This window comes from Lathyrus oleraceus, chromosome 1, assembly GCF_024323335.1.
Source record: "Lathyrus oleraceus cultivar Zhongwan6 chromosome 1, CAAS_Psat_ZW6_1.0, whole genome shotgun sequence".
NCBI classification, from domain to species: domain Eukaryota; kingdom Viridiplantae; phylum Streptophyta; class Magnoliopsida; order Fabales; family Fabaceae; genus Lathyrus; species Lathyrus oleraceus.
The window spans coordinates 406734403-406806491 of NC_066579.1; the positions used below are offsets into that span (position 1 = coordinate 406734403).

Below are 72089 nucleotides of genomic sequence, written 5' to 3' on the forward strand. Positions count from 1 at the left end.
AGTGTTGTCCATGGTGAAGTGGTTCTCCCTATCAAGATAGGACCTCAAGTCTTCAACACTACCTGTTACGTAATGAACATTCGTCCTGCCTATTCCTGCTTGCTGGGACGCCCTTGGATCCATGGGGCAAGTGTTGTAGCTTCGTCTCTCCATCAAAAGCTGAGGTATCCAATAGAGGGCAAGATTGTCACTGTGTGTGGAGAAGAAGAGTATATTGTCAGTAGTGTGCATACCTTCAGATACGTCGAGATGGATGGTGAATTCTTTGAGACTCCTTCTCAGTCATTTGAAGTAGTTCCTCCGACCAGTCCTGTCCTTAAGCCAACTTCCCGTGTGCCCAAGGTTATTCGTGCTCCTCCTGCTATGATTTCTCTGAAAGATGCTCAAGTCGTGGTTGAAGATGGTGGTCGTACTGGCTGGGGTCAACTGATCGATGTACCGTACAAGTCTGATAAATTTGGCCTGGGGTTTAGCTCTGAAAAGATAGTCAAAGATCAGATTAATGTTGTAGAAGATGCTGATAGCGATTGCGACTTGGATAGCTGGATTTTCCCAACAATTAGTGACGAACTCAATAATTGGAAGGCTGAAGACACTATCCCGATTTCCTTTAGTCAGGAGTAATTGTTATTGCTTATTTTAGTGTTTCAAATTTTGTAATTTTTATTATGAACAATTGAACTTCTTAAAGCATTGTGTCTATGCCCGGGGCACAATAGCTAATTTGTTAAGGGTTTTGTCATTTTCATAAGCATATTCACATTCAATAAATCAATGGACTTTTTGCATTCAAATATTGCGCTCTTTATCTTTCCTGTCATCTTTCAAATAAGCTATGTTTTCTTACACACACTCACGTAACAAATTGCAGATCCATATCCACTCTGGATCCTGTTGATAATAATTCTGCTACTGTTAATTATGGCTTTAAAAATCCGATCTACCAAGCCGAGGATGGAAGTGAGGAAGATTGCGAAGTGCCTGGAGAGCTTGCCAGACTGTTACTGCAAGAAGAAAAGACTATACAGCCGCATGAGGAATCAATTGAAATTGTAAATCTGGGTACTGAAGTAGACAAGAAAGAAGTCAAAATAGGAGCAGGCTTGGAAAACAGTGTCAAAGAAAGATTGATTCAGATGTTACATGACTATGTAGAGATTTTTGCTTGGTCTTATGAAGACATGCCAGGACTGGATACTGATATAGTAGTACATCGTTTGCCGATGAAGGAAGATTGTCATCCTGTTAAGCAAAAGGTTCGTCGCATGCGTCCTGAAATGTCTGAGAAAATCAAAGCCGAGGTTATGAAACAATTTAATGCAGGTTTTCTAGCTGTTACTTCTTATCCTCAATGGGTTGCTAATGTGGTACCAGTGCCAAAGAAGGATGGTAAGGTGCGAATGTGTGTAGATTACAGAGATTTGAATAAAGCAAGTCCCAAAGATGACTTTCCACTTTCGCACATTGATGTTCTGGTAGATAACACCGCTCAACACAAGGTATTCTCATTCATGGATGGATTCTCAGGTTATAACCAGATTAAGATGGCACCTGAAGACATGGAGAAAACTACGTTTGTGACGCAATGGGGCACTTTCTGTTACAAAGTAATGCCATTCGGTTTAAAGAATGCAGGGGCAACATACCAGCGTGCTATGGTGGTTTTGTTCCATGATATGATCCATCATGAAATAGAGGTATATGTGGATGACATGATAGCCAGATCTCATACTGAAGAAGAACATCTCGATCATTTATACAAACTGTTTGAGAGGTTGAAGAAATACAAGTTGAGATTGAACCCGAACAAATGCACCTTTGGAGTAAGATCCGGTAAACTCTTGGGCTTTATTGTCAGTGGTAAAGGAATTGAGGTTGACCCGGCTAAGGTGAGAGCTATTCAAGAAATGCCAGTTCCCCGTACAGATAAAGAAGTCAGAGGTTTCTTGGGACGCTTGAATTACATTTCCCGATTTATCTCCCATTTGACTGCTACTTGCAAACCCATCTTCAAATTACTGAGGAAAAATCAAGAGATAATATGGAATGATGAATGTCAAGAAGCTTTTGACAAAATCAAGAAGTATCTCCAAGAACCTCCAATTCTGATGCCACCAGTTGAAGGAAGACCTCTAATCATGTATTTGACCGTGTTAGAAAATTCAATGGGGTGTGTGCTGGGGCAACATGACGAGTCTGGTCGAAAAGAGCATGCAATATACTACCTTAGCAAAAAGTTTACCGACTGTGAAACAAGATACTCACTGCTTGAGAAAACTTGCTGTGCTTTGGCTTGGGCTGCTCGCCGACTAAGACAGTATATGTTGAATCATACCACTTTATTGATTTCTAAGATGGATCCTATCAAATATATATTTGAGAAACCTGCTCTCTCCGGAAGAATAGCAAGATGGAAGATGATTTTAACAGAGTATGATATCCAGTATACTACCCAGAAAGCAATCAAAGGAAGCGTGTTAGCTGATCATTTGGCTCATCAAGCAGTTGATGATTACCAATCTATGAATTTTGAGTTCCCTGATGAGGATGTTATGCTTGTTACTGATTATGAAGAACCTGGACCGGATGAAGGACCCGAACTGGGATCCCGATGGACTATGGTTTTTGATGGATCTTCTAATGCATTGGGCAATGGTGTTGGTGTTGTAATTATTTCTCCCAAGGGTTGCCATACGCCTTTCACTGCTAGACTATGTTTTGATTGTACCAATAATATGGCTGAGTATGAAGCATGTATTTTGGGACTCAGAGCTGCTATAGACCTGAGAATCAAGTTTTTGAGTGTGTACGGAGACTCAGCCTTAGTAATCAGTCAGATCAAAGGAGAATGGGACACTAAACATCCGAATCTCATCCCTTATCGAGAGCGGGTGTTGACATTAATCCCATACTTTGAAGAGATTACATTCGAACATATTCCACGAGAAGAGAATCAGTTGGCAGACGCATTGGCTACCATGTCATCTATGTTCAGAGTCAGATGGGACAATGAAGCTCCCATGATCACCATTGAACGATTAGATGAACCAACATATTGTTATGAACTTAATGCTGATGAAGTAGAAGAGAAACCTTGGTTCCACGAAGTAAAAAGATATTTAGAAACTCAGGAATACCCTGAAGGGGCATCCATCAATGACAGAAAATTTCTGAGGAAGTTCTCCGCTAAATTCTTTTTGAGTAATGGAGTATTATACAAACGTAATCATGATTCGACTTTGCTTCGCTGTGTGGATAAAAAGGAAGCAGAAAAGATTATGGAAGACATGCATGACGGTATTTTTGGGACTCATTCTAGTGGACATACGATGGCCAAGAAGATTCTGAGATCAGGGTATTATTGGTCTACCATGGAAGCTGATTGCCACCATCACTCCAGAACTTGTCACAAGTGCCAGATCTATGCGGACAAAGTACATGTACCTCCTGCTCCATTGAACGTGTTGACAGCCCCTTGGCCCTTTGCAATGTGGGGCATTGATATGATTGGAGAGATTAAACCTACTGCTTCTAATGGACATCGTTTCATTCTTGTTGCTATTGATTACTTTACGAAGTGGGTAGAGGCAACCTCATTTGCTTCTGTCACCAAGAATGTGGTGGCACGGTTCATCAAGAATAGTCTTATTTGTCGGTATGGCATCCCTGAAAGAGTTATCACTGATAATGGTACTAATTTGAACAACAAGATGATTACTGAACTCTGCACGCAGTTCAAAATAAAACACCATAACTCTTCTCCGTACCGGCCAAAGATGAATGGCGCCGTAGAAGCTGCTAATAAGAATATTAAGAAGATTATACAAAAGATGACAGTAACATACAAAGACTGGCATGAGATGTTACCATTTGCTCTTCATGGTTATCGCACTTCAGTACGCACTTCGACAGGGGCAACTCCTTTCTCTTTAGTCTACGGAATGGAAGCCGTTTTACCAGTGGAAGTTCAGATTCCCTCTCTAAGAATTATGAAAGATGCAGGCTTAGATGAAGATGAATGGATTCAGACTCGACTCGATCAGATAAATTTGATTGATGAAAAGAGACTTGCGGCTGTTTGTCATGGGCAGATATATCAGAAGCGCATGACCCAGACATTTAATAAAAAAGTCAAGAGACAGGTGTATCAAATTGGCGACTTGGTGATAAAGCGTATCATTCTACCACAAGGTGATCCTAGAGGCAAATGGACTCCCACATACGAAGGGCCATTTGTAGTTAAGAAGGTATTCTCTGGTGGAGCCATGATGCTTGCTACAATGGATGGCGAAGATTTCCCGCATCCCGTGAACGCGGACATAGTTAAAAAATACTACGCATAAAAGAGACCCGCTAGGTCGACATATCTAGGCAAAAGTAAGGGCATCCCGGCGAACCAAAAGGGTTCGGGCAAAAATTAGGGATAAACATACAAAAATGTACACCCGGTAAGTCGAAAACCTGAAAAGGCGGCTTGAGCAAAAAAGGGTATCCTGGTGGACTGAAAACCTGAAAAGGCGGTCCAGGCAAAAATTAGGGATTAAAGCGTATGACTATGTCCCGTTCTCGGTCAGCTTCACCAAAGTCAAAGAGACTGAACAAGCCAATCACTTCTATCCGACAGCAAGAGATGAGATGCTTGAAGACATAATAGCAGTAGTAGAATTAAAATCAATAGGACTTTTTTTTCATAGCTGTTTTTTCTTTGCTTTCTTGACAATTTCCTCTTACTAGGATTTCTGTCTCCTTGTATTAAAATTGCTTGTTTATAGGCCCTCTTTCAAAATCAATACAATTTTATTTCCAAAAAGATACTTTTGTTTTACTTTCTCCGTTTTGTTTGCATAAACGTCCATTGATTTAATTTGAATTAATATATGCATTTGAATATGATTGATGTTTACCGAAAATACATGCATAAAATAGAAATAGCAATTACTAAAAGACTTTAGGATCAAGGATAAGGTTTAACCATGCGTTCTAACAAATCCAGTTGCAAATCCTATTCCCCAGCAAAACCAGTTATTCCCAGAAGAAATTGACACTACTAGACAGACTGGTCATCTCTTTTATCCCCAGTCAGGTTCTGTTGAATATTTCTACCATCAGACAGAAATCAAATATCCCCAGCTAAGAAAGGGTCATCAATACAAATATCTCCAACCAGAATATTGGGATTTATTTTCCCATGGCAAAAAATTTCAGACGCATAATTCATTCATGCATCATTTCACAGCATATACATGCATGCAATGTTCGCATTTATTTTCAAGAGCATAAAACATCTCATGCATCATGACATGGCATGAGGCTAACTCTTTTTTTTCCAGGTTAATTATCCTCCTGATACAGTCAAAATAAAGATTCATTCAGACGGATATCTTTATCGATTACATTCAAGATTCAGATACATCTTTCAGATATAATCCATATGAATATTCATTCTGACAAGCATTCTGATATCCTCCTAATGATGGCATCTTTAAGCCCATCCCAGACATTTATTGCAAATACAACATATACAAATATTATCAGATATAGCCTAACGTACGACTCATTCTGATTCAGCCTAACGTATGGTTCCTTCAACTGTTCCAATACGGTCTAGCGTACGACCCATTTGGATATTCATCCCCTCAGATACTACCTAGCGTACGGTACATTCTGAAATGTAGTCTAGCGTATGACTACCCCTTTTATCATCAGATACAGCCTAAAGGACGGCTCATTCTGCTACTCAGATACGATCTAGCGTATGATTCATTCTGATCTTTTATCCTCAGATACAGCCTAATGGACGGCTCATTCTGCAACTCAGATACGGTCTAGTGTACGACCCAGTCTGGCTCTTCTCATCAGATACTACCTAGCGTACGGTACATTCTGAAATATAGTCTAGCGTACGACTACCTTTTATCGCCAGATACAGCCTAACGGACGACTCATTCTACTACTCAGATACGATCTAGCGTACGATCCATTCTGATCTTTATTTCTCCAGATACAGCCTAACGGACGACTCACTCTGCTACTCAGATACGGTCTAGCGTATGACCCATTCTGATCCTTATCTCATCAGGTTCAGCTCACCCTAATATCACCTAATGGATGACTCGTTATACGGTCTAGCGTACGACCCAGTGTGACACCCATGTCTTCAGATATGGTTTAATGTACGACGCACTCTGAAGCTCTCATCATCAAACTTTCTGGATGGCATCTTTAAGCCCATCTCCATCAAGACTATCTTTTAATTAACAAGTGCAAATTTTTGGGGCATTCTAATTGTTCAATAATCTTCCACCTCCAGATCACGAATGACGTACATACCATTCTAATTCTCTCGGTTTAAGAATATTGAACAGGGGCAACTGTCATACCCCAAAATTTGCCTGTTAATATTTATGATAAATTGATTCATGCATGACATTCATTTCACATTTGCATTCATTCATTAGCATACATTCTCATATAAATTATAAATTTTAATTTATTTATTATGTGATACAGATATAAAAAATAATAATGATTTTGGTTATCTGTATGATATAAATAAGTTTTATATATATAAATAAAATAGTTTTAATTTAATGATAAATAAAAATAGATTTGAATTTTAATTGTATAATTAAAATTTTAAATTAATTTTATTTGTTAAAACTCATTAAGTTATAATAACTATTTTTTATAATTTAGTGACTCATGTTCCATTTATTCATTATTTATAAATAGTATTTATTTAGTAATTTACGTTTTTTACTTAATAAAATTTATTTATAAGAGTAACATTTTTTTAAAAGCCCATAAATTATAAAATAATTTTGGTTGATATAAGTAAGAATAATTTTGATTTTTAAATGATGAAAGTAAAAATAGAAATAGGTTTAAATTTTAATTCAATTATGTAACTAAAATTTAAATTAATTTTTATTTGTTAAAAGTCATTTAAATTATTCATTATTTATAATAATATTTGTATAAATATTTATTTATAATAATAGATATTTAAGACCAAATCCAAACCAAAAATATATAAATAATCATAGTATTATTTATCATATGATGGTTTTGTTTTATAAAAATAATTTTGGCTCTAATTTAATAACAAAAATTTAAATTTTAATTGTGCAAAATGTTAGAACTAACTCTCCTAAATTATATGGTGAGATCCTAAAGTATAAGAAGGGATCCAAATATTTAACAAGGTTAAACCCTAATCCACACCATTATAAATACTTCATATGGCTGCAGCGAGAAAAAGGGAGGAAAAAAAAGGAGGAAAAGAGGAGAGATACAGCAGAAGAAGATACACAAGGCAAGGCAGAAGCAAGAAGGTTCACGGGCAGGGAAAAGAGAAGCAACTATAAAGCACTCATAGTCTGAATAAGAACAACACACATACAGTGAGCAAGCTAGAAGAATCAAATCCCCAGTAAGTGTTCATTAGGGAATTTGCATCCAGCATGATTACCTTGCAATACTCCTTAATTCATGCATGAATAATATTGGTTTAATATATATATTGAGATGATATGTTCATGGTTTGGTGGATGTTGATATTGCTTTATTCAAGTATGCATCTGTTCTTGATATGTCATAGCATGTTGGAGAAATTCTGCTTGCATGATTAAAGAATTATATCTGCCATTTAATTATTATTATATGAGTGTTATTTCTAGCATGATTATGTTTATTTCACATGTTATTATTACATAATAATGATGATGATGATATAATGGTGATAATATAAATCCTTGGTTGTCTTTAACATGTATGTGTAAGGTTTGTTTTATCATTATCACTTGCAGTAAAGAGAACTAATACATGAGTAAAATAATATAAGCTTCTTGATTTGTGCATGGCTATTTTTATTATTGCATGATGATTACATATGATCTTATTTTATGTGTGTGGTTTGATATAAGATGAAGTTACAGGTTTGTTATATTCACATGAAAGAAACAGCATGAGAAAAAAATAAAGTAGCTTGCCGTAAGAGAGAAAACTGTAACATGCATGGTGGTGTTGTGTCAAAAGGGAAAAATCCATGTAGAATTAATATATATTTTTAGCTTTTCAGTGTTTTTACTATGTTTACTCTCTTTCCACTATAATTAATTCACCACTATTTTTCTATTATTAAAATAAAACCATTAATTAATTTTCTAATTAAAATATTATATTAGTTATTTAAACTAGGATATAATTTAATCTAGTTTATTAATTAAATTTTCATATATCACTTAATTAATTAAAATGGGCTATTTTGAATAATAAAAATCTATTTTTTTTATTTCTTTCTTTTTAGTTTAATTAGGCTTTATTAGTTTGTATGCCCTTTTAATTTTGTACTCGTTAATTAAGATTTAGATATTTTATATCCCCTTTTAAATTATGTACCCCCCATCCCAAAGCCATGTAATAGCGTAATCTTATTTTTCGCACTTTAATTTTTCCATACTGTGAATATAACTGTCTAGATGTATGCTAATAGGATTGCATGGAAAGATAAATAATCGAACTTAGATAAATTAATTTAAGATAATATATCTGAATCCAATCATTTCCACACTTGCACCTCTAGGGTAACCCTCTCTTTGTTGCCTTACGATATTACGGTCATGTCCCGCGAATGTGGGGATACCCTTAGCAAAGACCCTTTCGATTAAATCATCATCATCCCTAAACAGATAAGTCATAGTCCCTTCGATCAAAAGGTCAATGTCCCTACAAGATAAATCATAGTCCCTCGAACGTTGCCTTCGAATATATGACCTTGTCCCTCGAACGTTGCCTTCGAATATATGACTTTGTCCCTCGATGACCCTTCGTTGTAGCCTACGATTAAATGATGATCGTCTATTCGAATGCTAAGGTATCCTTACAAATGTTGCCTTCAATGACCAATCGACGACCCCACGATGTCCCTTTACATCCAAAGGATAAGACTACTTACTTCTCAATAGTAAGGACAATTTTACCCTCCTAAGGATAGGAAATACCTATAAAGACCTTGGTTAGGTATAACTCTTAAATGCTTGCTCACGGCTTAAAATACTTTTCACACCTCACACTTTTCAAAACATCTTTTAGAAAATCACCACTTGGTATACATTCGCAGCAGAATCATCGCCGAGTTATATTTTTCTAAACATCTTTCAAAATCAAACGAGATAAACACTTTGTATACATTCGTACAAGAATCATTACAAAGTTAAACTCTCCTTTCAAAATATTTTCTAAACACACCACATTTCTCAAACACTTTCTCAAACAAGGAAAACATAAGTGAGTTAAGCAATTAAGAGCCCATGGATAACCATGGATACAAAGGGTGCTAACACCTTCCCTTTGTATAATGTACCTCCCGAACTCAAAATCTAATCAAGGTCTTTCCTGTTATTTTCCACCTTTCCTTATTGGATAAAAGAAAAGTCGGTGGCGACTCTTGCTATCCGCAATATAGCTTTTCAAAGCAAAAACACAAAGTCAGTTCACCGTATCACAAAAACCAACAAACAAACCCCACGGTCATCAAAGGTTAAAACACACACAATTAGGGTTTAGTGGTAAGATAAAAGCCCCAAAAGATCAAATATAAGATATCATAGTAGCAGAGCCAGGAATTAAGGTTTGAATACATAAACGAGTGTCATGATGTAAACTCCATGAATCAAGACCCAAGAGAGCATGAAATTTAGGGTTTGCATTCCATATGATGAGCAATTCTCCAATCCTCAAACAAAACCCTAGTTTGGATTAACTACAAACTTTGAATCTATGATGCTTGCACTAATATGGATGCATAATGTGTATGAATGGGTACAAATGAATCTTAAGTCATAGGTTAGATGAAAAGATGAAAAGGGGAGGGAAAATTTTGGGGTACGACACATCTCCCAATTACGGGTAATATGTCCCCCATTCCCATGATCACGTAACAACTTAGCATTTTATTTCCTTTGTTGTTGACTTTACATATTAATGCATAAGATATAATTAAAATGATAAAAGAGAATACTTTTCAAAAGAATAAAAACACACTTGATTTAACGTCGAGTGCTTTTCAAAACAAATGAATTCAAAAACAACGCAAGTGCTTGTCCAACATCAAGTATCTCATCCTCTATTCTACTTTTAATTCCATTCTATCTCATACAGTTATATCTTCCATTCTATTCAACTTCTTATCTTGATCCATTATATTCATCAAATTATTTTCATTATAAAATTGGATGAAAAGATTAGGTGAACGTACTTGTACACAACATTTCAAGTACTTGGATTGTCGGTCGTACCTAGCTTGTGGCCTGATACTTGACAACCTTACAAAACACTTAACAAAATGAGTCTAATTCGGTGCTCTAAGAGTGAAAATAGTGTTAGGATGCAACTGTTCTATCAACTTCTGAGTATTTTGATTATCGACCGTACTTAGCCGGTCGTTAGACGCCCGTCTCCCTCTAAGTACCAATGATTAAGCTCGTCAAACATTTTCATAATTATATTAATCAATCAAATATATTCTTCTACCTTAGGACACCATTCATATCTTTCATCATCCCTCATTCATATCTTAAATGTCATCATATTTCATCATCAGTGATATACTGTTTATTTGGAACAAATACAATATTTCTTTGGATTCCTTATATACCTTTTGGGCCAATAACAAATGCCCACCTTTGAACCAAGAGATGTTTGTCTTGTATATACAAACATTTCTTTTTGGCCAATATGTCTGCTTTACTCTTTGGTTCATAGTTAATTACCTTGTCGATTCAAACAATACCATTATCTTTTGGTTTCGAATTATATATTTCACCGTCTATCATTCAATCATGATCATTCACCTTAGTGACATACTGTTTCTTTGGACCAAATACAATATTTCTTTGGATTCCATATATACTTTTTGGGCCAATAACCAATTCTCACCTTTGAACCAAGATTTGTTTGTCTTGTATAGACAAATATTTCCTTTCCTTTTATTTTGGCCAATATGTCTGCTTTAATCTTTAGTTCAAATGTCATTCCTTTATGGATTCAAACAATACCATTATCTTTTGGTTCCAAATTATACCTTTTATCACTTTTGTCAAATCTTTCATTCTTTCTCTCTTATTTCTATGAACTAAGGAGATCTTAATTTCTCATTGCACAATGAGAATACGTAGGCACGAGGATTTGAATTCTTGGTGAGCATATTTATACTCTTTTTCCTTCCATTCACCTTTCATCATTCAACATTCAATATCTTCCCACATCATTCAAATATCAACATTCACCCCGATGATATATTGTTTCTTTGAACCAAATACAATCTTTCTTTGAGTTCCATATACACTATTGGGCCGATAACCAATGTCTGCCTCTGAACCAAGAACCTTTCCTTTATTTACTTACCTTACAACCTTATATAGGCAAAGCTCTTTATTTTTTAGCCAATATGCTAGTTTTTTCTCATTCGTTCAAATATACCTACCATATGGGTTCAAACAACATTGTCTTCTGGTTCAAACCACACCTTAATCACAACTTCTTTCTCCCACCATTAGTTCCATGAATTACGGAGCTCTAAATTCTTTATTGCACTATAAGGATACGTAGGCATGATGGTCCTAATCCTCACCGAGCACTCTATTTATTCCTTTCTTTTGATCTTTCACGAGTAATCTTTAGATAATAACACTCATTTGAGCAAAGAATAATCAAAATGGTTTCCGTTGAGTACAATGGATGTTCGGGGTGTTAATGTTTTCCCCTTGCATAACCGACTTCCTTACCCTTTCCCTTCCCCCAGGTTTTATCGATGTTTTTCCTTTTCTTCAGGAATAAATAAAGTTTGATGTAGACTCTATTATATCTTCGAGCATACTATGCACTCAGGTATTTTTCGTGTAGCTTCACATTGTGATCATCACCACCAATAACATCCAGATTATGACTAGGTAACCGAATTGGATCAACATTAAACAAACTGATATCTTTATTGGGTGTAGCCTTCTCTACCTTATCAATGTCTTCAATAGTTTAGTCTTTCATAAACATCATATTGCGGATTCGAATAAGCTTATTCCCTACAAGATCATACAACCTGTAACCAAACTCATCTTGCCCATATCCAATGAAGATATATTTTTTTGACTTTGCATCCAACTTGGATCTTTCATCCGTTGGAATATGCAGAAAAGCCTTTCAACCAATTACTCCCAAATTATCATACTTGACATTCTTTCCAAACCAAATTTTGTTTGGAACTTCACTATTTAAAGCAACGGTAGGAGTGAGATTAAGAACATGTACTGCCGTGTAAAGTGCCTTGCCCCAATAATGATTAGGCAACTTAGTTTTAGAGAGCATACACCTTACTTTCTCAATTAGTGTTCAATTCATCCTCTATGCCAAACCATTCAATTGAGGAGTTTTATGAGGAGTCTTTTCATTTACAATACCATGTTTCTTGCAATAGGAATCAAATGGTCCATAATACTCTCCATAATTGTCTGAACAAACACATTTCAGCCTCTCACTTGTCTGCCTCTCAAGCAAAGCATGAAATTCTTTGAACTTTTCCAGCACTTGTTTTTTTTTATTCAATGCATAAACCCATAGTTTCTTGGAGCAATCATCAATAAAGGTGACAAAATAAAGTGCACCACTAAAGTATTTTACCTTCAATAGACCACAAACATCAGAACATACCATTTGAAGCAACTTTGACTTACTTGAGGGATGATGTCTCTTGAAAGATACTATAGTCTGTTTACCAGCCATACAATGAGAACACTTCTCCAAATCTACATCCTTTAATCCAGGAAGAACATCCTTTTTGGCCAAAACATTCAACCCATTTTCACTAATATGACTAAGTCTTCGATGCCACAAAGATGCTTCCACGTCGATAGCATTCACATTGTCCCTAAAAAACAAAGCGTTTGTCGAATACAGTTTAGAAAGCTTTTCCTCTCTATTCATAACCAAGTTACCTTTGTTGAGTTTCCACTTTCCATAACCAAAGTGATTATCATAACCACAATCATCTAGCATATGCACATGGATCAAATTAAAGCTGACATCTGGAGCATGTTTGAGACCTCTAAGCAACAACTATATTCCCATGTTAGTTTTCAAACAAACACCACCAACACCAATTACCTTAGATACACCATCATTAACCCTCTTCAACACTCTAAAATCACAAGAAGTGTAAAATGTGAAGAAATCCTTCCTTGGTGTAACATGCAATGTAACACCACTGTCAACTATCTGCATGCTCTCGTCTGATACAAGACTAATAGACTCAGGATCACGGAGAATAACAAGATCATCACTAGTAGCAGTAGTAACACGATAATCATCATGATCTTCATGGTCTCTTTGTTTAGACTTACCCTTATTTCCTTTGTTATATCTTTTCCATTGATAGCAATACTTATGTGCGTGTCCTATTTTGTGACAATAATGACACTTCAAATTCTTGTATCGCGGCTTGGACTTGCTTATGTTATTCTCTCTACCCCCATTTGGTTCCTTTATATGACTTCTCCCCCTATTTTCAGTGACAAGTACCTCGGGTTGAGATGAAGAACCATGTGCCTTCCTTCTCATCTCCTAATTAAGAATACCATTCTTAACCGTTTCCAAAGAAATAACACGTCTTAGAGCAGAACTTGTGATAAAAACCCGAAACATCTCTCAAGACATCTGGTAAAGATAGCAATATAAATAGTCTCAAAAGTTCATCATCAAATTTGATACTCATTCCTAACATCTGATCAAGGAGCCCTTGAAATTCAGTCAAGTGATCTAAAATAGAAGTCCCCCCTTTATACTTCAAACTTATGAAGCTATTCAACAAGAACAAATTATTATTCCCCGTTTTAGAGGCATACAAGGACTCTATCTTCTACTATAAATTTTTGCATGTGTCTCATTAGCAATATGATTACAAACATTATCTTTTATATATTGTCGAATAAAACCACATACTTGTTGACATTCAAACTCTCATTCTTCATCATACACAGAATCCGACTTTACGGAACTAAAAAACGGTAAATAAAATTTCTTCATAAATAGTAAGTCTTTTATCTTGCCTTTCCATAATGGTAATTAGAACCATTCAATAATACAATCTTCATCTTTGTATTTGACTTCATCATTCAAACAAGTAAAATAACCCTTAACCAAGAACTTTGATGCCACTCTGATGGGAAGTTAAGACATAATAATAGACCAATATGCAACAGATATAAAATTCTCCATAATTGTAGGAACCTTGAGGATTAACAACAAATATAAGACGACAAATCGAACAAATGAAGACACAAAAGAACACCGATATTTTTAATATGGAAAACCCCTCAGTATAAGAGTAAAAACCATGAGTCATTCATACCAAATAAATAACTTCATTTTAATCAATTAAGGGTACAAGAGAGTCTTAAAGTGATTTACAAACTAGTGCTAACAACCACAAATCACAAAACAAACTAGCTTACAAAAAGTTAAAAAAATTCCCAAATCTGCAGCTTCAGTGCGAAGCATATAACTCTCACCTTAGATGTTACTTTGAAATTATGAACGGTCAAAAGTTAGATATATATGTTATGAACCTGCGCTCCAAGTTTGAGCTTGATTTGACGGTTAACGAATTGGGGATCGTTGATTTAGTGAGATTAGTTGCAGAAAAACGGGAATGAGTTTCTCTTCTCTTTTCTCTCTTTTGAATCCTTATTTTCTCTCTATTTTTCTCAACCCTAAATTGATCCCTTCCACTTAAATAAATGAGACAAATGAACTAATCATATTTGGGGTTTTCTCCATATAGGAAAAGAGTCCAAACCCAACAATATATGTTCTAATTTGTGTTTCTATTTATAAATCAATTTTATACACATTATTGATTATTCTGAGTGTTTATATAGGGAACATTGACAACTAATTATTTTATGTCCAAAGCAAAATAATGTAGTTATGCTATGCTCGTTACACTATCATATTGATGAAGATATGCAAAAGGTTTTGAGCGGGTAAGTGATATTATTTGTAGTACTCAAATTTTACCTTTAGTTTTGAATAATTTTTATTCATGTTTAATTTTTACTGACATGTAAAATTATGGAGGGATACAATTTTTACCGATAAGATGACATTTGATCACGTTGGATCAATACCTTCCTATCTTATCACGAAACTCGTAAACACTAGTTTTTCTTGATTTACATCTATATATTAGCATTGTATATATGTTTTGTCATTATAGGTGCAAATATGTATAGGTCCAAATATGTATGAGTTCTCTTGGTATAAGTTTTGTGTATCCCAAATATCATTATAAGTATTGTAAGCATTATATATTTGGTTTAGTAAATAATGTAAATTTGGTATTATGTGTTATGTTCTGTATAAAATATAAATGATCTGATTCTGTCACATTATTATGTAGGTTTTGTGTAAAAAAACAATCCAGGTCAGTCAAAGTGGGATTTAAAACAAAATAAAAAAGGTTATACCCCTATATTATTATATCAAAATCGACATAAATAATGACCTTTTTCCCTCGTTTATTAACAAAAATCGAGAGGTATGTGACGCACGTTACATTATTTTGAAAATAAAAAATATTGTTGTTGGGGATCGAACCAATGACTGTTTCACCTATCCCCTCGGTTATTCAGAAACGAGGGGTAAGGTGAAGATTTTCATGTTGTCATTCGTTACCTCGCCTCTGTAACCGAGGTAAACTCTCATTCGCGTTAGAGGTAAAATGAGTATATTTTATAATAGTGTATGTTAGAAAACTGTAATAGAGATCTTGGTGTGAGGCTTGTACAAATATCTAACGTAGTGGAAAATCCTTCAAGATGTGAAGTGACAAGATGTATCCTTGGTTGATAAGGGGAGCTACTATAAATTTCTTGTGTTCATTTACATTTATGTTATTTATTTTTCTGCACTTTTATTCTAAGTTCTTCAACATAATTTCAAAAAGAAGAAGAAGAAGAAGAACATTTGCTTAAAACAAGAAAAAATTATAAAACTTAATTCACCCCTATCTTAGGTTACATTCTAAAGTTACACATCGCGCCCATCAAATTTGATCAATGAATGAGGCTTGAAGTTCTTTCGCACTAACGTTTCTTATATTTCATATGTGAGAGGCTAGGGGTCTAGGATTTCAACCTTTTTGTAGGATCATTCTTCTGTTGGAATTATTTGATACAAATGATGTTATCCTCCAAAGTTTGATTATGGCAGCGTAAATCATCTATGGCATCACACATCTCGGTCATGACGTTCTCCTGGTTGTCAGACTCACTGTTGGATGGAGTTGCTACCTTTTTGTTCACCATGATGGACGAAGGAGTTGAATGTGGGGATAATAATATAACAGAATACTGTAATGGTGGTCCAAGTCAATTTTAACGGACCCCATGGTGAACGTCAATTGTACTTGTTAAAGGTACAATATGTGATAACCTATCACATTGTAGGATTGTAAGAGGTTTTTAAAGTTGTTGTGTTGTTAGAGTAAGCCCACACATGAATGACGAAAAGCTCTATATGTGATATTTTGTGTAATAAATTGAATGTCCTCCTCAATGTGAAAGTTTAAGTATTATAGAAGTCCTTTGGGTTTGAGTCTTAAGCTTAAAAAATTTTTGAATGTTTTATTTGAATTTCATACCCATTACTCCGTACATAACTTTTTACATTAGTTAAAATGGACATTACATATCAATTGATTGTGTAGCCAGTGTAGTGTAATGCGACTATGAATTTTAAGGGATGAAAATTGGTAAATGAGCCGATATTTGTTAATTTTTAAACTTAATACATGTTTTAACCCATTAAGTTAATTTAATGTTTCGCTTTAATCCCTTAATTAAAAAATGTTACAAGTTAGTCTCTAAACGTCACTTATGTTACTCTAACTAAAAAATCAGAGTCAATGTAGTTAAAAACTGATACACTGTTTTACTGCGGGAGTTTTATTTTAGGAGTTTAAATAGTGTATCAGTTTTTAACTACATATACTGAATCGGATTTGTATCAATGACCTTGTTGTCACATCACGTCACCAGAATTCAACATTTTTTTTTGTCAAAAATTGACGGAAGAGACCAAATAAAATAATAGAAGTGAAGTTAAAAAACTAAGTTATAACATTTTTAGTTAAGAGACTAAAATAAAATATCAAATTAAATTTAAAGATTTGATAAGTAATTATCCCTAATTTCTATTATACTAGTATAAGTTTATATAAGTTTTTATTTTATTATTCCCATACTTTTGTGCCTATGTCTAGCATGGAATTGTAAATTTTCTTAGTCAATCAAAATGATTTAATAAAGTTTCATTATTTTAACATTAATTTACTGTTTATATAAATGTGGTGAAGTTTATTAACCAACTTCATAATTTTATTAATCAATTTTATAATTTCTATTTATTTTGTTAGTTTTTTAAAATTATTTTTAATATTTAGATATTTATTAATCAACTTTTTATATTTAATTAATTAATTTTTTTATTATTTTAAATAACGGTTCACGTTCATAGACACGTTCACGTACACTTATCATGTACTATGTGTATGTGTTGTTCACGCATCATAAACATATATTTTTATTTAAAAAATACACCAAATTGGGATTAACATCAAAGAGTATTTGGACATGAGGTTTGTCCGATCATTAAGATTTCAACATAAATAGGACTAGTAGCTGCCTTATCTAAAGTTTTTCAATTTGAGAAAACATCAAAAGAATATTTTCCATATCCTTTTGTACAAGTATTTATTTTTGTTTGGTTTTCGCCACCGGCATTTGGCCCGATTAATTTCAATTAATTGGATCAGTTCTATGTTCTATTAGTAAGTAGTTTCAGCCTACTATCAAAGAGATCAAATCATAGTGTCTCTATTACTCCAATGATTGTGAGCTAGATGCAGAGATAGATCATAGAAACATGGCTAACCAAAACAGAGAAGAGGTGGTATGCGTTACCGGAGCAAACGGTTTCATCGGTTCATGGCTAGTTCAAACCTTATTACACAAACAAAACCCGCACTACACAATCCACGCCACAATCTTCCCTGGTTCCGATCCTTCCCATCTCTTCACACTCCATCCTGAAGCACAATCTCGCATCACCATCTTCCCCGTTAACATCCTCGACTCCATCGCCGTCTATAACGCCATCCAAAACTGCTCCGGCGTCTTCCACGTCGCATCCCCCTGCACTCTCGAAGACCCAACCGATCCACAAAAAGAACTTCTAGAACCCGCTGTCCACGGAACCCTAAACGTCCTAGAAGCATCGAAACGCGCGGGAGTAAAGCGCGTGGTACTCACCTCCTCCATTTCAGCCATGATTCCAAACCCTAACTGGCCGGAAAACAAACCGATCGACGAATCTTCCTGGACGGACGTTGAGTACTGTTCATCGAGAGGGAAGTGGTATCCGGTATCGAAAACGAAGGCGGAGAAAGCCGCGTGGGAGTTTCGTGAGAAGCACGACGGGGACGGTGGTATCGACGTGGTGGCGATTCATCCGGGGACTTGTTTGGGACCCTTGCTTCAGAAAGAGATGAATGCGAGTTCTGCTGTGTTGCAGAGGTTGATGATGGGGTTCAAGGATACACAGGAGTGTTATTGGTTAGGTGCTGTTCATGTTAAAGACGTTGCTAGTGCTCATGTTTTGGTTTATGAAACTCCAACTGCTGCTGGTAGATATCTTTGTACTAATGGTATCTATCAGTTTTCTAGTTTTGCTAAAATTGTCTCTCAATTGTACCCTCATTTTCCTATTCACAGGTTAGTTATTTTGATGCTTCATTTCATTCTTCACTCCCATGCCATGTTATGTTTTCTTTGTTTTCTCTGATCAAGAATTTCATGCAGTTTCCCGGATGAAACTCAACCTGGTTTGACACCATGTAAAGACGCAGCAAAGAGGCTCATAGACTTGGGATTAGTCTTCACACCCATTCAAGATGCTATTACAGAAGCCGCGGAAAGCCTTATGGCTAAAGGATTCCTGCAGAGAACACTCTCACCCTCACAGAATTGAAACTACATTTCATTTAGATCTCTTCTCTCGAGCAAAAAATAGTAAGCAATAATGAATGTAATGATTCAAGATATAAGCAATAATGAATGTAATTATATTACACTATGTTTATCTATATTACATTACAAGCAAGTTCCAAATCTCACATGGAATGAGGTTAATCACTGAAAAAATTGTCAAACAATGTAAGGTTGACATGAAATTCCAAGAGTAATTGTTGACTAATTTACCAGCTAGTGTGTGAGATCCGAAGATAGTGCTACAGTATGTCATTTAATATAGCCAAATTATAAGGAATTACATTCCTTCAACACCCACACCGGCGCTTCACAATGACCAATGTGCATGCTTATTATGAAATGCATAGAACGTGGCATTATTTTAACTTTTCTTGGATCTACATATCTGAAATGTTCCCTTACTATCGCAACCTTAAATTACTATAACATTTTTGTACATTTTAGTCTACTACCTCGTCTTTGTTTCTTTCTCTTAAGCCATTGAGAAAGAAAAACATGGGGAATGAAACTCAAGATCAACAATACTCAAAAAAGCTTCCATCTTATAATCAGCAGACCCATACTCAAACTCAAAAGCACAAGCTGAAGTCTTTTATGCTAATCATATTTACCAACCTTGTAACCATTTACATTTTCACTGGTCCATTTAGTTTCATGTATAAGTACTCCTCTATGAGTACAAGTGACTCAAACTCCATCTTGCAGGAACTCAACTCCACCAAAGCTCAACTAGCTGCAAGCCACACAATCTTATCCGAGCTGCATCAGAGACTCAACTCAACTAACTTACTTGTCCAGGCTCTGCTTATTGATCTTACCCACGAACAAGAAAAGCAACCCAACCTTGCAGATGAGAATCCTTTGACTGTGAATCTCAGAAACGATGATTCCACTATATCTGATGAGCTTAATGTTGCACTTGGCCCTCACAAGCTCCCTTTCGGATACTCGCCAAAGATCGGTTCAGGTGAAATTCACATGCCTATTGGTGAAGCCTGTTTGAGGCTACATGAGGAGTTAAAGCAATATATGACATATGACATTGGAGGAGAATGTCCTGGAGATGATGTACTTGCGCAAGGACTCATGCTCAAAGGATGCGAACCATTACCTCGTCGGAGATGCCACACGAAGTCTCCTACAAACTATGTAGAGCCAACGCCTTTGCCGGGTAGTCTTTGGACGATTCCACCGGACACAAGCATCATATGGGAGTCCTATAGTTGTAAAAGCTATCGATGTCTTATTGATAGAAAGAATGAGCCAGGTTCTTATGACTGCAAAGGTTGCTTTGACTTAGAGAAAGAAGAGAAGATTAAGTGGATCTTTGATGATGGTGGACTTGATTTTGGAATAGACCAAGTTCTTGCAGCAAAAACAGCCGGAACCATTCGGATTGGACTTGACATAGGTGGCGGAACCGGAACATTTGCAGCTAGAATGAAGGAGCGAAACGTGACGATCATTACAAGTACACTGAATTTGGATGGTCCATTCAACAACATGGTTGCATCAAGAGGTTTGATACCAATGTATATTACCGTCTCTCAAAGGTTTCCGTTCTTCGAAAACACACTGGATATTGTGCATTCTATGGATGTCATTGGCAATTGGATGCCAGACACCATGCTTGAGTTTTTGTTGTATGATATATACAGGGTGTTGAGGCCAGGAGGTCTATTTTGGCTTGACCATTTCTTCTGCTTTGGTTCACAGTTCAACAAAACTTACGTGCCAATGTTCGATCAGGTTGGATTCAATAAACTGCGATGGCATGTTGAAGTCAAACCTGATCCCGCGGTTCGGAGGAATGTATGGTACATTTCAGCTCTGATGGAAAAACCAATGTTTTGAGGTAGGCATATGAATGTATTATGTATACGCTATATTTAATTGACGAAGTTTTTTTCCAGTTTTAAAAGTGATTATGCAAAAAAAAAAAATGCAAAGATCTTGAGTTCTTGACGCAACTAACTAGATACTAATAAACTCTAACAGACAAATGTAAAATTTGGCTCCTACACACACCAAGCATCTTTAATAGAATCCATTTCAATATTATGTTCAAAAGTAATGTATGTTACACAATTCATCCAACAAAAAATCTGAAAGTAAACAAGAAACCCGCATCAAACTTCACCTTCAATCATCATAAATCTTAAGCTAATAATATAATACAGAAGATCAACACCATTCTCCCTTTATACATATAATCAACAAGTTACTTTTCAATTGAAAAGTGAAAAGAAAATCCTATATAGGTACAGTTTACGCACGTGGAAGTACCACACTTGAATCAAAATACTCATTTTCATAAGGATGCATAGAATTTCCACTAGCATTATAGCTAGATGAAGTAGAAGCTGATTCAGCATTAGGGTTTGTGCCAGCCAACAGTAACATGTTTTCAATTTCTTTCAGTGCATAGTTCATTGAAGGCCTATTTGAACTTGACTCTTCAACACATTTCATCGTAAGATCTATAAATTTTTCAAAACTGTTCAATGATGCCTTAAAATCAATGACAGGATCAAGGATTTCCGTAAGACCGTTTAACTCTTTTGTCTTGTCAATCGCATTCTTAACCACTTTCACGATATATTTCCCTCTTTCTATTGGTCTTCTTGCAGTTATCAACTCCAACATTAATACTCCAAAGCTATAAACATCACTTTTCTCTGTCAATTGCTGTGTCATGTAATATTCTGGATCCAAGTAGCCCTATATGATCAAATACAAAAATTTACCATCATCGCTTAATTCATTAATCGAGATATGATTTTTTTCAGGTATTGTTAAAGGTTTAGAATATTAGTTATATAACATAATATACTAACCATTGTCCCTTTGACTTGAGTTGTAATATAACCTTTTGCACCATCACCCAAAGGCTTGGAGAGACCAAAATCAGATACTTTAGCATTCAAGCGTTCGTCGAGTAAAATGTTTGTCGATTTGACGTCTCTATGTATGATAGGAGGATTAGCATGTTCATGAAGATAGTCCAACCCCCTAGCCGCACCAAGGGCTATTTTTAGCCTTCTAATCCAGTCCAATCTAATTCCTGACTTCCCTGCATTGGTAGGAGGATTAGCTTGTTCACGAAGATATTATATTATTTGAGAAGAATCTTATTGATTAGTTTCCCTTGAATTCTGTGAGTGATTAGTGAGTATAAGTTTTGTAGAGCACTAATAAGGTGAAATTGTGATGAAAAAGATATACCTGAAAGAGCATCTGTCAAAGTACCATTTATAACATACTCATAAACCAATATTTGTTCGCCTTGCTCAAAGCAGAAACCAATAAGGCTCACAAGATTTTTATGGTGGACCCTTGATAGAAGTTCAATCTCTGTTTTGAATTCCAACCCTCCTTGGATTGATTCCTTTTGAGCTCGTTTCACTGCAATTAGTTGTCCGTTGAGAAGAGTTCCCCTATAAACCTGTCATCATTATTATAGATTCAAGACACTTTTGCAAAGTTGGATATTAAAAGCTTAGGTAGTACAAAATTATGTATAATAGCGGTTGTAATATTGTAGCGAAAACATTCAATACCTTCCCATAACCCCCAGATCCTACATAATTGAGCTGTGAAAACTTTTTGGTGCAGTTCTGAATCTCTTCGAAACTGAAGCGCCTCGCACCTTTCAACTGTGGGATGCTGCTATTGCTCTCATCAGGGCCCCATTGTTCTGCATTATATGAAATGGAATATGTAATAAATTATGAAATGCTAGCGCGCTCTCGTTAAAAAGTTCACTTGATAATGTTATCTTACGAAAAAGACTGCTTTTCTTAGCTTCTCGTTTTGCCTTGTTCTTTTGGCGGAAGCCGTAAACAACTGCAAGGAGTAATAACACAACCAGGACACAACCACCAATAGCACCTCCAGCGATGATGCCAATATTTGAGGATTTACTAGATTTCACAGGACCTTCTTCTATTACTAAATTACAGGAAAAATACAATGTTAAAATGAAGATAACATAACTGATTTCATTACTAAATGTAGAGCCTGGTATATATATATACCTGAATCATTCAGATAATGATCATACTCATCAGCAATGAAATAAAATGGTCCAAAAATGTCAGCACGGGGCTTGTATGTTTGGTTGCTAAGCATAAAGCCTATGCCAGAAATACCGGTTCTGTTGAAAGAATCTTGGTCCGATGGAAATATTTCTAAACTCAAATCAAGATACTGATACACATTCTTCCTTGGATTGCTTAAAGAAACTGAATCCACAGGTTTGTCGTGATTTCTAAAAGACTCCATAAGAGTAAAACCTAGCATATCAAACACTGTCTTGTTTCCCAAGTCAGAGAAAGAAGGAGCTCTAAGAGTTAAAGTTCCTGTATAAGGGTATGCACATTTGCAATTCGGGCTTAATATCTGCTTCGAGATGCAGGCAACTGGCACACAGTTATTTATCGGCGTTGTATATGAGTCATTGTTTTTTGCAATGGAGCAGTAGGTTTGTTTCACTGCTTCATCGCAATAAGGATTTTCTACGAGTCTGCAGATAAATACTTATTCAATAATATACCTTAAAAGAAATGAAACAAAGACAAGATGGAAAAATTGAAATTTATGCATCACAAATTGAAATAAATTAACTACCATAATTATGACTTACGTTATCTCCACTTTAGAGACATCGATTTTTGGTTCAAATTTTTCAATAAAATTAGTCTGCAAATCAATGACTCCCAGTTGGTCACTAATGGTCGTGCCAATATCTAAAGTTCCATTCAGCTGGTTGTTTTTCAGCATCCTATGAGTCAGTAAAAAAATTAGCTTATGCGGCAAAATATGAAACAGGAACAAATACTTGAAACAGTGTTCAAAATCAATACAGTTGGTACTTACACTGTCTGTAACTGAACCAGGCTGAACAAAGAAACAGGAATAGGTCCTTGAAGTTGTGTTTTCTCCATCATTCTGTCGTAAAAAAAGAAAATTGCGAGAATTTAGCTGTTGAGTCCTGATAGAGAGACCGAAAAGTTATAGCTTAAAGAGTATAGAAAGAAAAACATACATTGTAGTTAGAGACTGAAGATTTGATAGCCATGATGGAAAATCTGATTGATCGAATTGGTTATAGCTCATATCCCTTCGAAGTGATTTAAATAACCAACTCAGCCATAACAAAAGGTTATGCAGAAAATATAAAATTATGTTAGATTAAGGATTTGCTAATTACAGGTAACTGAGGACGTTCATTCCAGAAAGGCTTGGCAGGGAACCGGATAGGTGATTCGAGGAAAGGAACCTGACAGACATCATTTCAAAATCATCTATTAACATATTTTAAATTCATCACGATGGATACTATCATTACACATGAAGGAAAGAATGAGTAATGAAAATTTTTCAGCAAAACATGTGTCTTTTGTACTTACAATTGTCTAACGTTTGTAAGATTGTTGATGTTTTGAGGCACAGGTCCACTTAACGAATTGTTATCCAAGCGGCTGCAGATGCAAAATCACATTTCAAGACAAAATAAAAACACGAATTTTAGTTATTAGTTTAAAATACGAAATACAGACACTCACACAACTTCAAGTGTCTTCACAAGTCCAAGTGTAGATGGAATGCTGCCAGTGAATTTGTTGCTTTCAAAAAGCCTGCAAAAATTATATTACTATGTAAATGCCTTTAGGAAACTGGTTACGCAAAATCCTACGAAACAAATTCTTGATGAAAATCATTGGGATGAATCTTACACATGTATCAATGACATTTCAGAACTAAAAAGTTGAGCTGGAATATTTCCCGAAAGCTTATTCTTCCCAAAATGACTGGAAAACGGAAATATGTTACGATGAGTTTGATAGATATGAAAAAAATTAGTGTAAATATTATAAAAATAGAAGAAGAATAAAACAATGTCGCATACAAGTGTTTTGTTTTATGCAGCATATCGAGACCGGGAGTAGTTCCACTAGATATTGGGATAGGACCCTGAAGCTGGTTTTCTGCTAAGTCTAGCCAATTAACACTTGAGAGATTACCAATAGAAGCTGGAATTGTTCCACTAAATCTATTAGAATTCAAAGATCTGCCATTGAAATTGACTTAGTTATCAGTAGCATAATAAAATATAAGACTGTAAAAACAAGATATGCAAATATTGTACTCAATATAAAGATCAACATAGCAAGTACAAAAACTTCAAATGTAATTATATATTGAGTCTTAACCCTTCGGTTTCCAAGGGAAGGGACTCTGGTAATCCCGAGTTCGGAAGAGAGGTAAGTAAATTCTAGTCAAAGATTGTTCTGATCAAGATTCGATACGTACAGGAATACAAGCTGTTGTAGATTTCCTATTGTATCTGGGATAGGACCACTGAAGCCACAGTTAATAAGCTGTCTGGAAGAGTAAAACAAAAGAGCATAATTAGAGTTGTTGATTCAAGTGTATGGATTCTAATCTGACCAACAATCGATACTCCCTTACAAATTTTTCAGTTTTTTCAGTTTTCCGATTTCAGCGGGAAGCGGTCCTGTTAAATCCTTATTGTAGGACAGAACCCTGCAAAGGAAATACCATGAAAAATTGTTTCCAATACTCAAATCATATACTAAGAAAGTAGAAGACATACAAAATCTGCAATTCAGAAAGTGATCCAATTTCTGATGAAAGCTGGCCAGACAAATCCATGCTTGACAATGATCTGAAACACTAACAACCATTTGTTAATCTCACACAAGACAATTCAGGAGAACCTAGCTTGAATTCATTTAAGAATTTAAGAAAAAGTACATGGTGATAACACGCGAATTGGAGCACTCAATGCCCTCCCAACGTCCACCACAAGGATCCTGCGAGCGCTCCCAACTCGGCGGTGTATTATTCCACTCATACTTTATAGCCGAAAGTGCAAGGTCTGCAATCAAAGCCAAATTTTAATCACTAATCAATAACGATAACAGTAAATACTTAAGGTCTTTTCTGAAATGTGAACGTTATCAAGTACTCAAATATTTCTCAACAAAAAACGAGTCGAATATTTCTAATTTCATGATGTTATTGACTGAATTTCGCAGATGAATGATTAGAAAAACATTAAACATAGAGCATAGCCTTGAGTAAAAAACTTACAATCCTCATTTGATGTTTTTGTTACCACAACAACAAAGAAATAACAGAAAAGGAAGAGTAGGAACACTAGAATTCTTTCACCCATGATCAACCTAAAAGATGACACAAAACTTGGCTACTCATAATAAAACTTTACAATGCTGAATAGAAATACTACAAACCTCATTTAAATCCATTACATCAATGGGAAAAAAGTCAACATAATCAAAAATCTTTTATTTATCCAATTGAGAATCACAACTAGAAAACAATGATGCTGATTCTTACATTTGAACAGAAGTATAAAATAATGAACAAATAGGATTAAGAATATGTCAAGTCAACAATCACATTAATATAAAAGTTATGCAAATTCTAATAAAAGTTGAAATGGCTTTTCCATGGGAAACTAATGAGATTATATTATATGGAAATATAGAAATTTAGATGTGAAAGGTTTTCTGAAATGTAGTTAATGGTGCATCACTACATGCAACTTGGTTAGTTGAGTTTATCAAATTTTGAATGTTTCTGCGTTGACATAACTAGCTTACACCTGCAGACAACCTTAGTTGTCATGCTTCATAGTTGGCTTGCTTTCTTTTCCAGGAGTCTAATGACCCTAATTTCACTTTTTTTTTTTTTTTAGCGAATAAGTGAAATGTTGCGGTTTCAAATTCATTCTCTATTGATACAAGGAAGGCACCTTTATTTAAAAGAAATTATTAAAAACCGAACAAAAAAAAACTATTGTGTATCTTTGAATCAAGATAATATTAACAATTTAAGAGTTCTACGTCGAATAATGTACGACTTGAACATGTGTTTATTACTAATGTTGGTTTTATAAGATTGAGTTATGTTCAACCACAATTTTAAAATGGTATCACAAATTTCAGATTTTGGGGTCTTACTTTAGGTTAAATCCTAGTTGTCACCACAGCGATTCATTCCAGTGACACTAGATTTAAGAGTGTATAGTTTCTTGCTTCTGGTTTCATTCTCAACATTTAAAAAAAAAAATATTTCTCCTTCCAACTTTTCACATATTATTTATTGCAGATGGTTCTCATACTCGAATTGATGGTTGTAGAGACATTGATCTTCAATCTTTTAAATTGAAAGATGTGATTCACATTCTCAGTCTATCAAATAACCTTATATCTATTCGTAAACTTACATTGAATAATAATTTAGCAGTTATTTTTTTATTCTCATTGTACTTTTCAGGATTTTGCAACGAGGAAAACAAATGAAGTTGCTAAAGAACACAAAGGGTTTGTAGTATCTCTTTCATGCACGAATTGATCCGAAGATGTTGTCGAACATGTCGTATGTACTTCAATCCCAGTCAGAGTCATCTTCTGCCTCCCAAATACGACTTCAGTATAAGCGTCTTGGTCATCCTCATTTTTCATTAATGAAGTGTATGTTTTCATCCATATTTTTGAAACAATCTGTTGAGTGTTTTAAATATGATATTTGTCGATTTTCTAAATATAATTGAACTACTTTTCCTTTGAGTCTTAATAAAAGCGTTGAACCATTTGATCTTATTCGTTATGATGTTTAGGGATCACCCCCAATTTCTAACATTTATTGTGTGAGATGGTTTGTTTCTTTTATTGATGATTTATCTTGAATAGCTTGCATTTTCTTGACGAATAATAAATGAGTAGTACTACAATTTTTTATTCAATTTTATAGTATGATACATACACAATTTGAGAAAGGTATTAAAACAAATACGTTTTGACAATGATAAAGAATTCGTCAATCACAGTTTTTACTGATAGAATAGAATATTTTACCAAACAATGTTTTAAAAAACCTTAAGGCATTAGGGATATGAGTCATTTCTCTTATATACCAAATATTTCCTCCATTTCTAGTCGATGTGGGATTTAACCTCTCACGCTTGAATCCAAACAATATTTCCCATAAGTGTGTGTCACCCACATCAGTAGCCTTGATTCACACTAGGATCCGCTTCCGCTTCCCCATCGAGTCTAACTAGGCTCTGATACTACTTGTTAGGGAGTTCGGGGAGCGTTGGAAGTGTCAATGGGCTAAATGTTCATGGATCTAAGAATCCTTGACACCACAATCAGATGTAGAACCCTATGAGAGCAGACATGGAGGCGGAAAAGCTAGACCCATGTGCCATATTGGTCTTTCTCCATCTCAAAGACAATAGGAATGTGGTTCCTAATGTTGGAAACAACAAGAGCAGAATAAAAGTCCATTTTATAAACAACTGATGGGGAAAGAGGCCTGAAATGGCTTGGTTGATATTTTCTAGGATAATCAGAACGCTCGTGCTGTCACTTTCGAGCAAGAGTTCTCCAACACTCATGTGGAGGATTTTCCCAATGTCTCTACTTACTGTCAGTGTCTTAAGATGTTCTCTGACCAGTTGAGGAATGTTGGTGTTCATATCAACAATCACCTTCAACTGATATCTGATCTTCCAGAAGCTTATCGCAGTGTTTCTACCTTGATTCGCCAGAGTAATCCTCTTCCGGCCTTTTATCAGGCTCATTCCTTGCTCACTTTGGAAGAAGTAGATATGGCTAAAATGGCAAGCAATGGTTCTCACACTGCCATGCACACAAGTCAACAACAGTCTTCTGATGACACCTCCCAACGTGGCAACTGCCGCCTCGACAACCACTCTTGTGGAGGGGGACGTGGTCACCATGGTGGCACCCCACCTGGTGCTCCCAACTCCCCTCCATCACGATCTTCTCCCCTTTGGCAGAAGCAACAACACTTAGTCTGGTAACCATGGATAATGACACAACATCTCACACGACAACATCATAGGATAATCTCTCGTCTTATTCTACTTTAAATAAATTTAAATCAAAAAGTTATTATTGACAGTGGCCATGGAATTCCAATTCACGACATCAGACACACACAAATATTCACCTCTCACCAACTCCTTCACTTAAACCATGTCATACATGCTCTACAAATTATTTAAAAATTAATTTTTGTGCGATGACTCACCACTGACAACAATGTCTTTATTTACTTTGACCCTTTTGGCTTTACTATATCTGATTTTTAAACGAGGATCCCTCTCATGAGATATGACATTTATGATGATCTCTATCTAGTTACCACTTCTACCAATTTTTTCGATCTTACTTCCAATCTTTGGCACAATCGTCATGATCTTCCTACCATTTATGTTTTACATTCCCTTCGTAATAATGACTTCATATGTTGTGAACCTTCACATGTTAAATTTCCATTTTTTAAATCTCAAACTATAACTTTGATGCCTTTTGATATTTTAAATAGTGATTTATAGACGTCTCCGATTTTAAGTTCTGCAAGTCATAAATATTATGTATTATTTTTGGATGGTTTCACAAATTTCTTATGGACCTTTCCTATTAGCCAAAAATCCTAAGTATTTGAAACATTGGCATCACTCACAAGCCTTATTCGCACACAATTTTTACAAAATGTAAAATGTTTTCAATGTGACAATGACAATGAATATAATAATGAGATATTTCGCAAATAGTACACTGTCATGGTCTTGTTTTTCGTTTCTCTTGTCCCCACACATCCATACAAAATGGGAAAGCGAGACACAAAATCAGAACCATTAATAATATGATACAACATCCTCACAATGGGAAAGCAGGATGCAAAATCAGAACCATTAATAATATGATACGCATTATGCTAGCTCATTCTTCTGTTCTCACGTTGTTTTGGCATCATGCTCTTTGAATGGAAACTTATCTTTTAAACATCTTTTCCCATAAAACACTTCAAAATCAGTCACCAACACAATTCTTATATCACTAAGATCTCTCATACACACATCTACGAGTTTTTGATTGTCTATGTTATCCTTTTATTTTTTTCTGTTAACATTTATAAGTTACAACCTCACTTTACTCTGTGTGTCTTCTTGGGTTACCCGTTGAATCATAGAGGTTACAAGTGTTTTGATTTGTCAAGCAGAAAATTAATAATTTCACGGCATGTTATCTTCGATGAAACCTAATTTCCTTTCACCAATATACATTCCCATTCCCCTCACTCTTATGACTTTCTAAATAATGACACACACCCTTACCTTGTACATCAGTGGTGAAATCAAATGTTACCACCTGTTACAAATGACAAAACAACACCGACTATCCACCATCACCAATAAACCAACAATCATTATCTGATCCATCATCGACCAACTCACAAATTGCAACCTCCTCTCCCTCACCACCACCAATCCAACCAAATCCACCTCCACTTACACAGACCATCGCCACCCATAGCAGGAAATGCATTGTCAAACCTTGCAAGATATTCACCCTATCAGTTTCTCTACATGACCATACCATCTCTCCTATACCTAAAAACCTAAGCTAGCCTTATCTGATACAAATTGGAAATTCGCAATGCAATCTGAATTTGATGCTCTTATTAGAAATAAAACATGGGATTTAGTTCCCTGGCCTTGTGATGTTAATCTTATTCGATGTATGTGTATTTTTAGGCATAAGAAAAATTATGGTGGCTTCTTTGAGCGTTATAAGGCTTGTCTTGTAGGTGATGGTTGGTCACAAGTTCCAGGTGTGGATTGTGATCAGAATTTAGCTCCGCGGAGAAACCCACTACCATTCGAATAGTGTTCACCATTACTCTATCTAAATCCTTGCTCATTCATCAATTATATGTCCATAATGCCTTTTTACATGATGATATTCATGAGACTGTCTATATGCATCAGCCATTGGGTTTTTGCGACCCCCGTCATGCAAATTATGTATGTCATTTGAAGAAGTTAATTTATGGTCTCAAGCAAGTTCCTAAGGCATGATACCGATGCTTTGCTGACTATGTCGTCACCATTGGCTTCTACCATAACACATCAGACCACTCCCTCTTCATATATCGGAAAAGTTTTGACATGGCCTACATTATTCTATATATGGATGACATCATCCTTATTACCTTCACTCAGATCCTTTGCAAATCAATTATGTCACTCTTAGCTTCTAAGTTTGCGATGAAGGATCTGTGACCCATGAGTTACTTTATGGGTATTGTAGTAACTCTTCACTCTAGTGGCATCTTTATCAGTCAAACCACTTATGCCTCAGAGATCATCGAGTGTGCTGGCATGACATACAAACCGTGAGCCACTCTTGTCGACACCAAGCTAAAACTCAGCATCTCCTCTGACACTCCTTATGGGAATCCTTCACTATATCAGAGTCTAGCATGGGCTTTACAATACCTCACCTTCACTTGATCTGACACACCATACGCAGTTCAACAAGTATGTCTTCACATGCATGCACCTTGCACAAAACACATGCTTGCTCTCAAGCACATTCTTCACTATGTTCAGGGTGTAACACTCAGATTTTTTATTAAATTATTTAATTGAATTTTTAATTTTCTTTTATTTTGGTATTTTTTGTGTAGGTGAATTTTAAGACTTTTTTAATAATTGTGGTATTTATTGTGATTTATTAGATTTTATTTAATTAAATAATAAAAAATAAGGAATTATGAGTTTCAGGGTGAAAATTGAATTAATGAGAAAATTAGAGTGAAATGGTAGAATAAGGAAAAATGAAGGGAAAAGTGTAGAATTATTATAATTAAAATAAGATTAAATAAAAAAATGAGGGGAGTGAAGAGTATTGTCTGATACGTGAACAGTTGGAAAAAAAGGAGAAAGAGGTGAGAAACCCTAAAGAGAGTTATAGGAAGGAGAAACCATAACTAAAGTTTGGATTCTTTGCTGGAAAATAAAGGTATGGGGAATTACTCTAATATTGGTTTCAAATGCATGAAGGGTAGAGAGGGATCCTCACCCTCCTATGTTTTTTTTCTTCTTCTATTTTCACCATTGTTGATATTTATGTGTCCTCGAGAGAAACCTATGATAATTCCATTATAATTGTTGTGGAATATATGAAATTCATGCATGGTTTGATTACTGATTTTCGTATGCCTCTGTATGTGATAAGTGATTGAGTTGTTGTTCATGTGTATGTTTTTGGTGTTATGAGCTTAACCTTATATTCATGATAAAGTGATGAATTAGGTGTTTAATCAGTGAGTATATGATGTGTTAATCATGGTGTGATATGTATATGATGTTTTCAGTTCAATTTAGGTGATTGATGGTCAAAATCAGAGCTTTGATAGGGTTCTAATGGTGGAATCGTGTTTCTGATTTTACAGTTATGGGCGACTTCACTTAGCGAGTATGAACTTCACTTAGCGAGGAAGACACTCGCTTAACTCACTTTGGCAGAATATGATGTTTTCTAGTTTTTGGTTCTCTCTTAGCAAGCGTGACAGTGTAGATTTGTCATTTTTGACTCAAATTATCGGCTTGTCTCCGATTCCCAAAACTATTGAGTGTTGTTTGGTCGTGTTTAATGAGATGAATGGATATGCTTAAGTGTTGTGTGAATGCTTTGTTCGGTATGTGATTATATGTTTTGAAATGCGTGTATAATTATATGATGAATTATAATTATATGGGCTTAATTGCAATTTTGGTCCCTCTATCTTGTCTTTTTTGGGGTTTTGGTCCTACCATTTTAAAAATCACAATTTTAGTCCATATTTTAAGTTGTGTTGGATTTTGGTCCCTTTTTGGGGACTAAAATCCAACACAAAAACTTAAAAAGGGGACAAAAAATATGGTTTCTAAAATGGATGGATCAAAATAAAACAAAAAGTAAAATATGAGGACTAAAGTTACAATTAAGCCAATTATATGTTGTTGATGTTAAGAGGTGTAGTTTAGAGTCAAAACTACTATGATTACTTATGTGTTGTGGTGTATGGTTAGAAGTGGAACCATAAGTGTTGTTGCATTATTTTATATGTCATGCATCATATGTATCAGTGATTGACGTGTGGATTTCGTCCGAAGATATGTGATTGATTCAAAAGTGGGGATCAGTGACGATTGGCTAATTCAAAAGTGGGGATCAGAGACGAGAGGGGTTCAGAAGTGAGGATCCAGTTCGAAGAGGAACCATTGTGTCGCATCCTGCGAAAAATCAACCGGCGAGACTCGAAAATAAAACACACACAGAGCCGCCACTAAACGTTATTTATCCCAAGATAGGGAAAGGAAACGCTCAGAGAAACCTGGAAAGAACATGGTCTCGCGACCAGAGAGAAAGGGTAAGGGAGTCGGTTACGCAAGGGGAAGGTATTAGCACCCCTCACGTCCGTCGTACTCGACGGGATCCACGTCCTAGAATAAAGAAAAGGTTGCTAAAACATCACACACACACACGGGGAACGCAGGTGGGGTTAAGAGGAACGAGCTCGATAAGGTATCGCACCTTATGCCTACATATCTTGTCTGGAACAAGAATCAGAGCCACTGTAGTTCGGCTTACGCACGCCAAACAACACAAAACAACACAAACAAGCAAGAGTGGCAAACATGGAGCCCGACAGCCAATCACTGGGCTTACGTCGGCATCCGAACCAAAACACACTCAAAAGGGCAAACGTGGAGCCCGACAGCCACTTACTGGGCTTACGTCGGCATCCGAACCCAAAATACACAATCAGATAACAAACAAACAAACGCAAAAAAGAAAAAGGTTGCCCGGAGTGGTCTCGCACGACCACCTGCCTACATACCTCGTCTGGAACGAGGATCAGGGCGATGTAGTTCCCCTGAAAGGGACTGAATTGCTAACCAGAAACCGGGGAAAGACACACTACTAGGGAGCTGGACTCGAGCCTAGTGTTGTCATGCATCGTTTACCCTAAGTTCGGTTTTCTATCCTACTTGCATAAGCACGCCTATCCTAATCAGGAAAGAAGCAAGCACACAAGCATACAGAATAATACAAGCATACATCAAATGAGAACAAGCATCTCAAACAGATATCCACACAGCACGCACTATAACCAAACAAGTGGCTCACACAATAGGTTTGACTGCCGAAGCGAGTCGTCTGTACGGGCTGGGTTTGCTCTTAACCTTGCCATTACGAGGCTAAGGTGAAGCAGATGAGAGGTGAAGTGAGGATCAGACCTCACAGCTCTTATCCCTAACCAGGGAGAGCTTCTGACAAATGAGCATGGGTCCAGAATGGGGGAACCCTTCTATACTCAGAGACTCCGACACAATGTGCACTGCACGGATCTTGGGCTTGTAATCTCAATGCTACAACCATGTAATGGGAGCAAGGAGAAGACTCAACTGAATAGTGGGGGATAGACTGCATATCCCTACCTTCCACCAATTGCCTTGATTAAGGACTTTCACCTGCTTGGCACGAAAAATAAACAACCACAATCATTGCCTCTTAAGGAGGACTTCAGACATTTATTTGCCCGGCCCGGTAACAGCCGGGTCTCCAGACTACATGAAGTCAAGAGGACCTACCTCAATGCAAGTTGCTTAAGCAAAGCAAAGCAAAAGTTCACAAGGAACTGAGCAACTAAAGTACCTGGAAACAATCAAACACAGTTAGTAATCAGACAGACAAACCATAAACAGCAAGTGTTCACTCAATCAAAATATACAAAGCAATGCACAACACAAGGCAAGCTCAAAGCTCAAGCCTAAGCTTCACCACCTACAAAACCAAGTTATGTTAGTGTACAAACATCAACAACATCAATTAAAATTGATTTGGATCATTCTCCATGTGCATTATGCTTTTGATCCTGAAAAATCAAGCAAACATTAGCAACTAGACCACTAGGCCAAGCCTAGGGTCCAAAACAAGAAAAAATCCTTAAACAGCAAGGCATTCACAAACCAATCTCAAATTAAAGTCAAACAAGAGCAAACATCATTGGTCTCATGTTTATATCATTCATTATGCTCATGCCATGCACAAAATAAGGCAAACTAGTTCAAATGGAGCACCAAGCATACAAACAGAACTATTGCATTCAAATCCACACCAAAACAATTCCAAAAATTCTCAAATAAATTACACCTAAACAGGGGATATTCAAGGTCTACCATGTCAAATTTGAGCTCAATTGGGCAAATGGAACTATGTCAATGAAAATCAACAAAAACAGACACAATTATAAGCTCCAAATCACAACATCAACACATGCACTCACTTCAAAAATTCATAACTCAATGAAAACAAAAAAGAAATGAGTGAGACCAAAACAGGGATGTTCCATCATGTGTCTATTTCAAGCATATCAAATTTCATGATCATTCAATACCATATGAGCATTTCACATTGATTCTACCAACCTATGTCACATATGAGCTTGCATAATTGGCTAACAGAAATGAAAAATCACAATCAAATTGAAAATGCAATGTAAAATCTCACAAAAATTCATACAACATCTCAACATGCCAACCAATCATCATGCAAAATTTCACTTCATTTCAACATGTATAGGCCACTCAATAAAATCCAGCAAATTGACATCAAGAGGTGTGACCCAAATTGTCACACCTAAGTTCAAAATTCATAACTCCATGCCCAGGTATCAAAAACTCACAAAGTTTACATGGAAATGAGCATCAATGAGTCAAGAATCATCACAAAAATTTCCAGGCATTTATTTTACATTATGAGAATTTCATGAGTCAAATGGTGCAAGGTATCAAAAATGGACATATGTGAAATAAGCCTAGGTCAAATGATATTTTTACCAAGCACAACTTTGACCAATAGGTCAAAAAAAATCTACACTCAATAACAAAGTCAAAGGAAAAATTCTCATATTTTTCTGATTTTTCTACAATTTTTTATGAATTTTTTAACATGTTAATGATTTTTTAAGAATTTATTTGAATTAATATTAATTAAATAAATTAACCAATGGCAGTTTTGTAATTAACAGGAACAGTAACGCGGTAAACATGTTTTGAATTTGGAAAAGCCTGAACCGTGAATCAAACAGGAAACAAATTCCCAGTCTCGTCTTCTTCACCGCGCGGTAAACACATTCATCAACGGCAGCTTCGACTTTGCTCATTTCATCACCAAAATTAACAAACTAATAACCGTTGGAAAGGTCTGAATGTGAGGATCTCAAATACGTAATCAATTTCACCTAATTCTTAACACAGCTTACGGATCGATCGAATAAAGTTTCACATTCAAAACTAAAAATCATGATATCTCGTTCTACAATCAACCAAATCGAAAACTACGAATTGCAGCACGCTCAGCAATGAATGAACTACGAAAACCACATCTCAATTCAAGAAATAATGAGACTCGGATTCGCACCTTATTTCGATGACAGCAAGTAATCCGCGAGCTTCGAGCTTCAAATCATGAAAACAGATGTAGAACACGCTTCAGGAAGATGAATGCTAAGCTCAAGTTCAACTGCTTTCGCTCCTAGTGCAAGAATTTTTGATTTGCCATAGGCGATGCAATGTTGGACAGTTGCAATTGGTGGAGCAATTGATGATGAGAACCACAAACAGATGTAGAGGAAGATGATGCAAGATTAACACAAAAGGAAATTCGAAAATTGATCAACAATTGAAGGAGTTTGATGAATTTGAGTCCAATGTGTTCTTGAGAGATTCTTGAGAGAATGAAGAGGTTTTTGATCCAACTTTGGTAAATGTGAAATTCAGTTATGATTAGAATGTGTTTAGGTTTATATATGAATGCTTAATCACCAATTAATCATGTAATTAGCCAAGTTGGAATTGTTAGTGAAAATGTGAAATTTCAAGTGAGGGCAAAAATGGAATTTCCATAGGACAGCTCATGCCACCTCAATGACAGCTCACACACTCTCTAAATGACATGTGTGAGCTGTTGCAACTTGTCCCACTCTCATTGGATGTGTAATTTGCATTTTCACATGTGTATGGTTTATGTCCAAATTTAGCCATTTCATTTTTCAAGCCAATTCTCAAATTACAAGGCCTATGCATGAAGTGATGATTCCAACAAATTTTAAATGCCATTCATGAGGTGTAGCAAAAATCCCCACTCAAAAATTCCAATTATTTTGAAAGTTGGACAATTTTGCCCCTGGTCCAATTTAACTGTCCAGTTGAAAAGTGACTTTTTGCCTTGGCCATTTTTGGGAAAATCCAATTATGCACCATGAAAGTACATGTCAAATGGAGTTTGTGCATATAAAGAACTTGCAATTTGGACAAACCATGTGGAAATTATGGCCTCCTGATTATGGGTCATTTTTGAAATTCACTGAGCCACAATTTTCCAACCGTACATTGGATTTTCAAGTTCTTGGATTTTTTGAAAAGGTGAGAACAAGATCTACAACTTTCATGTTGAACAAATTTTCATTTGAAGCTTCCTTGGACACGTGGCTTTGAGGTCAAAAACTTTCCATTTTTGGAAACTTCAATTACAAGTCACTGTCTATTTTTGGCAGTTTTTGTCCTGACTTGATTTTCTTCATTTTTAAGCTTTGAGATGTCATTTAACACTTGTTCCAACATGTATGAAGTGTCTCCAACTCATTTCCACCTCCACATCCATCAGATCATGTACGGTTGACCACAGTTGACTTTTCATCTGATAGATGAATTTGGCAATGCATAGATCAATCTGAGCCCCAATCTTCAACTGAAATGGCTCAAGGGTGAAACCCTAGCCTCAATTAGCTCAATATAATCATAGAATGAACCCCACAACCATCATAAACCCCATCTCCTGATTATGCCCTGACTGGCCCAATACAACTGATTAGGGTTGACCAGTGGTCAAAACCCTAATCTCAAGGAATCTTCTTCAATCTCCTGATGACATCCAACCATGATGATGATGATGTATCATTGCAATCAAGATGAAGACCAACATCCATTGAGAATCATAACACCCTAATTCACAGCCCAATCCTCAGATGGCCCATGATCAGTCAATAAACCCTAGGCTTGCACTTGACTTCCTATCTCCTGATTAAGACTTGGGAAGATGGCTTGCATAATGTAACCACATGATATGCAACATGAAATGCCTAATGTCCTAAAATGAAATGCAAATATGTTAATGCTAGTCCCAAGAGAGGAGGGCAAATTTTGGGGTGTTACAGCTGCCCCTATTCAATCCACTGTGAACCTGTCGATACGAATAGCCTCGGCTTTCGGATGATCAGGATGAAGAGTGATTGAATACCAAGAAACAGACGAACAATTTGCACTCCGATGGGATAATAATTAACAGCGCCTGTCAGCATCGGCGAAGAAACAAACTCGAAAAACGTCAACCTGGATACCAAAATAAATGGTAACGCAGGGATAACCATGGCCTGAACACCACTCATTCGCTCGGGATTATTATTCCTTTCTTTTTTCATGCTTTTCTTGAACCCCGAAATTTCTGCTGATTTCTTCCATTTTCTTGGACCCCGAAATTTTTCTTTGCGCAAATGATCCCAGATCACTGCATTTGAACCCCGAAAATGCCTCAGCACTCCTTTTTGCCAAAATAAATGGACCCCATTCTCCGATTTGGACCCCAGTCGCCTGACGATAACTCGCGATCGCCAATATGAACCCCGTTCTCCAGAAAATGCCGCAACATCTCCTTTTCCCCATTTGAACCCCGGAATCGCGCTGATCGCGTAACGTCTTCTGATATCATTTCCATCTCTGTCCAACGGAAACATTTCCTCCAATATCGCACTACTGGGGAACACTGCTGATCTGACGTCATGGTACCACACTCCTCAGAGTAACACTTTCAACCAGACACTGACTGATGACTGGGAGAAAATTCGACGTTTACTGGACATCGAACAATGATGTTGACAGGACATCGAACAATGATGTTGACAGGACATCGAACAATGATGTTGACAGGACATCGAACAATGATGTTGACAGGACATCGAACAATGATGTTGACAGGACATCAAACAAGGATGTTGACAGGACATCAAACAAGGATGTTGACAGGACATCGAACAATGATGTTGACAGACATCAAACAAGGATGTTGACAGGACATCGAACAATGATGTTGACAGGCATCAAACTATGATGTTGACAGGACATCGAACTATGATGTTTACAGGCATCAAACAATGATGTGGACAAGACATCGAACAATGATGTTTACAGGCATCAAACAATGATGTTGACAGGACATCGAACTATGATGTTTACAGGCATCAAACAATGATGTGGACAAGACATCGAACAATGATGTTTACAGGCATCAAACAATGATGTTGACAGGACATCGAACAATGATGTGGACAGGCATCAAACTATGATGTTGACAGGACATCGAACTATGATCGACCAGACATTAAACAATGACTGGGAAATAACTCGACGTTTACTGGACATCGAATGATGATGTTGACTGACACCAAAGAAAGCTCGACCAGGCTCTTACTGATGACTGGGAAATACTGCTGCTCACAATGCTGAACTCCTCGGAGTATCGTCTTCACTGTCCGGCAAAACCAATCCTCAAGCGGTAACCACGGCTTGAATTGCGTTGATCGTGTAACGTCCTCTGATGTTATTTCCATCTCTGTCCGACGGAAACATCTCCTCCAATATCGCACTACTGGGGAACATTGCTGATCTGACGTCATGACACCAAACTCCACAGAGTAAAATCTTCGCTTTCTGGCACAACCACCTCTCAAACGGTAACCACGGCTTGAGACTAGCTCTATGCTTGCAACAATGATGCATGATCTTTTTCTGCGTAATGCTCCATAATTATGGAAATGCTACGCGATTTATTATTTTTTCTATGCAATATGCTATGCTTATTTACATGATGAATGCATAAAAAATATCCCCCTCAAGGGACTCTTCTGAGGAGCACGAGACACTCTGCTGAGGAACTCGTCACTGCTCCGACTCCACCCTGCTGGGGAATAACACTGCTGCTGGGAAATAGGCAACCCTTGCTGGGGAAACCTCCTTTGCCCCCAATCCGCTCGAGGAAATGCTGGGGATAAGAACCACCAACACTCTGTGGGGATACAGTCTTTTGACTTGCTGGGGATATACATCCTCCTCTGCTTCGGGAACCCTCACAGATACCTGCTGACTTCACTGGGGAAATGCTTACAGATACTCCGCTGGGGAAATAGCAATCTCCAGACTCGACTGGGGATGCATTGATCTGACACCTGCTGGGGAATAACCATCCTGACCCTGCTAGGGAAGACGCGTACTACTCCGCTGGGGACAGCCCATGCAATCCATAGGTAGAATCATCTCAGCTGGGGACGCAGATATCCGTCCGCTACGGGAACTTTGTTCAATCCACTGGTAGGATGAACACTGCTGGAGATATATTTCATTGAAACCCGCTCCACTCGGGGAATAACAACCTTCAGACCTGGCCGCTGAGGAAACACCGCTGTAAACCTGCCGGGAATAACCATTCTGACTCGGCTGGAGAAATCACAGACTTTGAATCTGCTGGGGAGTTTGGTCCTCATCACTCTGCTTGGGGACCACGCTGGGAAATGAGAAAAGTTGGTACTGAACACTCGTCGACTTGTCGAACCATGGTATCCACCTCCCAATCTCATATCAGCTTTCCACTTTTGAGAATTCCCAGACTCGTCTGGACCTTTTCTGCTCCATCATCTTGTATTCCAAATCGCCCCGCGCTCGACGAGAACGTACTCCTGGAATTATACAGAAATTCGATTTTCCGACTTTGAAGAGTCTTCTTGGTTAATTCCAAAGGTCGTCGGACGTCTCGTCGTCTCTCCGTCCTTTCTTCATGCACTCGTCCCTGAGCGGACTCTGCGGGGAATTACACACTTTCAAGTCTTCCGACTTTGAAGAGTCTTCTTGATTACCATCAAGGATCGTCGTACGCCTCAACGTCTCTTCGTCGTTCTTTCGTATTCATTCGTCCCTGAGCGAACTCTCTGGGGATTTGCTACAAAGCTTCCACACCACAACCTGCAAGTGAGTGAAGAATATCTAACAGTTCCTGCAAAACAGACCGTTAGATAAAACCGTGCCCCAGGCGTGTCAAGATTTCAACACTTGGGTCACTCAACCTTCCAAATAAGATTTCAAGCTTTCCATCTTATAAACATGCATTGGAAGGTACCTGTATGTCTTAAAATGCAAAATTCTTTATCAAAATATCTGGATGTTTTTGCAATCAAAGCGGTTATGAAAAACAAAAACAAAATTATTTGACTGAATTTGCATTTTATTGATGGGAAAAGTGTGTGGCTCAAATTGAGCAATACAAAGGAAGCAATTCCTGAAAAGAGGTAATTGCGCAAAAAAGGAAAAATCTATCCTAATGGCAATGTGAAACCCGTAATCTCATCGAGTTCCAACTCGGTTACACCCCATATGTCCTCAGACTCTCCGTGCTTTCTGCCTTCTGAATGAGACGATTCCTGACTGATTCCTACCGGGCATTATCCATGATGCTTTAACCAAAGCGCAAACGATCATGCTGGACGCAGTTGTTCGTTTCAATCCCTTTTTTGCCTGGACCGCCCTTTCGGGTTTTCAGTCCACCGGGATACCCATTTTTGCCCAAGTCGCCTTTTCAGGTTCTCGACTTGCCGGGTGTACAGTCTTTCATTTTATCCCTAATTTTTGCCCGAACCTTTCCTGTTTTTGGTTCGCCGGGATGCCCATTTTTGCCTGGACTATTTTATTCTTTTCGTCCAGCGAGTCTCTTTATACGAAGTATTTTTTAACTGCGTCCGCATCCGCAGGGGATGGAAAATCCTCATCATCCGTGGTCGTTAGCAACAAGGCTCCTCCAGAGAAAACCTTCTTGACCACGAATGGACCTTCATAATTTGGTGTCCATTTGCCCCTTCTATCGTTTTGAGGAGGAAGGATCCTTTTCAGCACTATATCACCCATGTGATACACCCGAGGTCGTACTTTCTTGTCAAAGGCACGCTTCATCCGTTGCTGGTATAACTGCCCATGACAGATGGCTGCTAGCCTCTTTTCCTCAATCAGGCTCAACTCTTCGTATCGGGTCCTTACCCATTCAGCCTCTTGCAACTTCACGTCCATCAGGACTCTTAAAGAGGGAATCTGAACCTCAACAGGTAATACAACCTCCATTCCATATACCAATGAGAAAGGAGTTGCCCCAGTAGATGCACCGAGGTTCAATACCCAGGATACAAGCTTCATATTCAGCCACCATCGCGGGTGCACTCAACTGTCATCTAGACAACAAAAGCTTATCCACCTTAACCTCCCCATCAGACATCAGAATCCGTTCGGATTCAGGGTCAGGCCCCTCCTCCGGGATCGGTTACTCTCAATCTTTCGATCAGAGCACCTCGAGATGTCCTCATCAGGGAACTCAAACTTCATCGGTTGATAACCTCAACGGGTTGCTGGGCTATGTAATCAGACAATACACCCCTTGATTGCTTCCTGAGAGTGTCACAAATCAGTCAACATTCTTTTGCTCTTCTCGCAACCCGTCCGGTCAATGCTGGATTCTCAAACCCATACTCGATCGGATCCATCTTGGAAATCCACAAAGTGGTATGAACCAGCATAAACTGTCTCAGTCAGCGAGCAGGCTATGCCAAAGTACATCAAGTTTTCTCGAACAGTGAATGTATTGTTTCACAGTCGGTAAACTTTTTGCTTAGGTAAATTGCATGCTCTTTTCGACAAGACTCGTCATGCTGACCCACTTCACCTCATAGACCCCTCGAAGGCCGTCAAGTACAGATTAACAATTTCTCCCTCCACAGGAAGTATCAGAATCAGAGGTTCCTGCAACTTATCCTTTTATTTTTTCAATGCCCCTTGGCAATCATTATTCCACCTGACCGTTTGATCTTTTTTTTTTCAACATCTTGAATATAGGTTCACACGTGGCTGTTAGATGAGATGTGAACCATGACAGGTAGTTCAATCTTTCTAAGAAACCACGAACCTCTCTTTTTCTTTCTCGGTTCAGGCATTTTTCTTCTTTTTTTTTTTTTTTTTTTTTTTTTTTTTTTTTGCAGGATGAACCTCGATTCCTCCCTTATAATGAACCCCAACATCTTACCGGACCGCACTCTGATAGTGCACTTATCTGAATTCATCCTCAGTTTGAATTATCTCCACTGGTCAAACGACTTGCCCCGGTCTGCCAGATCTGCCAGATGCCCCACTTCCGCATGGGACTTTGCTATCATGTCATCAACATAGCAATTGATTCCACGATGAATCATATCATGAAACAAAGTCACCATGGCTCTCTGATAAGTAGCACCGGCGTTTCGCCTCTCTGGAGGACAGTCTCCTTTCCATGGTAGCTCATGCGCAATGACACCGGTATCCGACCCTAGCATATCTTGACATGACCAGGTAGAAGCATCCACATGCTCTTTCAACAGGGCTACCATTCTGCTCTCGGCTTGCCTCTGAAGCGGCTCCAATTTTTTTCTTTCCTGACCTGCTCTCGGCGGTGCTCAGAATAACAATCTCAATCCGCTCTTCATGCGGCTGAATCACCTTCTCCTCTTGTTTCGACAACCTGGCTAATCTCCCAGCAGATCACAATCTTCTTCGCCTTCTTCTTCGGCATGATTGCTCGGTTTGTCGAAGTCATATGAGGTGTAACCGAATCGTTATCAACGAGATCCGGAGAATTATTTTTTTGCATTTGGAACGAGACAAATCAAAAAGAAAAATGAAAATAAACATTGCCATTTTTATTTGTTGTTTTTTTAAACTGCAAAAATAAATGAAAAACAGAGAACACCGCTTTTTGACTGAAAAACATCCATTTATTAATGATGTAGAAAATGCAAATTATGAACATGAGGTGGCCCTTACAATGGACCATTACGTGTCGGGCAACACGTATGGCTTTCATGCAAATAAAATCAAAACAGAAAAATCATTACTCTTCTGGATGAGTGTCAGTGCTGATCTGTTCAAGCCTTCCAGCTTCCTGGTACGCACGGCTTTATCCAACTATCAAACTTGCAGTTACTGTCATTCTCTTCACCCATCCCACAGGCGTGATCCGAATCTTCAGTAATTGCGTTCACCATCGCTTGACCATGTGCCGGCATGGGATTGGCATTAACATTCGGAGATGGTGCGAAATTAATAGCCTTGGAATCCACCAGGTCTTGGAAAACATTCTTGAATGCTCTACAGCCCTCAATGTTATGCCCCGGTGTTCCAGAATGAAATTCACACTGGGCGTTCTCATCATAGTTAGGTGGCCTCTGATCCGTTCTCATCGGAACCATCGCCCTCGGCTGAACCAACCCAAGATCCATCAGCTTTTTGAACAGAACTGCGTATGTCACAGGCGGCTTATCAAAATGGCGATCAACCCCTTTACCTCTTGCTTGGTACCCGGCTCTCTGTTGAGGCGGCTGACGTTGCTGTCGTACTGACTGATTACCAGCAGGGATGGTTACAGCAGCAGTGTGCTGGTAGTAACGATCCCTACCGTTTCCTCTCTGGGCATACACAGCACTCGATTCGCCCTCATTCTTGCGCTGACCATTCCCGAATGGCTTCTTCGATGCTGATGACGAAGCATTACCTTGTATCTTCCCCATTCTCAGCCAACTTTCAATTCTCTCACCAGCCACCACAATGTCTGCAAAGTTGGTTACCGGACAACCCACCATCCTTTCAGCAAAAACCCCCTGCAGGGTACCCATGAAGAGATCAGACATCTCTCTGTCAACCAATGGAGGTTGCACTCTGGCAGCCAACTCCCTCCATCTTTGTGCATATTCTTTAAACCCCTCGTTATATTTCTGAGACATACCCTGCAGCTGGGTACGACTCGGAGCCATATCAGCATTGAACTGATACTGTTTAAAGAAGGCATCTCCAAGATCTTGCCAGCTTTTGATATCAGAAGATTTCAGCTTGGTATACCATTCCAAGGATCCTCCAGACAGACTGTCTTGGAAGAAATACATCCATAGCTTCTGATTTGTCGTGTACGCAGAGATCTTGCGGACGAAAGCTTGGAGGTGAGTTTCCGGACAAGCACTCCCATTATACTTGTCGAATGCAGGCGCTTTGAATTTCTGTGGGATCACAATCCCCTCGACCAGCCCCATGTTAGACATATTCACCACCCCGGGAGTGGCATAGCTCTCCAACACTTTGATCTTTTCAGCCAACAGCTGAATCTCCTTATTCTGAGGTGGAGCACTATAGGGAACAAACGGTTCATTCTGCATTGAAAACTGGTCAGCCTCCCTGTCTTCCTCCTGGTCTTCATCAAACCCATAGAATGGAGGCACAAAATTATCCTTCAGATTCTGTCCCGGTTGGCCACCAGCACCAGCATTATTCACCACACCAATGGTTGTCCTCTTTCCGTCGTCTCTGGATCCGCCCAGCCCCTGGTTGGAGACACCATCCAGATTAACCCCACTGTTCGCTGCTGAAGCCCGCTCGAGCTTCTCAACCTTATCAGCCAGAGCCTTCTGACCAACTGCAAAACCCTGCATGATGTTGATCAGCTCAGTCATTTTGTCTTTCAGCTCGAGGAGATCAGTACTTGGGAGATCCATCAGTCTGGGAGTATTGCGCCTGGTGTAATATCTGTGAGGGCGTGTTGAGTGCAAAGGTACAGCTCTGCGAGCACGAGCAATGATTCCTGCAAAACAGCAGACAGATTAATATGCATGAATGCAACGTCTATCCATATGAGGAAGCTTCTGTCTTTTGATCCTGGTTTCATCGAGACAGATAACATTTTGACATCCGTATTCTGAAATTCAAGATGTCTCTCAACCAGATTCTCAATCAATAATACTCCCCATATGGCTAGACGTAGGTGTGGTGCAGATGAATGCAAAATGAGAATGATGCAGATGAATGAATGCAATGCGTTGTGCCATCCTCCAAGTCATCTGAACATCTGTTGCACTGAGTTACGGCCTCTGAACCGATCATAACCATCTGAGGAATGTACAATCACCAATTCAACCCACGGGTTCCGAAATAAACGGAAGACAAATACATCATCATCATCACTGGTCTCTGAGCAGACAATCACAACCATCTGAATCGGCCCGGGGAATCCTGAAATAAACGGATCCCCACTGATAAATATCTCGGCCCGGGGAATCCTGAAATAAACGGATCCCCACTGATAAATCACGGACAGCACTCCGGCGTCACGGCAATAAATGACCATAAATCCGACTTATAAATATGACTCTGATCCACGGAACCATTAGTCACCACCTGAGTCACCATCTGTACCTGAAATAAAGATCATTCCCTCCCCACTCACGGGTGTCATCTAGGCCAGGGTAAGGTCGAGAGAAACGCAGCATAAATAACCTTTCGCAGAATACCATCATATACACACCCGAAGTATGTAACGATAGTATCCTACCAGGGTCTGAACTGCTCATGATGTCAATGTTCCGCTAAGTGGCGCATACCACCCGCTTCCCATGAATCACTCTATTCCTAGGTTTCCTAGACTTCACTCATAGCCTGGGTATTGGGCCTTTTACCTCGAGTAACCCCCACCCCAAACAGTGGAACCACCTGTACAGAGGACGACAACAATATGATAGTATGATGCATGCAGACATTAATGCAAATATATACACTGGTTAGATTAATAAACGCAATAAATAACACAACAAGCAACCTAAACTTATCCTAAAACGCTAGGAAGGACTCGCTTAGGGACGATGGACCAGCATAGGTCTACATCAACATTTCCCCAGCAGAGTCGCCAGCTGTCGCATCCGCGAAAAACAACCGGCGAAGCTCGAAAATAAAACACACACAGAGCCGCCACTAAACGTTATTTATCCCAAGATAGGGAAAGGAAACGCTCAGAGAAACCTGGAAAGAACATGGTCTCGCGACCAGAGAGAAAGGGTAAGGGAGTCGGTTACGCAAGGGGAAGGTATTAGCACCCCTCACGTCCGTCGTACTCGACGGGATCCACGTCCTAGAATAAAGAAAAGGTTGCTAAAACATCACACACACACACGGGGAACGCAGGTGGGGTTAAGAGGAACGAGCTCGATAAGGTATCGCACCTTATGCCTACATATCTTGTCTGGAACAAGAATTAGAGCCACTGTAGTTCGGCTTACGCACGCCAAACAACACAAAACAACACAAACAAGCAAGAGTGGCAAACATGGAGCCCGACAGCCAATCACTGGGCTTACGTCGGCATCCGAACCAAAACACACTCAAAAGGGCAAACGTGGAGTCCAACAGCCACTTACTGGGCTTACGTCGGCATCCGAACCCAAAACACACAATCAGATAACAAACAAACAAACGCAAAAAAGAAAAAGGTTGCCCGGAGTGGTCTCGCACGACCACCTGCCTACATACCTCGTCTGGAACGAGGATCAGGGCGATGTAGTTCCCCTGAAAGGGACTGAATTGCTAACCAGAAACCGGGGAAAGACACACTACTAGGGAGCTGGACTCGAGCCTAGTGTTGTCATGCATCGTTTACCCTAAGTTCGGTTTTCTATCCTACTTGCATAAGCACGCCTATCCTAATCAGGAAAGAAGCAAGCACACAAGCATACAGAATAATACAAGCATACATCAAATGAGAACAAGCATCTCAAACAGATATCCACACAGCACGCACTATAACCAAACAAGTGGCTCACACAATAGGTTTGACTGCCGAAGCGAGTCGTCTGTACGGGCTGGGTTTGCTCTTAACCTTGCCATTACGAGGCTAAGGTGAAGCAGATGAGAGGTGAAGTGAGGATCAGACCTCACAACTCTTATCCCTAACCAGGGAGAGCTTCTGACAAATGAGCATGGGTCCAGAATGGGGGAACCCTTCTATACTCAGAGACTCCGACACAATGTGCACTGCACGGATCTTGGGCTTGTAATCTCAATGCTACAACCATGTAATGGGAGCAAGGAGAAGACTCAACTGAATAGTGGGGGATAGACTGCATATCCCTACCTTCCACCAATTGCCTTGATTAAGGACTTTCACCTGCTTGGCACGAAAAATAAACAACCACAATCATTGCCTCTTAAGGAGGACTTCAGACATTTATTTGCCCGGCCCGGTAACAGCCGGGTCTCCAGACTACATGAAGTCAAGAGGACCTACCTCAATGCAAGTTGCTTAAGCAAAGCAAAGCAAAAGTTCACAAGGAACTGAGCAACTAAAGTACCTGGAAACAATCAAACACAGTTAGTAATCAGACAGACAAACCATAAACAGCAAGTGTTCACTCAATCAAAATATACAAAGCAATGCACAACACAAGGCAAGCTCAAAGCTCAAGCCTAAGCTTCACCACCTACAAAACCAAGTTATGTTAGTGTACAAACATCAACAACATCAATTAAAATTGATTTGGATCATTCTCCATGTGCATTATGCTTTTGATCCTGAAAAATCAAGCAAACATTAGCAACTAGACCACTAGGCCAAGCCTAGGGTCCAAAACAAGAAAAAATCCTTAAACAGCAAGGCATTCACAAACCAATCTCAAATTAAAGTCAAACAAGAGCAAACATCATTGGTCTCATGTTTATATCATTCATTATGCTCATGCCATGCACAAAATAAGGCAAACTAGTTCAAATGGAGCACCAAGCATACAAACAGAACTATTGCATTCAAATCCACACCAAAACAATTCCAAAAATTCTCAAATAAATTACACCTAAACAGGGGATATTCAAGGTCTACCATGTCAAATTTGAGCTCAATTGGGCAAATGGAACTATGTCAATGAAAATCAACAAAAACAGACACAATTATAAGCTCCAAATCACAACATCAACACATGCACTCACTTCAAAAATTCATAACTCAATGAAAACAAAAAAGAAATGAGTGAGACCAAAACAGGGATGTTCCATCATGTGTCTATTTCAAGCATATCAAATTTCATGATCATTCAATACCATATGAGCATTTCACATTGATTCTACCAACCTATGTCACATATGAGCTTGCATAATTGGCTAACAGAAATGAAAAATCACAATCAAATTGAAAATGCAATGTAAAATCTCACAAAAATTCATACAACATCTCAACATGCCAACCAATCATCATGCAAAATTTCACTTCATTTCAACATGTATAGGCCACTCAATAAAATCCAGCAAATTGACATCAAGAGGTGTGACCCAAATTGTCACACCTAAGTTCAAAATTCATAACTCCATGCCCAGGTATCAAAAACTCACAAAGTTTACATGGAAATGAGCATCAATGAGTCAAGAATCATCACAAAAATTTCCAGGCATTTATTTTACATTATGAGAATTTCATGAGTCAAATGGTGCAAGGTATCAAAAATGGACATATGTGAAATAAGCCTAGGTCAAATGATATTTTTACCAAGCACAACTTTGACCAATAGGTCAAAAAAAATCTACACTCAATAACAAAGTCAAAGGAAAAATTCTCATATTTTTCTGATTTTTCTACAATTTTTTATGAATTTTTTAACATGTTAATGATTTTTTAAGAATTTATTTGAATTAATATTAATTAAATAAATTAACCAATGGCAGTTTTGTAATTAACAGGAACAGTAACGCGGTAAACATGTTTTGAATTTGGAAAAGCCTGAACCGTGAATCAAACAGGAAACAAATTCCCAGTCTCGTCTTCTTCACCGCGCGGTAAACACATTCATCAACGGCAGCTTCGACTTTGCTCATTTCATCACCAAAATTAACAAACTAATAACCGTTGGAAAGGTCTGAATGTGAGGATCTCAAATACGTAATCAATTTCACCTAATTCTTAACACAGCTTACGGATCGATCGAATAAAGTTTCACATTCAAAACTAAAAATCATGATATCTCGTTCTACAATCAACCAAATCGAAAACTACGAATTGCAGCACGCTCAGCAATGAATGAACTACGAAAACCACATCTCAATTCAAGAAATAATGAGACTCGGATTCGCACCTTATTTCGATGACAGCAAGTAATCCGCGAGCTTCGAGCTTCAAATCATGAAAACAGATGTAGAACACGCTTCAGGAAGATGAATGCTAAGCTCAAGTTCAACTGCTTTCGCTCCTAGTGCAAGAATTTTTGATTTGCCATAGGCGATGCAATGTTGGACAGTTGCAATTGGTGGAGCAATTGATGATGAGAACCACAAACAGATGTAGAGGAAGATGATGCAAGATTAACACAAAAGGAAATTCGAAAATTGATCAACAATTGAAGGAGTTTGATGAATTTGAGTCCAATGTGTTCTTGAGAGATTCTTGAGAGAATGAAGAGGTTTTTGATCCAACTTTGGTAAATGTGAAATTCAGTTATGATTAGAATGTGTTTAGGTTTATATATGAATGCTTAATCACCAATTAATCATGTAATTAGCCAAGTTGGAATTGTTAGTGAAAATGTGAAATTTCAAGTGAGGGCAAAAATGGAATTTCCATAGGACAGCTCATGCCACCTCAATGACAGCTCACACACTCTCTAAATGACATGTGTGAGCTGTTGCAACTTGTCCCACTCTCATTGGATGTGTAATTTGCATTTTCACATGTGTATGGTTTATGTCCAAATTTAGCCATTTCATTTTTCAAGCCAATTCTCAAATTACAAGGCCTATGCATGAAGTGATGATTCCAACAAATTTTAAATGCCATTCATGAGGTGTAGCAAAAATCCCCACTCAAAAATTCCAATTATTTTGAAAGTTGGACAATTTTGCCCCTGGTCCAATTTAACTGTCCAGTTGAAAAGTGACTTTTTGCCTTGGCCATTTTTGGGAAAATCCAATTATGCACCATGAAAGTACATGTCAAATGGAGTTTGTGCATATAAAGAACTTGCAATTTGGACAAACCATGTGGAAATTATGGCCTCCTGATTATGGGTCATTTTTGAAATTCACTGAGCCACAATTTTCCAACCGTACATTGGATTTTCAAGTTCTTGGATTTTTTGAAAAGGTGAGAACAAGATCTACAACTTTCATGTTGAACAAATTTTCATTTGAAGCTTCCTTGGACACGTGGCTTTGAGGTCAAAAACTTTCCATTTTTGGAAACTTCAATTACAAGTCACTGTCTATTTTTGGCAGTTTTTGTCCTGACTTGATTTTCTTCATTTTTAAGCTTTGAGATGTCATTTAACACTTGTTCCAACATGTATGAAGTGTCTCCAACTCATTTCCACCTCCACATCCATCAGATCATGTACGGTTGACCACAGTTGACTTTTCATCTGATAGATGAATTTGGCAATGCATAGATCAATCTGAGCCCCAATCTTCAACTGAAATGGCTCAAGGGTGAAACCCTAGCCTCAATTAGCTCAATATAATCATAGAATGAACCCCACAACCATCATAAACCCCATCTCCTGATTATGCCCTGACTGGCCCAATACAACTGATTAGGGTTGACCAGTGGTCAAAACCCTAATCTCAAGGAATCTTCTTCAATCTCCTGATGACATCCAACCATGATGATGATGATGTATCATTGCAATCAAGATGAAGACCAACATCCATTGAGAATCATAACACCCTAATTCACAGCCCAATCCTCAGATGGCCCATGATCAGTCAATAAACCCTAGGCTTGCACTTGACTTCCTATCTCCTGATTAAGACTTGGGAAGATGGCTTGCATAATGTAACCACATGATATGCAACATGAAATGCCTAATGTCCTAAAATGAAATGCAAATATGTTAATGCTAGTCCCAAGAGAGGAGGGCAAATTTTGGGGTGTTACACATTGCTGAATGGACGAGATCAGTAACATATGTCTAATGTCCAAATTCGTACCACATGCATTAAGTGGATTTGTGAGTCACATTGTATATTTATATGCATTGTGAATTGGTTGTTGTTGTTGTTGTAGATGAATTGTGTGTTTGATGATCGTGTTATTTGATGCTACCCTTGTATTCTCTTGCATCGTTGATATATTTGAGCGTATTATCACCCTCTTTTGTTTGTTTGTGGTGTTCTGTATGTTGTGGTACATATAATCAAGAGGAGCAATAATTGTTGTGAGTTGGAAGATGACATTGAGGTTTTTTTTCATTTATTTATCGTTTCCCATTATTTAGTTTTCGATTGATCTGATATATAACAATGGGAAAATTTAGTTTCATTATTGTTTTGAGTTGGGGATTTTGAATTGTTTATTTAATTAATTATTTCATTTTGAAGAGATAATTTGAAGTATTGTTGTTAAATGTTGAATTTTTGTTGCATGTTAAATTGTTTTAATTGGAAAGATATGTATGTTGTGAATATGTAGCACCTTATTTGAGAATAATATTGTTTATCTTTTTAAATAAAAGAGTCAAGTTTTTTAGGTGTTACATAGTTGGTATCGGAGTAGGCCGGTCCATCCGGCTAGGTTTTGTGATTTCATCTATTCTCTGGAATGCGACAGGTGTATGAACATTGTCGATGCAATATTTCTTCTAATTGATGTTTACCGATGTGGACAGAAATGATTACATAATCGACGATGCTTTAGAGGTTATGGCTCACGTGATGGGTCAGGAGAATCAGGCACTCTAAAATCAACATAGAATAGCAGATAAACTTTGTTGGCTGAGAAAGTTCTAGAGAATGAATCCGCCGACTTTTAAGCGGAGATATGATCCAGAAGGTACTTCAGCTTGGCTGCAAAAGATTGAGAAGATCCTTAAGGCGATGGCTTGTTCATATACACATATGGTTCTGTTTGGTACTCATATGCTTATGGAGGAAGTGAAGTACTTGTGGATAATGCTCATCAGAGATTAGAAGCTGCAAGCATTGAGATCACCTAGGAGAACTTCAATACCGAGTTTCTTTAGAAGTACTTTCCTGCTTATGTGCATAGCAAGAAAAAGATCAAATTCCTTGAGCTGAAGTAGAGGAACATGACAATAAATGCTTATACGACTAAGTTCGAGGAGTTGTCTAGGTTCTTCCCCCATTACAATTGGGTAGGCGATGAAAGATCTAAGTGTATTATTTTGAGAGTGGCTTGCGTCCAGAGATCAAGTAATTCATTGAATACCAAGAGATTTGTCAATTCTCTATGTTGGTTAATAAGTGTAGGATCTACGATTAAGATAGGCATGACAGGTCTTCTCACTACAATAGTGTTAGTGAGAAGAAAAGTTAAAATCAAAACTGTGGAAAACCTTATGGAGATCTAGCTGACAAGGGAAAGCAGAAGGCTACAAGTGGGAAAGAAACAAGTGGGGAAGACACTCATGTTTATGTCAAATGTTTCAGTTGTGGAGAGATCAATCATCATTCTGATGAGTGCAAGGGTTCATGCCAGAAATGCTTCAAGTGTGGGAAGCCAAGACATTGTATTGCTGAGTGTAAGAGTAATATTCTGACTTGCTACAACTGTGGATAACCATACCATATTAGTACTCAGTGCCAAAAACTAAAGAAAACTCAGTCTGGAGGAAAGGTATTTGCTTTAAGTAGAGCGAAGAATACTGGTTCTGATAACTTAATTCGAGGTACGTGTTCCATTAATGGTGTTTCATTGGTTGCAATTATTGACACAAGTGCGACACATTCGTTTATATCTCTTGATTGTGCTAGAAAGTTGAATCTTGAAGTATATTCTGTGATTGGGAGTATGATCATGAATACCCCAACTAATGGTTCAGTGACTACTTTATTGACCTATTTTAATTGGACTTTGACTATTTATGGTAAGGAATTTGGCATTGACTTAGTAGGCTTGCCATTAAGTCAACTTTACGTTATGTTGGGAATGAACTGGTTGGAGTTCAATCGTGTACATATCAAGTGTTTCGATAAATCAGTGTTATTTCCAGAGTTCAAAGAAGGTAAAGATCTGATGTTTATGTTTGCTAATCAAGTGGAGGAGTCCTTGAAGGATGATGCTCGAGTTTTTATGATGTTCGCTTCCTTGAAAGCCAAAGTCCAAGTTATGATGTTCGCTTATGCCAATGGTGTGTAATTTTCTAGAAGCATTCCAAAATGATATTAGTGATTTGCCACAAGGAAGAGAGAGATTGAGTTCTCCATAGATTTAGTATATGGTACTAGTCCCATGTTGATGGCACCTTATGAAATGTATGATTTAGAGTTGAGCGAGCTGAAGAAATAGTTAGAGGATCTGCTTGAGAAGAAGTTTGTCTAACATGGTGTTTTATAGTTGGGAGCACTAGTTTTGTTGGTTAAGAAGAAATATGGTAACATGAGGATGTGTGTTGATTATCGACAGTTGAATAAGATTACTATCAAGAAAAAGTATCCTCTTCCGAGAATTGATGACCTTATGGATCAACTGGTTAGTTCTTGGATGATCAGTAACATTGATTTGAGATCAGGTTATCATCAGATTCAAGTAAAGCCATAAGATATTCCGAAGATTGTGTTCATGACTTGCTATGGTCACTATGAGTATTCAATGATTCCGTTCAGTGTGTCTAATATGCCAGGTGTGTTCGAGGAGTATATGAATAGGATCTTTCATCCTTACTTGGATCAGTTTGTGATTGTGTTCATTGATGATATTTTGGTGTATTCCAAGACAAATGAAGATCATGCAGAACATCTTATAGTGGTGCTACACACTATGCAAGAGAATAAGTTATATGCAAAGTTATCCAAGTGTGAGTTCTGGTTATGAAAAGCGAGTTTCCTCGATCATATGATTTCTAGTGGTGGAATTTTGGTTGATCTGTCTAAGGTGGAGGTCGTGCTGCAGCGGGAGACTCTAAAGTATGTTACAGAGATCAGAAGTTTTTTGGGTTTGGCTGGTTACTACAGAATATTTATAGAAGGCTTTTCGAAGGTAGTGTTGCCTTTGACTTAGTTAACCCGAAAGGGGCAAGCGTATGTGTGGAATGTTTAATGTGAAGAGAGTTTTTGAGAGCTCAAGAAGAACTTCGGTGCCAGTTTTGATTTTGCCAAGTCCAAGTGAATCTTTTGTGGTTTATCGTGATATATTTAAGATGGGTCTAGGTGGGGTGCTTATGCATAATGGTCAGGTTATGGCTTATGCTTCAGGACAACTAAAGGTTCATGAGAGGAATTATCCTACCCGTGATTTAGAATTGGCAGTTGTGGTGCCCGTGCTTAATGTTTAGAGACGTTATATGTATGGATTTAGATTTGAAGTATTCAACGATCATAAAGTATTAAAGTATTTTTTTCAATCAGAAGGAACTAAATATGAGGCATAGAAGATGGGTTGAATTTATGAAAGACTATGATTTTGGGCTGAGTTACCATAATGGTAAAGCCAATGTCATAGCATATGCTTTAAGTAGGAAGTCCTTGCATATGTCGATGCTTATGGTTCGATAGTTGGATTTGATTAAATAGTTCAGAGATCTTCGTTTGGTGTGTGAGATGACTCATAACAGTGTGAAGTTGGCTATTTTGAAGTTGACTAATGGTATTCATGAAGAGATCAAATAGGGCAAAAATTAGACTTGAGATTGATTTATCGATTAATGTTAATCAATCAAGGTAAGAAGGTGGACTTTAGGATAGATGAAATGGAATTATGAGGTTCCGAGACAGAGTTTGTTGGCCAAATTTTCTAGAGCTTAAGAAGAATTCTTGAGGAAGGTCACAAGAGTAGTTTGAGTATTCACTATGGAGCTACTAAATTGTATCAATATCTTTAGAAGATGTTTTGATGGCTAGGTATAAAGTAGGATGTTGACGAGATTGTGTATTCTTGTTTAACTTGCCAGAAGGCGAAGATCGAGCATCGTAAGCCGTTTGAATTGATGTAACCATTGAGTATTCCAGAGTGGGAGTGGGATAACATTTATATGGATTTTGTGACGTGTTTTCCAAAGACTTCTAAAGGAAATGATTTGATTTAGATTATGGTGGATATGCTTACTAAATCAGCTCATTTTCTTTCAATAAAGGTCAGTTGTCTGTTGCAGAAGCCTACTGAGATTTATATTGAGCATATAGTTAAGTTGCATGGTATTCCTTTGAGTATTGTTTCATATAGAGATCTGAGGTTTATGTAAAGGTTTTAGGAAAGTTTTCATGAAGCCTTAGGAACCAATTTACGGTTGATTTCTACTTATCATCCGTAGACGGATGGTCAGACAGATAGGACTATCCAGTCTTTAGAATATTTGTCGAGAGCTTGCGTGTTGGAGTAAATAGGTAGCTGGTGTCGCATCTCGAAAAATATGATTCCTCGCGATGGTCGCGGAAAAATCTAATTCGAACAGAGTCGCCACCGAACTTTATTTATTCTGATGAAGGAATAGGAAAATATCGATAAAACCTTTGAAAATATGGAATAATGGTCTTCGCAACCATATTCGAGTTCGGGAGTCGATTATGCAAAGGGAAGGTATTAACACCCCTTACGTCCGTTGTACTCAACAAGAACCTTTTAGTTTAATTTGCGATTTGAATGTTAACTTATGTTGTCTATTTTCTTTGAGTGATAAAAATATTGAAAAGAGATGGATGGAAACCTCTGAAAGGGGAAAGGGAGGTTTTTTATTAGTGTGCTCGCGAAGATCTAGCAATCTCCTGCCTACGTATTCTTATAGTGCAATAAGGAAATCAGAGCATTCATAGTTTGGGGAACTACGGTTGGTTGATGTCTTTTAGTGAACAATTATTTAGATCTTGTTCTAAAGGCTAAACGTTGGCTTGTTTACTCTCGGCGAAGGCTTAAGCACTAGTTTGTTATGCGCGTTAGAAGGGATTAAACAGTGTTCTTTCTGAAAAGAGTTTTGATCACACAGAGGTGGCAAGTTGGATTAATATGTTAAATGTTTTGTTGGATTAGTTTCGATCGCACGTGAGCGAGAAAGAGATTTGATGTGTTGAGATATTTTGTTGGATGACGACTACTCGGATAGTCGAGTAAAACAACTCGTATCCTAATAGTCGAGGAGAGGAATCGAAGGCTCTAGACCATCTCCCTTTTCATCCTTAATTACAAAAGGATTTAATAATAGTTAAGGTATTTTGAATGGATGATGAATACTCGGATAATCGAGTAAGACAACTCGTATCCTAATAGTCGAGGAGAGGAATCGAAGGCTCTATACCATCTCCCTTTTCATCCTTAATTGATTATGAAAATAAATTTGTGTATAGTTGATGTATTTTAGATAAACGACAAATACTTGAATAGCCGAGTAAGGAAACTCATATCCAAGTATTTGAGGAGAGGAATCGAAGACTCAAGACCATCTCCCTTTTCGTTTAGTTTATTATGAAAATGTTTTGATTTAATCGGGTTTAGAAGTTTTTAGTGAAATGACAACTGTTTGACTAATCGAGTAAGAAAACCCGTATTCACACAATCGGGGAGAGGAATTGAAGGCTCAAAACCATCTCCCTTTTCATTTCTAATTACGAAAATGATTCGATTTAATTAGGTTTAGGCGGATAGAAATGACAATTGTTTGACTAACCGAGTAAGGGAACTCGTATTCACACAATCGGGGAGAGGAGTTGAAGGCTCAAAACCATCCCCCTTTTCATTTCCAAATGAAGTGGTGTTCAATCGTGATTAGGTATTTTAATTTGAATAAAAATACTCGATGTTGGATTGAGGTTGTGAATGTGTGTTTGCGGATAAATTGGATTATAATTAGTGAATCAATCATCTACTCGATTAATTAATAACCGAATAGGTCTCATTATAAGAAAGCCCAAGAGTAAGCTATGTGAGGTTGATGGCGATGCTTAAAAGCAATCGACTTACAAAGATATTTGAAAAATGGGGGCTCGATATTAAATCGAACATTGTGTGATTTTAGTGGTTTAACATGGTTTTGGATCTATGATGAAATGGAGTGAAATCGAATTGGTAAGTTAAAAATGATTATGAAATTGTGATAGTGGAGGAAATCGATCAACATTTAATTATCAAAATTAATTTATTAAAGTTCGATAAAATCGATTAATTAAGATTAATGATCAAAATTATTTAATTGAATCAAATAATCAAGTTAACTAAAATTAATTAATCCAACTAATTAAACAAAATTTAATTAATTAATTAATTAAATTAAAAGTGAAAGAAATAAATGTCAATGTCAATTTAAAAATGATTTAAGTGAATTGATCATAATGTGCTCAAAAACCGGTTTGTACGATATGACAACATGATTAATGTCATTCGTAAGATTATAACACGGTGAAAATGTTCTATTGATATATTTGAAATTTGGCGGCATTTCAACATAAAATTTATGTTGAAACCACTTGATTAAGCTCGATCACACAACACAATGCAATGGAATAGACTCTAACAACCTCGCATTATGTCATTATGGATTACATCAAAATTGAATATCAACAAATCTCAAACAAAAACTCTAGCACATATGCCAAAACGAATTTGTCGCGAGTAACGTAATTGAGATAATCGCAACATGAACATGATCCAATAGAAACCCTATAATCAAAACACACTAAATCTTACAAATGTAATTCCTAAAAATGAAAAAAAAACATATATACATATCAAGCAGTACTACTCAATTGGAGTTTATTTGATAATTTAATTAAGAACTACTAAAAAAGTTTAAAGTCAAGTCAATATGCCACCGATAACAAAGAAAATGGGCAAGAACCCATTTGTTATTATAAGTTAGAAATAGTAACATTTTAAGGATAAAAACTTTTAATTGAAAGAAAACCATCATATCTAAATAATTTATTTTCCTTTTTTTAAGCTGACAAAAAAAGATTAGAAATATATCACTAAATTCTATTACGCATTTGTTTTCATCCGTGAGATAAAGAATTACTTTGAAATAAACATGTAAAACTCAACTACCACTTATCCAACAATGTGTCAACAATCTCATCCTAATTTCTACAGAAAGAAAAGAAGTACTTGGAAAAAAAAAGAGGTGTTCTCCAATTCTTTACGGTCACAAAACCAAGTCCAAGATTAAGATTGGTATACCGCATATTCAAATGACTTTCGGTGAAGAAGCAGCTACCGAAAGTGAACGGCATTTTGTACGCGGTGGAGCTCGATTGGGTTGACACGCAGAGTAGATCGGTGATGCTTGTCGTGGCTATATATAAAATATAGTCTATCGGGTACTTGACTACAAATGCACAGTCCAGTCGCTTTAGTTTTAAAAGATATGGATCCCACAGGGAGCTATGGTCAAACTAGTGTTATTAACGTCACTATGTTTAGTTAAGGGAATGATTAGTTGAAGTTCGGGTGCAGAATATTAAATTTAGGGGAAATTTAGTTTTAAGAAAGAATTGATGGAAGGAATCAGTATGCAACACATTAATTGTCAGGGACTCGATAAGTCACCGGTGAATAATTTAAATTCCAAATATCTCTTAGTAGAAAATATTTATTTAAAAAGCTTTATCTCACACTCTTGTGATTGTTGATTCGGCCTATAGCTTTAAGTCAGAATGTACGCTCTCGCTGTCCCATTTGAAGTTAAAATTACTTTTTGAAAATAAATAAGTTCTAATTGCTTTTAAAGTGCTCTTGCTGTTTTTAAACTCAATGCCTAATTTTTACTATCCAGCTCGAGCCTCACGCTCTCGCGATTGTTGGTTCTCACCTTAGTTAATTTCCCACTCTCGTGGCAAAATCGTATTAAATAATTTCTCACACTTTTGTGATAAAGTTAATTAAATTTAAATTAAAAACCTCAACCTAAAAGATTGTTTGAGAAAAAGAGTTTTCACCGATTATTATTAAATCCCATCTAATTAAATTGCTACATACCGATACCGGTAATTTAGCCGGACATGTTAAATAAAGTAAACACAGAGCATAAACATATTAACATTGCGGCAAACATAATTATAATAATAACTGGGCAATAATAATAATAATTTAATAAAAATCTGGCAATTGAAGTAAAAGAGTATGGCGAATCTTGGAGTACTTGAGCAGTCCTCCACAAGTCGGTAGGATTCTGCTTCTTCAATACAAATTGCTTACAAAATTAAATAAAGTGTAGTAGTTCCCCGGTGTAGGAAACTACTACTATGACTAACTGGAAAACGAAAAGGAAAGGAGAAAAGGAAATTCTAAAAAGAATGGTAGATGAATTAAGGCAACGGAAACAAAGTTGCTGAAAAGAAAATAACTAAAAAGCTAGAAAGCTGTAAAAAATAATTGCAGAGCGTATGTGTAGATGTAGGCGTCCCCAATTTTTCCAACTTTGGTCCTTTATATATTGCCTTGGTAGGTCTTGGCGGTTGAGAAATTTAAGGAAGACTGGTTGAGTGAGGAATCCACGGGGGAGTCATGTTGTTGGAGAGAATTTAGACACGTTTGGGTGTCTGTGATTGACTGTTTCAAAACGTAAATTCTGACCGCGTGACGCTCGTCATGAGCCTGTGACGATTGTCACAGGCTGGGTCGTGACGGTCGTCATGAAGCTTGTGACGGTCGTCACATCAACAAATTCTAATTCTGGTTTTCTGCTTTTTCCTGTGCTTTCTCATCTGTTTCTTCTTCTTTTTCTTCCTTTTCTTCATTTTGCTGATTAATGCTTGGAGATTTAAATACCTGCAAAAACAACTCGAATAATTGCAAAATAATCGGAATATTAATTAAAATTGTATGATCTTTGAGTGTAAATCAAGGCAAATATCTGATGTATTTTCGCGTTATCAATCGGCGTCGCGGTTGCTTTGTGATGCTTGAAACGGATACGTGACGTATGTCTTGTAACAGATACCACATGAAGTCAAAGGAAATGGAAGATGAAGGTTGTTTTCGACTGCGGGTAGCCATTGTTGCTTTGTATTATTGTCGGAGTTGGAAGATTCGTTGATAGGCGAAGGAGTTTGGTGGTCTATATGGTGGAATAGGGAGTATATCGTAGGGTGGATGAATGTGTTGAAGGGAGTTTGCGGCGGTGGAAAACGAGAGGCTTGTGTTCGCGACGGTGTCTTTGCTGGTGTTGAAGGATTCACGGCGGAGATGGAGGATTTATGAGGGTGTGGGTCCATTTCCGGGAGAAGAAAAGGTCTCCGACGGTGGGTTAGACGAAAAAGGTGAGGAAACCGCGGCAGAGGTTGTTTTAGCTTTTATTTTTTCTGTTCCCGGAATCCAAAGAAGAAGAGGTGCCTTCTTTTTTTCAGTGGGTACTCTTTTTTATTTTTTCTGTACGTATGCCCTCCTCTTTTAATTTGGAAAAGAAAAAATCTCCCTTTTAACACACACACACACAGAGAGAGAGAGAGAGAGAGTACTTTGTAGTGGAGGAAAGACCCGTTGGGAGTGGGCTACGTGTCCTCCCTCAATTGGAGGGATTTCCTCTTTTGTCCAAAAAATCAGCATCACCCTCTCATTTGCTATCACGCATTGAGAGATCAAAATTAGATAACGCTTATGAGCTGTTATGCATTTTTGCCAATGAGAAATCATTTTCTTTTTTAAAGAAGCACACCTAATTTTAAAATGGCAAAGTTGCCCCTTCTAGATGATTTAATTGATTTAAATGGGATTAAATCAATTAATTGATTTAATGCAGGCGCCACTAGCATTGACGCCTCCTTGTGAGGAGCCCAATGCATACACCAATGCTATTGGCACATCCTCTTTACATTTTGGGGATGCGCCAATTCATCTGGCGCATCCTCTACCAAACTGAGTTATTTTGATATTTTTTTTGAATAATTGATTATTTTCGATATTTTTTTGAAAAAATAGGTTATTTTGAATTTTTTTCCCCTAAAATACAACTAAAAAGATAAACAATCTAAGTAGAATATGAAAGGTAAGAAAAACGAGTAGGAGAGGGAAAGGAAAAGTCGTTCAAAAAGAAAGAAGAGAAAAAAAAATATGAATTGACATTGTAAAATATTTTTACACCGTCAATTAATAAGACCTGTATATCCCGTCAAATCACACTTTTATTTTTAAAATACCGATATAATTTGACAATATAAAATATTTTGATTGGATATCAGTGTAATATTTTACGTTGAAAATGCACTCCATCTGACACGACGAAGAAAGAAAGGATTTTGACTATGCTGGAAAACAATACTTGAATTTGCCACCAAAAATTTTAAAATTAAAATATCCAGTGAAATTTAAAATAAGAAAAGATCGTTAGGGTTTCAAACGGCGCAAGATGAGACATCCCGGCGGAAGCAGCAACGTCCGTCGTCAACCCAAAGACTCCTCCTACTTACCACCAACTCCCCTTAACACCCACCGTGACTCCGACGTCAGTTTAGCCAGCAGCCTTCAATCCTCTGTCGGAATCCCTTCGTTCGATCCTTACAAAGACCGTTCGTACCAACAGAACGCAACCGCAACCATCAATTCGTTCCTCGCCTCTCAGGATTTCAATGTCTCTTTCAAACCTTCTTCTTCTCCTTCCGCTAAAGACATCCATAAAACCTTAAACTTCCTCGTCGGACTCCTCGATTTCAAGATAAACAAAATCGAAGATCTTCCACCACTTCTCAAATTCATGAGTTACCCTCACAAACTCAACAAATCCGTTCTCAAATCCCCCGCCGCACCTCATCAATGGCCTTCCATGCTCGCTCTCATTCATTGGCTTGTTCAGGCTTGTAAAGTTAATCTCTCTTTTTCTTCTCCCTCCAACACCACCACTCTCCAAACCAACAACATCTTCTTCCAATATAGTGTCAACGCATATCTCAATTTCATTAGAGGTGATGACGAAGCCATCTCCGAACTCGAGGAGGACATCCACAGCAAGATTCTCCAAGAGAAGTCTAATGCTGAGAAGAGGCTTGCTGCCACCGAGCAAAAGGTCTCTGAATTGGAGGCTGAATTGGAGGGATTGAGGTCTGCTCCCTCTCAAAAGGATTCTCTTGAGAAAGAGAAGGAAATGCTTGAAAGTGATGTGAATAAGTTTCACAAGATTGTTGAGGAGTTTGGGTCGCGGATTGAGTCGGCCGAGAGGGTTTTGGCGGAGAAGGAGAAACAGTTGGAGGCTAAGGCCGTGGAGAGGGAAATGATTTGTGAGGAAAATAAAGACCTCATGAGGAAGGTGGAGTCACAGCCTTTCAGTACTAGAGATGTCGAGAGAATGAAAAGAGAGTTGCAGGCTGCTGAGAGGGATGCTGGAGAGGCTGAACTTGCTACAAATGATTGGGAGGAAAAGTGTTGGGAGCTTGACCGAACTCTCGCAAATATGATCAAAGAATTAGAAGCTCTCACGATAGATTGCAACCAAGCCCTTAAGAGGTTATTTTATTTTCCTCATGTATTGTATCGAATAGCGCCCCATTTTATTTTCTTATCATAATTTGTCTGTTTACATCTAAACTAGATAAATTCATTCACTGCGTGTCAATGTTAATAGAGATTCAATTATTAAGCAAACTCTTACTTTCACGTGCTTCTAGGTTGAAGATTGGTAATGACATTCAATATGTGTTGGATCCCAAGGGAACCACGCCTGCTGAGATCATGGGTATTGATTACAAAGTCACGCTGAAGCCTGCACTTAACTCATTTGCGGATGATATCAAGAAAAGTACTGTGGTGAAATTGGAAGAGGTGATTGCTCTTCAGCAAAAGTCCAATGAAAATGCTGCTAGGATTGAGGGGAAAAGAAATCAGCTTGCTGCACTGCAGTTGCACATTGATCAAGTAAGTTTATTGTGTCTTTCTTAGCACTGATTTTAATGCTTAGTGGTGGTCATGGTTTCCACAAAGGACACAAATCTTGATTTAAACTTTTTTGTTGTACAAGTAGAATATTTAGTTTAGATAGAAATACTCAATATTGTGTGAATATGGATAGAGATTGATTATCCGTGGTATCAAAGTGGTGCCGGCATGCAGGAGTTAATGCTTAAGATTTTTTTCAATAATTTATAGGAGGAGATAATAATCATCAACACAGAATACTTTGGAACAATTTTACTGCCGCAACTGATATGTCAGTAGTAATATCCCAAGCAATAGCTGGGATGCATATAAGAATTAAGATGTTTTATAATAACAACCATTATATATATAGGATTTGATTATTTCAATATAACTAGCAAAAGTAACAATAAGAGCCTCATGGTTACACATTATCAGAGATTTAGACTCTTTTCGGTATCTTTGCATTGGACGCAGGACAGTGTAGATTTAGGTATTGGGTGTTACATGAGGGCTTTTGTGCTGGAGGAGGTGTTAGTGTGTAACACACACAAGTGCTTTCTAGGAGATTTAATGTGAGGACTGGGGGAGTCTGCTTTTCTAGGCACAATAGAGAAGAGATAGAGTAATGTGTTCTTAGAGATGCCAAATCAAAATGTCATTTATGGGAAAAATTGAAGTATGTTGTATAAGAAATTAAGAATAGATGATGTGTCAACAAGAGAGTTCGAGGGTTTGTATAAATTAGTTATAATTGATGCCTCTGCTTCCAACTTAACCAGTAGTACGAAACATTCAATCAATTTGAGTGTCATATTGACAATGCTTCCAATAAAATTATATTCATGGAACTGTTCCATGCGCATATCATTATAGAACATCACACTCACAATTACGAAGAGAGAGGAGGGGCATTACGATTATAATAAATAATAAATATATTAACTCTTCTAGCATTCAACAGAAGTAAGTAATTGACTTAAATAAGTTCTGTTGACACACTATGAAGACACGATGAAGCTTATAGTTGTGGTAACTTCTAAGAACAGTCTACTGCGGGAACTGTCACTTAAACAAATTACAGAGAAAACTCATCCATTAAATGAAGCAGTAGCACACTAACTCGCAGCCTGCACATCATTCAAAATTAAACTTGGTTCCCAATACTATGTCCTCTTCTTTGTTCCCAATCAATGTTCTAATTTGGAGTTTTATTGCCTTCTTAACATTATATGTTAGCTTAAAATGTGGAAGCTAGTGTTGGGGTAATGTTGTTGAATTGATGGCTCATGCCTGTGTTTCTAGCATGTACTAGTTCGTATCTCCTTAAATTGAAATCACCCCTTATACTTGTCACCTGATTTTAGTATGACTCCATGTGACCATGTGATCATGTCTAAATACTAATAGCACGACAATGGTCCATTCAAAATTGTTTATTTTAGGTAACTAACTTTTTTTTATTTGACATCTTTACACTTGTGGAGAATGATATAGTATGTGACCGAAGAACAAAATACTGACTCTTTTTTTTTCTGTCAATGTTTATGGTATACTCTTTGTTGGAGTTAGACGGGTACTGGAAACATGAATTATCTTGCCCTGTAAAGACTGTTGTTTGACTTTTTTTCTACTGCATGTTGATTTATTCATTAGCTGGAAGCTCAAATGGACGCGATAAAGAAGGAAACTCAGGACTACACTAGTAAGTGTACGGCTGAAGCTAAGAACATGACGGAGGATATCCAACAAACAGATCATGATATGAGTATTATGGAAAGAGAGTCAGCCGAGATTTTAAAGGTAAAATCTGGATTCTTACTTTTTTTTTCTTTAATATTAAACTCAATTGTATTTGAACAACATTATGGAAAACGAGTTTGATAGATGTTGAATGTTTGAACATTTGTCCGTCATTGCTATCTTACTGTGTTTCAATCAATTTGGAGATGGGATCAAAATTTGCTGGAAACTTATACTCCATATTCATTGGGTGATTTCTTGCCGGTCAAGTTTTTGAATTAATTTTTTTTCTAACATGCTCTCCATTTATGTTGTGTTTCAATTTCATATTGCTTGCAGTGCAAAAATATGAGTGCTTCTTTACGAGCATTTTTAGTTCATAATTTCTGTGCTTGTATGTGACAACTTTGCATCTAATGAACTTTTTGTTGTTGTTGTTAAGGCATCTGAATTGAAATTGGAGGAAACAATGAGACAATGCGAAGAAGAGATTCAAATGCATGGTCGCGAACTCTTCATCGTGATTGATTCAGTCACGAAATACAAAGAACAATTGGGATCTAAAGTCTCAAAGATAAAAAGGGAGCTCTTGGAAACTGTAACTGAAGTGGCAGAAATATATAGGAAGGCATTCCCAGAAAAATATAGTTATATATTGGAGGCATGCCGCCAAATTGAGAAAATTGAATGAGCGTAGCTCTATGCTTACACAATCTTCTCAGCACCTTTTTTCTTGTGCATATTCACTGCTTTGCTTCACTTCACTATTCTTTTTTCTACTTGTGGGCTGTAAAATGACTGTGTCCATCCTTGTGGCCATCTTGTTCTATCAGCTCCATCTTATTAATTTTTTTTACTAGCACATTTCTAATTATCTTACATCTTTTTCTACACTGTATAATAAATAATTTTTTATAAATATTAACTAATTCTCTTCTTACGACTAAAGAAATAAAATTATACAAGTTGTCTACAAAATTAATACTACAAAATTATACAAGGAATTAAAAAACTAAATGCAATATTAAAAAATAGATATGTTGCTTTAAAAAAAAATATTTGTACATAAACTTAACATATGTTACAAGATTAAGCATTAGCATTTTCTTAAAAAGAATATTTAAAAATACAAATTTATCTTAAAAAATATTTATAAAATATATATCTTGAAAAAGAGAAATAAAATAAATTTCACAATATTTTGAGAATGAGTCAAGTGACAAAACGGGCTCGGCCCGCTGGGCAGCCTGTTTTGCCCGCACTTTTGTGCGGGACAGGCTAAGGATTTAGGCCATCACCTTCAAATGTGTCCGTCTTGCCTCGCCCCGTTTTTTTCGCGGTTTTGCGGGCACGTGTATTTACATGAATTTTTGCATTTTTAGGCTTAAAGAGTGCAGTGCCTGCGGGCTTTCCCCGCCCCGCCCTCACTTTTTTGCGGGGCGGGTCTAAGTTTTAGGCCCACATCCTCAACTATGACCGTCCCGCCCCGTTTTTTTGCGGGCTTTTGCAGGATGGACCTAAATGGGGCGGCCCGTTTGCCACCCATATTTATACACAATATCTTTTAATTGAGTACATATTACCTTTTTTTTTCTCTTCACTTCAACTTTCATTTTCTCTCTACATCACTTTAATTTCATTTTTTCTTTCATTTTTCATTGAAGACTTTTCACAACAGTGTTTATTTTCTTTTCTTCATCTAAAAAAAGTACCTTTCAAACTTTTTCTTTTGATTCAATCTAAATTTTTTAGGGAAATGTTGAATTCATATGAGTTATTCAATTGCGAAATTTAAAAAATAATTTGTAAATTTAGGTTTTAAAATTCGGACACACTAAATATACAATAATTTATCTATGGAGCACATCAAAGTTTGATATTAAAAAATATCAGAATTTGAAATCTATATAATAAATTACGAAAATTGAACTCCATATGCGCCTAACACATCACATCTATGACCAATGAAGTTATGTCATTCTCTCTCCCTCCCCATTTTCATTTATGTAAAAGAGCAAAAATAAAGAAATAAAAAGCTTTTTCTCATTTATATTTACGGAGTTTGTTTTCCTCATTTTCAAGCATTCTAAGAGCTTTTATAATTACATTGAAGCACATCACATCTCTATTCCATTACATTGCATGGTTACGAAGTTTTACTCCATTGCTTTAGTAAGTTGCTAATTTTTTTTATTTCACATGTATGCATTACTTAAATAGTTTATAGGTACGACAATTTAGGCTTAAATGAAATACACATGCCATTCATGTTTGTCTTGAACTATATAGCTTTGAATTTTTGAACACTAGATCTTAGAGTTCGCGCACTCTCTGTTGTTTGCTTCATCTTTCTATTTCAGTGTAGTCTGAAAATTGAAATTTGGACCTTCAATCCGGAGATTGGAATCCATAATATCATGCTATCTAACTTTTTTTTTCCTGAGATTGTTTATGTTTTCATGTTATAATATCTCTCTGATGTGCTTGTTTGATTGCAGAAGAAATGTTTGACAACTAGGAAAAATTGAAACATGGTAGAGTGGCGTAACATGCTTATGTTCACATGGAGAAATTTGTGAAGACACACTTTTGATTAAATGATATTTTAATAAAGACAAATCTATTCAAAGAAGAAAACAAACTCTCAAAATTAAGAGTCTCAAGACAAAGACATTTTTGATTGCATGCCTTTTTCATAATGTTTTTTCAAAATAACCTTGTTTTTTTAACAAAATTCTTCAAATAACTATGTTTCCCAATAATTTCCAAACTATCCATGTTTCACACACACAAAAATTACAACGCATAGCATAAGTCAATTAAATTGACACTGCATTGGACAAATTAGAGGGCAAGCCAATTGAATATGTGTCTTCTCACGCCTATGTGTTATAATATTTTTAAAATATTATATTTTAATAGGTATCATTTAGTATAAACAGATATGTGTTTTCTACTATTTTTTCAAAGTGTAAATAGAGGTGTGTCTCTACCATTTAGTATAAATAAAGATATTATATTTTAAAATATTATACGTAAATAGTTTCCTAGTGGTAGCAAAAAAAGGAATATCGACCTACATATAAGGGGATGTGATTAGACATGTTTATATTCGTTTCATTGTGTTAAATTACATCCTTTGATATGTAGACCAATATTTATCTTTTAATACCAATAGGAAGCAATTGTTGGATAATATTTTAAAATATAATATCTCTATTTATACTAAATGGTAGAGACACGCATTTATTTATAATATAAAAAAATGATAGAAAACACACATCTATTTATATAAATGATATCTATTAAAATATAATATTTTATAAATAAAATTATAACAATTATACGTCAGATGAATTAGGATCTTCTCCTAACATTAATACATATACGCAAATTGAATTGACAACCTATATGAGATGTCATATCAATTAACTTGACCTCTAACTTATCAAATGTAGACGTCAATACAATTGACTTTTCTCTACATTGTAATTTTTTAAAATTGAAATATGATTAGTTTAAAAATTAATAGGAAAAAATGATTATTTTGAAATTAAATAACTTTTAAAAAATTGTGAATAATTGCAAGTTTAAAAATTAACTATTTTACTTGAGAATTTCTTCCCATTTTGTAGAATTCATTTTTGGTTAATTATAGCCATTTTTCTTTTGATTTGATTTTTAAAAATTCTCAATCTACATGTTAATAATCTCAAAGATATCTCATTTGATTCAAATCATATTCAAAAACTACACAATATCTTATCTTATGGACTAAAATAAAAATTGCAACGAAATTAAATATTTTGATGTTCAATAGAATATTTTAAATAGTTTATGATAGACCTAGCTTAATCAATAAATAGTTAACTCTTTTCTTTTTCATTTAAACTTAGAAAATAACCACACAAAAATCTAAATAGTTGTAACTCAAATATATAAAATTATTTTAAAAATTAAAAAATTAAAATTAAAAAAAAAGATTATTGACCGTATTTAAATATAAATACTGTTAAAAGATAGTATAAGTTTTAGTGAAAATTAGTTTTAAAAAGAGATTATTTAATTTTTTTTACCAGAGCTTGTGGGCCATTTTGTTTTGACTTAAAAAAAATGGATTTTATGTGAATCACTAACGTCATTACCTAATTGCTAAAGAAACAATATCTACTTGATTTATGTGAATCACTAACGTCATTACCTTAATTGCTACAAAAAACATTGTCACTTGTTCATAATTTGCCCCTTCACCAAGACACGTATCCTCTTTTATGTACCACCAACTTTGTGTATGTGTCTTTTCACCACACAGTACGAAGATACTCTGTACCCTCTACTCTATTATCCTCGCATTAATATTCATTTAAGTGGTTCATAATCTCTTAACCCTTTATGTGATTCTCATTTTTCTAGTACCTTCGTAATATCCTCATGGGTTCCACAAAGTTTTTATCTTTTTCCTTCTCCCACTTAGTATATCTATATGTCTTGTTCTTCATCAACATTTGCATTGTAACATACCCTTTACTCATTTGAGCAATTTCATGGCGAAAAATTCTCTTGATTATAGTCCTTTACTTTCTAAACAAGGTGATGAAACTGATTATGGTTATGTCAGAAAGATATCACCTTTTGTTGTGTCAGTTACCAAATGGACTCTCAGGACTTTGATTTTCATAATCTTTGTTTCATGGGCTGCTTTCATTTTTCTGTCACCTTCCGAACGTGTTTATGAGTTGTTCACAGAATGGCTTATTTTCAGCCGTGGAACTTCCTTTGGAATCACAGGTTTTTATCTTTTTTTTTCTTTGGTGTTTTTTTTACCATGTTGCTTGAATTCAAAGCTAACTACTACCTGTGTGTTGTTTATGCAGGAAGCATTTTAATGAGCCACAGTGCTCCAGTTCTTGCAATTGCATTTCTTGCCATTGCACACCTAATTGTTTCTGGGGAGGATCAGCTTCCTGAGTATGTGAATTCTACAACTTTTTTCTATTTCTGCAATGATCGGATACATCTTTGTATTTTGCATTTTGAGATTGTTTCTTGACTTGGATTTTGATTGTAGGAAGAAGAGTTCCAAGTATCCAAGATTTCGCCTATGGACTTTTCCTCTGCTTATCAATGGACCATTTGGGGTGGTTTCTGCTACAGAGTTCATTGGGATTGTCATTTTTGTAGCATATGTTATTTGGGCTTTCTCTGCTTATGCTATGCAGGCTCTTGCAGATATGTCTGATCAGTTATCTTTTAGAGCCCAAAGGTACTACTGCAGTTTAGTTCCATTTCTTTATTTCGTAAAATCATTTATTATGTGTGATCATGGCCAGTTCTGGCCACAATCGACCATTTTGCGTTCACCACCATTACAAGCTGAGAAGGATGACAAGATGTCGAGGCACAATAATTACGGTTCGGTGGAGGCCATCTTCCCACTAATACATTTGCCTACCAAAATATCATGTAAAAAAACTTCAAATGTATACTATTATTTTTCGTTTTAGTAATATCTTCAGATTTTTTGTTACGGTCATATGTTTTGCGATCTTGCTACCCCTTCCGATCTTACAAAAATAATTGGGTAGAATCTTCCGATCTTAGTTATGATCTTATGTTTTAGGATCTTACTATCCCTCCTGATTACATGCAAGATCCTGATCTTGATAACCTTCCTGACAATAGTTGTTAGCATGAACCAAGTGTTTGGCGAAGAACCTTTACAGTGATCATGTAGTTTTAAACATGAATTAGAATAGTAAGCTAATTTATCTGGCTTACTTGCATTTTTTTCAGCTTGCACATGTTGAATGTTATGGGACTTCGTTTGGGTGCAATTGGATTAGCATGCTTGGCGTTTTTATTTCTCCCGATTTCAAGGGGATCGGTTCTTCTCCGATTTATTGATATCCCTTTTGAACATGCTACAAAATATCATGTATGGCTAGGACACCTCACAATGGTGCTTTTTACTCTCCATGGACTCTTCTATGCTATTATGTGGCTAATGGAAGGTCAACTAATTCAAGAAGTGAGTCTTCTTTGATCGATCCGCTCATTTTTTTACGCATAATAATTCATAGTTAGTTTCTGATTAGTGGTGAAAATCAAGATAGTTATTTGCTTATCTTTATACAATTTGGTCTTTCTTTGCAGTTAGTAGAATGGAAAGATATCGGTGTTGCCAATCTTGCAGGAGTTATCAGCCTTGTAGCTGGTTTGTTGATGTGGGTGACCTCGCTTCCTGGAGTGCGAAAGTGGAATTTCGAGTTGTTTTTCTACACTCACCAATTATACATAGTCTTTATCGTCTTTATGGCTTTTCATATTGGCGACTTTATTTTCGCTATGGCCGCCGGACCGATATTTATTTTTGTGCTCGACCGCTTCCTGAGGTTCTGCCAATCAAGAAGGACAGTTAATGTTATCTCATCGAGGTGCCTTCCGTGCGGTACTGTGGAAATGGTTCTATCAAAACCTCAAAGTAATTATACTTATCTCAGCATTTTTTATGCACAAATTTGTGTACCATTATTACCATACCAATGACAATATATCTTCTGAAAATTGTAGATTTGAGATACAATGCACTAAGCTTCATTTTCCTTCAAGTTCGGGAATTATCGTGGCTGCAGTGGCA

General features: G+C 36.9%; 5 protein-coding genes across 6 annotated transcripts in view; 4 read left to right on the forward strand and 1 right to left on the reverse strand.

The window, feature by feature from the left end:
* The first annotated feature begins 17696 nt into the window (after positions 1 to 17696).
* LOC127075920 (cinnamoyl-CoA reductase 1) lies at positions 17697 to 19309 on the forward strand. The gene is made up of 2 exons (XM_051017442.1): positions 17697 to 18824; positions 18912 to 19309. The coding sequence occupies exons 1-2, from the start codon at positions 17977 to 17979 to the stop codon at positions 19078 to 19080; spliced, it is 1017 nt and encodes a 338-aa protein (XP_050873399.1). The 5' UTR covers positions 17697 to 17976; the 3' UTR covers positions 19081 to 19309.
* A 223-nt stretch (positions 19310 to 19532) lies between these two features.
* LOC127075908 (probable methyltransferase At1g29790) lies at positions 19533 to 27604 on the forward strand. Of its 2 annotated transcripts, XM_051017433.1 has the most exons (3): positions 19533 to 19718; positions 19806 to 20955; positions 27429 to 27604. In XM_051017433.1, the coding sequence occupies exons 1-2, from the start codon at positions 19596 to 19598 to the stop codon at positions 20952 to 20954; spliced, it is 1272 nt and encodes a 423-aa protein (XP_050873390.1). In that variant the 5' UTR covers positions 19533 to 19595; the 3' UTR covers position 20955; positions 27429 to 27604. The 2 variants fall into 2 exon arrangements, with proteins under 2 accessions (XP_050873390.1, XP_050873380.1); XM_051017423.1 differs by lacking the exon at positions 27429 to 27604 and having other exon boundaries at positions 19806 to 21289.
* Positions 21241 to 26364, reverse strand: LOC127075900 (leucine-rich repeat receptor protein kinase HPCA1). Its single transcript, XM_051017411.1, has 19 exons — positions 26220 to 26364; positions 25881 to 26004; positions 25720 to 25791; positions 25575 to 25649; positions 25416 to 25487; positions 25012 to 25173; positions 24839 to 24913; positions 24668 to 24739; positions 24512 to 24583; positions 24313 to 24381; positions 24148 to 24222; positions 23979 to 24050; positions 23746 to 23883; positions 23138 to 23625; positions 22884 to 23051; positions 22661 to 22797; positions 22326 to 22545; positions 21938 to 22173; positions 21241 to 21821 (listed from the first exon to the last, which is right to left on the reverse strand). The coding sequence occupies exons 1-19, from the start codon at positions 26302 to 26304 to the stop codon at positions 21369 to 21371; spliced, it is 2865 nt and encodes a 954-aa protein (XP_050873368.1). The 5' UTR covers positions 26305 to 26364; the 3' UTR covers positions 21241 to 21368.
* A 34540-nt stretch (positions 27605 to 62144) lies between the features above and the next one.
* Positions 62145 to 66392, forward strand: LOC127075929 (kinetochore protein NDC80 homolog). Its single transcript, XM_051017452.1, has 4 exons — positions 62145 to 63301; positions 63463 to 63709; positions 65366 to 65512; positions 65895 to 66392. The coding sequence occupies exons 1-4, from the start codon at positions 62211 to 62213 to the stop codon at positions 66141 to 66143; spliced, it is 1734 nt and encodes a 577-aa protein (XP_050873409.1). The 5' UTR covers positions 62145 to 62210; the 3' UTR covers positions 66144 to 66392.
* A 3380-nt stretch (positions 66393 to 69772) lies between these two features.
* The window catches only part of LOC127075938 (ferric reduction oxidase 6), a 4191-nt gene continuing 1874 nt past the window's right edge, over positions 69773 to 72089 (forward strand). The window contains exons 1-6 of the mRNA XM_051017462.1: positions 69773 to 70240; positions 70327 to 70420; positions 70521 to 70715; positions 71246 to 71480; positions 71606 to 71933; positions 72023 to 72089. The exon at positions 72023 to 72089 is cut by the window's right edge and continues 201 nt beyond it. Coding sequence (XP_050873419.1) covers positions 69997 to 70240; positions 70327 to 70420; positions 70521 to 70715; positions 71246 to 71480; positions 71606 to 71933; positions 72023 to 72089 — 1163 coding nt within the window. The 5' untranslated portion in view covers positions 69773 to 69996. The remainder of the gene's footprint in view (positions 70241 to 70326; positions 70421 to 70520; positions 70716 to 71245; positions 71481 to 71605; positions 71934 to 72022) is intronic.

Excerpts from the sequence above, each read along its gene's own strand:
- LOC127075920 (XM_051017442.1), top strand. The coding sequence starts at position 17,977 with ATGGCTAACCAAAACAGAGAAGAGGTGGTATGCGTTACCGGAGCAAAC. Across the intron at positions 18,825-18,911 it reads CCTCATTTTCCTATTCACAG|TTTCCCGGATGAAACTCAAC; the intron begins GTTAGTTATTTT and ends AATTTCATGCAG.
- LOC127075908 (XM_051017433.1), top strand. The coding sequence starts at position 19,596 with ATGGGGAATGAAACTCAAGATCAACAATACTCAAAAAAGCTTCCATCT. Across the intron at positions 19,719-19,805 it reads TAATCATATTTACCAACCTT|GAACTCAACTCCACCAAAGC; the intron begins GTAACCATTTAC and ends TCCATCTTGCAG.
- LOC127075900 (XM_051017411.1), bottom strand. The coding sequence starts at position 26,304 with ATGGGTGAAAGAATTCTAGTGTTCCTACTCTTCCTTTTCTGTTATTTC. Across the intron at positions 26,005-26,219 it reads AAAAACATCAAATGAGGATT|ACCTTGCACTTTCGGCTATA; the intron begins GTAAGTTTTTTA and ends CTTTGATTGCAG. Across the intron at positions 24,051-24,147 it reads CTTCAGTCTCTAACTACAAT|AATGATGGAGAAAACACAAC; the intron begins GTATGTTTTTCT and ends TTTTTACGACAG.
- LOC127075929 (XM_051017452.1), top strand. The coding sequence starts at position 62,211 with ATGAGACATCCCGGCGGAAGCAGCAACGTCCGTCGTCAACCCAAAGAC. Across the intron at positions 63,710-65,365 it reads TGCAGTTGCACATTGATCAA|CTGGAAGCTCAAATGGACGC; the intron begins GTAAGTTTATTG and ends TTTATTCATTAG. Across the intron at positions 65,513-65,894 it reads AGTCAGCCGAGATTTTAAAG|GCATCTGAATTGAAATTGGA; the intron begins GTAAAATCTGGA and ends GTTGTTGTTAAG.